We start from the raw sequence: 72,089 nt of genomic DNA on the forward strand, positions 1-72,089 counted from the left end.
ATCTTATTACACTTAGAAAGGCCCTCCATGAAGAAAGCAAAAACATCTGAAAGATAATCCTTGATTTATTTCACACTATTTATCCTGTAGACAACCTACTTATCTTATAGACAATCAGGCCTAGTTTTGCTACAGTAAAATAAAAGTTAAAAAAATAACCAACCCTACACTTGATACATAATGTCCATAGGGAAGTCCTGGTAGAGTGGGAGAAAAAAACCAAAGCTGCCCAATAGTACTGGCTGTTTGCCTGTCACTTAGTAGAAGGTGTCTCGCCACTAAGGTTGGACTCAAAAGTGCAAAAGAAAAAAAAATTAAAAATCAAACCTAGAATTCAACTTTGCATGTTGAGATTCAGTTTTATTTATGCTACTAGCTAAGTAAAAAGCATACATATTGTATCTGTGGTACAGTCAATACATTTGCAACTTTTCTACTTAAATTCTCTATACAAAGTCACTGCCAATTGATATGATCATTGATGGCAAAGGGCTTAGAATAACCAAAAGGTATAAAAAAGTTTGCAGTCTTGCCCCAAGATACAAAAACTGAATTTTAAACAATGTCATAACATACATGACTTAAACAGTATACGAAAAAAAAGTCACACATCAAATCAAGTACAAAAATATCCAAACTACCTATTATGAACGGTAATGTTTCCCTTATTCTGCACTGTATTTAACACAGAATTTAGCAATTCCCAAAATATTCATTATTTAGTTTAAGCACTGCCACCTTTGCAGAACGGTTAAGATATCAGATGGAGTGACACTGCTTTTAGTGTTTTTAAAAATACAAAACCTTTCCCTATGTTAATGAAGGAAAGAAATTCCTCCTCTAGGCTTCTTAGTAACCAACCCTGTGCCTAGAAATATAGAATACATCTACTGTTTAACAGGGCTAAAGTAGATTTCGTGATAAATAGTTATCCAACAAAGATAACAAATGTAATTTTAAATGATATTCCTTTGGTAATTTTAAGGAATTCTCAATATACAGAGATTAGTGTTTTGCCTTGGCAAAAGAAAATTGAAGTCGCAAGACAATCTGAATTGAAATCATCTTCACTAGTTTAACTTGAAAAAAACATTTGCATAAAAGGTTATAATACATTACTATCTTCTTTTTTAAACACAGAGTAAAGTTGCTCTTGGTAAAATTAACTCACCCGCATGGCACAATATTTTGGAGTAAAGTATGTTCAACAATAACAACTCACACACAAGATAATATAGGTGAATTAACTTTGAGAACTTCTCTGCCTTTAAAATCAGCAATATTGAATTTATTCTGTAGAATAACACACATATCAATGTTCTGCATATAAAAGGCTCTAAAACATTTTAAAGGGCTAAATTTTCCAGCATTGGAATGATTCCTTCATACATAACTGGTGAAGATTTAATAAGAATGTGTTTTTCCTGATCTTCAAGCTCTGAGCCATGCCTGAAAAGTTCTAAATAGGAAAAAAAAATTGTTTTAATCCAGTTTCTGTCTGCTAGGAGCAAGGCAGCAAACACATTTTTCAACCCCTTATGAAAAGATAAAGCAGAACAAAAGTGAAATATATCTTCAGATTATAAACAGGATTGCATTTTATAGTCCACCATCCTGATAATGTTAAGGGCCCCAACATTAAGTTAAAAGACCTCAGTCTAAAGGCTGTGGGTCGGCAATAGGCATGGTGTGAAGTACTTCATCTAGGAGCTGGAGGGCCCGGTGTAAGTGAATCTCAATCCAGCAAGGTGTTTCCTTGATGCTCTGTCTTGGGTAATCAGGCCCCCAGCCTTTCACAAAACTCATCCTGAGTATGCATAAACGACGAAGGTCATCAACACCGATTCCAGCAGCAGCTGACAAACCTAACAGAAAAGATTTAGATGACGTCAGAGGGACAGCTGATCTCTTCCCATCCTCCCTAAATCTTACATTAATAAGGTGATTAGCTTTCTTTACTTCATTCTCCCCAGCATATAACTTCTCTGTCAAGGTGCCAAAAAGTAAGTGTAGATCTATACTTTATCAACAGGGACTGAAAACTTTTGGTAAAGACCACCTACATTCCACATGGGTCTTCTAGCTACCATCAATTATGAATTACCACAATCCACCAACACCCCACCTGTTTTTCTCTTTAGAAGTGGAGGTGAAGGAATAAAAAACAACTTGTTTTTAAGAGGTAGTGCATGTCTACAGGTTGGTTCTAAGAACCTTACTGTCTGTCTAAACAGTCTAGTTCAGAGTAAGACATGACTAATAATGAGACAGTTAACAGTCCTGGTTCCACTAAGACTTCTTGGATGACCCAGATGATGTCTGTCTCTCAGTTTCACAATGTAACAGAGATAATATGTAATTACTCAACAGGGGGCAGTAGATGAGAATGAAAAATTTAATAATAGATCTGGATTCTTTAGTAAAAGCATGTTTATAACATCAAAACTAGCAAATTAATGGTTTAGATGCCCAAATCTTTTAAAAAATAAAATTTTCTAAATGAGTATGCCTTATCTACCTCTAAATTGTAAACTCCTGAACATAAGTCACAACGGAGACTCTGCATCTAATTTTCCAGTCAGAACATACAGTCATATAGTCAATCTGCATTCATCAATATTACAATGAAACTAATGGGAGGAATTTGTTATGTACTGTAGAGAAACCTGCAGGGCCACTGCAGTTTTCTTAGCCAGTGTGATTTGCTTACCACACTGAAGAGGTTAAGAACAGGGGTTGAATGAATCACTAGTTATGCCTTCAGACGTGGAAGATGGGTGCCACGTGTTTCCATCATAAAAGTCTATAGTCAGGAGTTTAACTCTGCAGTAAAAAATTCCCCATCAGTGTGAAACCTGGCACACAGTTCAATTTTACCCTAAAATTAAAAAAAAGTCTACAAGTTACCAAAATACCACCCTCACTTAGTTTTCTCTCCATGCTTAGCATATTTAAGAAAAAACTGGAGAGGTGCCTAACTCTGAAACTGAAATATGCTTTCCTTCTAGAATAAAGCAAAGCATGTCGGTGATCTCAACCCACCCTGGCTGGTGAGGCAAGAATTAAAAACATCAGCAAAAAAAAGGTAGACTGATCAATATAATAACCCCCTTTCTCCTTTATCCCATACTCCCTTTTTTGATACAAAAAGAATGAACACAGGGTCCTAGACAAAGGGCAACTATTACAGAAGAACAGTTCTCTTTTTTTTGTTTACAAATTCAAAAATGTTATCCCAGTAAAAAGAACTTTAATTTCTATTATTGCTTAAATTAACTAATCAACTGAGTCAATCAAGATAAAACGCCAACTACTGCACTTTAAAAAAAAAAAAAGTATACTTACTGATAGCTGGGGCTATTCCACCTACTGATCCGGGGCCAGGGATGTTTCCTGCCACGGCTGCTGCCTGGGCAGCTGCTGCAGCTTGTGCAGTAGCTGCCTGTTGTTGCATCTGACGATGACACTGACGCAAATCAAAGACCTTAAAAAAAAGTATAAGTCTCATGCCATGAGTCCAGCAGAAAATATTCCATACATCAAAAACCAATGCACAATTTATTTAAAACTCATAGCTTAATTTAGCTCTCAGAATTAAAGAATTCAAAATTTTAATTTTTTATGTATATGTAGTTCTTAGGAAAGGTGGCTTGAAGCTCACCAAGAGGCACATTTCACTATGAGGACAGCTTTGGCTGCCACAGCTCTCTGTATCCTTTATCTAGAGTTCAGTGTGGGGCAGCCATTATTGTCCTTGTGAAAAACCACACCACTGTGTAAAATGAACAGTTAAGAAATCATCCCTCCCTTTCATAACCAAATTGCTGAGAGTTTTCTTTAGGCTGAATCGATGGCCTAGATCATATGGCCAACTTCTTTTCTTTATCATTCTGTTTGGAGGAGTGAATAAAAGGCACTGTCACTATATGAGAAAACAACTACATTTCTCAGAGATGCACACTTTAATCCATAGGAGCAAAATAACATGATATTTAGGACTTGTTTTAAAATTTAGAAACAGAGGAAAAAGAATAGATCAAGTAAATGTAAAATCTTAACAACTACTGAATCTCAGTGATAGATACATGGGACTTCATTAACTAGTTTCTCATTACTTTCTGTATGCTCATGATAAAAAAAAATGCTTAGCTTTGAATCCTATCACTGATACCTGCTACCTACATGGGTTAAATTTCTTAACCTCTCTGAGGCCTCAATTTTCTTATCTATAAAATGGGAATGCTAAGTGTACATGCTTTTTTATAAGGTTGTTATAAACTTGGCATAGTATACAGTAAGCTGTCAATAAATGTTACTTATATTTTATTTTAGTTTTGGCCTCCCATGTAGCCATTGACCTTTCAGGATAAGTTAAGGAGTTCATAAGTAATTTCAATGTTCTTTATCAGCCATGCCAAGGGCTGGCATTTTTTAAAGCACTGGAAGATTACACAAGCAGAGTGATCATCTTAGAAGTTGCAAGAAAGGAAAACAAGGACAGAGTAGAAGCAAGACTGCTCAATGCACTTTTTTAATATCATTTTAATTTCTGAACCATGTGACTATATTCCTTTGTCAAGAGTAAATTACATTAAAAAAATCCTTCTAGTATGCACAAAACCCAAATATAAGCAAGCATAATTGTCCTTGACAATAAAAGAAATCAAAGAATGCATAACACAGTACTTTATCAGATAAACAACAGGTTTGAAACCCAAACCATTAGTTTTCAGATGCCTGAAAAATTCTGTCTTCAGCCATGGTATTTACATGAAACATAAGAGCATACAACAACAATAAACAAGAGAACCCTCTCCAAACAGCAAACCACATTCCTATTTACTTATTTCTCTACTCAATGCCAATCTTCCAGCATCAATGACGGACAAAACTTAAGACTATCCCATTCTCCGAAGAGTTAGAAATTTGTCACAAATAGATGTCTTTATTACCTGACCAAACTATCAGTCCTAAAAGGCTTCAGAACAGAAAGCATGACAAAGTCAGGTCTGGAAATCAGAAATCCCGCAATGCCCAGAACAAAAACCACTGTTTTTTCAAGATTCCCAAGAGTCCATTAGATTCTGAAATTTTCCACTGGGCTCTCTGACCTCTTAGAAGGCATCACCTAGCACAGTACAAAGTGGGACTCAAATATTTGAAATGCCAAATAGCTCTACAACCACTTTTTTTTAAAGAAGGAAACTAACAAACCTTATTTTTTAGAGCAGTTTTAGGCTCAAGATAAAACTGGGTAAAAAGTAAAGTGAGCTCTGCCTCCCTACTCAATCACAGCCTCCCCCACCGTCAACGCCCCGCACCACAGTGGTGCCCCTGCTACATCGATGAACCTACCCTGACACACCGTTATCACTCCAAATCACAGGCTACATTAGGGTTCACTCTTGGTTTTATAATTCTATGGGTTTAGACAAATGTATAACGACACGTATCCAACGTTGTAGTGCCATACAGAGTACTTTCACTACCCTAAAAATCCTCTGCGCACTGCCTATGAGTTCTTCCCTCCTCTCTATCCCTGGAAACCACTCATCTTCTTACCGTCTCCATAGTTTTACCTTTTCCAGAATGTCACAGAGTTGGAGTCATACAACATGTATGTAGCCTTTTCAGATTGGCTTCTTTCACTTAGTAATATGCATTTTAGGTTCCTCCATGTCTCTTCATGACTTAATAGCTCATTTCTTTTTAGTGCTGAATAACATTCCACTCTGTGGATGTACCACAGTTTATTTACCCATTCACCTACTGAAGGACATGTTGGTTGTTTCTAAGTTTTTGGCAGCTGTGAATAAAGCTGCTGTAAACATCCATGTGTAGGTTTTCGTGTGGACATACATTTTCAAATCATTTGGGTAGATATTAAGGAGTGTGACTGATGGATCATATGGTTAGAATACATTTAGCTATGTAAGAAACTACCAAACTGTCTTCCAAAGTAGCTGTACCATTTTGCATTTCCACCAGTAATGAATGAGAGTTCCTGTTGCTCCACATCCTGGCCAGCATTTGGTTTTGTCAGTGTTTTGGATCTTAGCTATTCTACTAGTATGTAGTGGTATCTCACTGTTGTTTTAATTCACAATTCCCTAATAACATATGAACTTGAACATCTATTCATATGCTTACTTGCTATCAATGTATCCTCTTCACTGAAGCATCTATTCAGGTCTTTTGCCCATTTTTTAATCAGGTTGTTTTCTTACTGTTAAGTGTTTTCTATATTTTCGATAACAGTCCTTTATCAGATGTGTCTTTTGCAAATATATTCTCCCAGTCTGTGGCTGAACATCTCATTCTCTTGACACTGTCCTTCGTAGAGCAGACATTTTTAATTTTAATGAAGTCCAGCCTATCAACTGTTTCTTTCATGGATCCTGCATTTGATGTTGTATCTAAAAAGTCATTGCCATACCCAAGGTCATCTCCTATGTTATCCTCTAAGAGGTTTATGTTTCACATTTAGGTCTTTACAACCACTTAAAAAAAATTTTTTTTAACCATCATTAACCTAGTATGGCCCGGGAGGAGGGAATACAGCTTACTTATAAATTCCCAGGGTTCAATATGTTCTCAACATATCCCCACCTCCACCATGAGTTATTAAAAATAACCAAGAGATATTCACACATAGGTTCTTTACAATATGTTATAAACAATCATAATTAGGACTGTCTTAATCTAAATCTATGCTAACACCAGGAGCACATATTAACCACAGAGATGAAATTTTAAACCTTTTATCTGTAGATGTAGTAAAAATGATTCATTAAGCACCTCAGCAAACCTTCTTTCCACATGGGTTATTTATGTAATTACAGCACCCACACCAAAAGACATATTATTGGCTATACTGCTAACTAAAACTCAGGCTGCCTCCCCACTGTATACTCTGTCTATACCATAATAGGTTTCATCTGTTATACTGGATAATAAAATTAAGGCTTTCATTGAAATGCAACCATCTTCCTTTCAAAATTTGACTGAGTTGTTGATAAAAACAATTCAAAGTAACCAAAGGTTTTAAATATTCTTTTTGGCTCAGATCCAAAACATATTTCATCACCAGCCCTGGGCTAATCAACAATTTACCTCTGATTTCATTTATTTAAACACATTTCCTGTGGTTACTCTCATATAAGTTGATTACAAACTTATTATTTAACAAAGGTGAGTGTCTTCAGGATACTCCCTTTCAACCAGGAGTCAAATTTTGGCATTCTTCTTTATGAGGCTCAATTACAGTACTCTGTCTAAATCAACACCAAGAAATAGTAATCCAGAAAGAGAAACAGATAATTGTGTTGGTGGTATACTGGGCATCTGAATATAAGACTGCTTTAAGGACTTGCTAAGTAATCTGACCTGGAGGTAAGAATCATGATATATAGTAACTGGGAATAAATTTAAGTGGGATCATAATAACCTTCAACCTAGTCCAGCTGTGGTTTAGAAACACAGCCTGCCCCCTGCCCCTAACATATATGTGGTCAAAAACAAACCTGACTCATCATCATAAGAGAAATGCATATCAAAAACCACCACAATGAGATACCACTTCACACCCTCTAGGATGGCTAAAATCAAAAAGACAGGTAACAACAAGTATTCATGAGACTGTAGAGAAATCAGAAACTTCATATACTGCTGCTGTAAATATAAAATGCTACAGCCACTTTGGAAAACAGTTTGGCAGTCCCTTAAAAAGTTACACAGAGTTATTTTATGATCCAGCAATTCCACTCCTTGGTATATGCAAGAGAAATGAAGATGTATGTTCACACAAAAATCTGTACGTGGGGGCTTCCCTGGTGGCGCAGTGGTTGAGAATCTGCCTGCCAATGCAGGGGACACGGGTTCGAGCCCTGGTCCGGGAGGATCCCACATGCCGCGGAGCGGCTGGGCCCGTGCGCCATGACTACTGAGCCTGCGCTCTAGAGCCCACGAGCCACAACTACTGAGCCCACATGCCACAACTACTGAAGCCCACGCGCCTAGAGCCTGTGCTCTGCAATAAGACAAGCCACCAAAATGAGAAGCCCGCGCACCGCAACGAAGAGTAGCCCCTGCTCGCTGCAACTAAAGCCCACGAGCAGCAACGAAGACCCAACACAGCCAAAAATAAATAAATAAATTAAAAAAAAAAAAATCTGTACGTGAATGTTCATAGTGGTATTATTCATAATATAGCCAAAAAGTAGAAACTCGTATGTCCATCAACTGATGAATGGATAAACAAAATGTGGTATATGAAATATTATTCAGCCCTAAAAGGAATGAAGTACAGATATATGCTACATGGATGAAGCTTGAAAACATTATGCTTAGTGAAAGAAGTCACAAAAGACCACATTATATGATTCCATTTATAAAAACTGTTCAGAGTAGGCAAATCTATAGAGAGAAAAAGTAGGTTAGTGGTTGTCTAGAGCTGGCGGAAATGGGTTGTTGGGAGGTAACAGCTAAAGAGTACAAGGTTTCTTTCCGGGGTGAAGAAAATGTTCTAAAATTGATTGTGGTGATGGTTGCACAACTCTGTGAATATACTAAAAATCACTCAATTGTTCTCTTTTAATGGGTGAATTATATGGTATGTGAATTATCTCAGTATCTCAAAAAAACTCTTAAAAAACCTGAGTGTCTACTGCTTAAGCAACACAAACAAAACAGATCTTACTTTTGAAAGCAAAAGAGCAATGCCACTTAAACAGAATTCAAACATTTGCTCCATTTAAAGCTTGTAAAATGCCGTTTTGCTACATCAGATTTTCATAAATATAAGGTGACTGCTATATCATAAGAGAAGCAGGAAAAAAAAATCAACATCTTAGGAGAAAAAAAAATACAATTTAGTCCTAGCTTCTTGGTTTATAAAATGAAAGAATGGTTCTTCAAACCTATGTTTTCCTCATTTTAACTAAAAAGAAAAAAATGTGTTTGTGTGTATGTATGTGTATTGGGGGTAGGGATGGATTCCCCCATGTGGACTCCCCAATGTAAGGGCACTCCTTCCAAGGGTTCATGTATCTGTATGCAATTCACCCCAGTAACACGATCTCTGGTGAAAATCTACCTGACAACCTAAACTTTAGTTACTGCGGCCCAAAAAATTAGTAAATGAAGAAAAGGCCAATGGTTGGATTTAGGATAAACTTGCATCTCTTTCTGGCTAATAAGAAGACTCTTCTGAAGAACAATATACTTAGTAAACAGAAATAAACTATTTTTAAATCTTAGTTAATATAACAAAAATGGGATTTTTTTACTCCACTAAAATGTATCACAAGAGAGTTATTTATTGTTCAAGGCAAAAGTCTGAGATTGCTATAAAAATCTATCCATGACAGTGGTTTATCAAGTGATGACACGTCTCATACCTGGGTGGCTTTTCAAGGACCATTTGTACCAAAATAGAGATCCTACATTATTTGACAATCCTAGAAATTAATTATACAAGATTCCACATTTTTTAAGCTTAAATGTTTTAAATACTACCTCATATCCATTAAGTTCATAACTACTGTCTGGCACAAAGTATATATTCAACACTGTAGTCCTCTGTCCATTCACTTCTAATTGCACAAGTAATCCAGAGACTTGTAGTCAAGATGGATGCATAGTTATGCATAATCACCTTTGCTCTCTGCTCCAAACATATACAAAGGCTAGAAAAACTATTAAAAATAGATATCTTCCAAGCCAATCATAAAATTCATGTGGAAATCCAAGGGGCTGGCAATAGCCAAAATAATCCTGAAAAATTACCAAGTTGGAGAGCTCGCACTCCCCAATTTCAAAACTTCCTACAAAGCTATAGCAATCAAGAAAGGGTAGTACTGTCACAAGGATAGATATATACAGCAACGAAATAGAACTGATGGCCCAGAAAAAAACCCTTTATCACTTAAGGTCAATTGAGTTTTCAACCGGGTGTCAAGATAATTCAATAAGGGAAAGAACAGTCTTTTGAACAAATGGTTGCTGGAACAACTGGTGCTCATACAAAAGAACAAAGTGGGATCCTTTCCCTACACCATACACAAAAATTCACTCAAAATGGATCATAGACCTAAATGTAAGACCTAAAAGTATAAAACACTTAGAAGAAAACATAGGCATAAATCTTCACGACCTTGCCTTAGGCAATGGTTTCTTAGATATGACACCAAAAGCACAAGCAACCAAAGAATAGAGACTATACTAAATTTTAAAACTTTTGTGCTGCAAATCATTATCATGCAAAAAGTGAAAGATGAGCCAAAGAATGGAAGAAGATATTTGCAAATCATGTATTTGATAAAGGACTGATACCCAGAATATATAAAGAACGCTTATAACAATAATAAAAAGACTAAAAAATCCAATTAAAAAATGGGAAAAGATCTGAACAGACATTTCTCCAAAGAAGATACACAAATGGCCAATAAATACACAAAAAGAAGTTCAACATTATTAGCCATGAAGGAAATGCAAATCAAAACCACAATGAGGCAGATACCACTTCATATCCACTAGGATGGCTAAAATAAAAAAGGCAGATAATAACAAGTGTTGGTGAGAATATAGAGAAACAGAAACCCTCCATATATATTGCTGGTGAAAATGTAAAACAGCACTACCATTCTGGAGAACAGTCTGGCAGTCCCTCAAAAAATCAGACATAGAGTTATCTTATGATCCAGCAACTCCACTCCTAGGCATATATCCAAGAAAATGAAAAAATACATCTACCTAAAAACTTATACATGACTATTCATAGCAGCATTATTCATAATAGCCAAAAAGTAGACACAACTCATGTCCATTAACTTATGATGGATAAACAAAATCCACAGTGGAGAGCAAGGACGAAAGACAGAAGGTACTTGGGGTACCAGCACCAAACAGGTGTAGAGGACAGGAATTTGACTTCTCAGAGTGATATGGAATGAGAAAACAGGCTCTCCAAGGGCTACAACTGGGCACCTGCCCATAAATCAAGTGCTGGTAAAACAGTTTGACAGTTAATTCAGAAATGCAATTAGGAATAAAATTCTTGTCCATGGCATAGGTAAGCATCAGAGAAATCTATGCAACAGGAAATTAGGCCCTGAGCATACCTGGGGATTGGAACTCAATTTCCTCAAGGGACAAAAATTCCTCCACCTTCTAAATATAAGAATTGGTCCTGAGATGTGGATCCCAGGATGCCAGACTAAGGCAAAACTGCCCTACAGGGAGAAGCCATGACAGGAAGGAAAAAATAAAATCTCTTGAGAAAAACTTGCCAACAAATATTAAACAGACTACAAAGCATACTAGGAAACACAGCACCACTTGAAAATAATAACAAAGCACAAATAAGCAAAATTCCTTGTGGAAAAATTAGAAAACACAAATAAAGATAATTCTATTTGTGTGCTAAGCAATTTCCTAGGACTAAGTGATGAGGCAGAGTTAATTCCACTAACTTACAATAGCTAATCTTAACATGCTGAGGATGACGGTGAAAAATCTGAAATTAGAAATATATTTAGGGTATCTAATTACCATCTTCCACTTTCAAAAACAGTGTATGTTATAAATTAAAATTAAAATAGGTTGAATATGTAATAATTAATGAAAAATACCTCAGGCTTAATTTGCAAAATAATATAGTAAATAAAACTATTTAATGCACAAAATAACTAACCTTAAAAAAAGTGGTACTGAAGAATTTTTCATTTTTCAGTTCTTAATGTGAAAAGCTATACTTTTAGAATTCCCTTCCATAAAATCCTAAAGGTTGGCTAAGATGCAATTTCAGAGTCTGAGTTTTACATATTTTATATCAAAGGAAATTTGGAGGTTTCACTCAGTATTTTCAAGAGCCTGTGTATTACCCTAACACATTTAACAAATTTGCTAATAAAACAATAGGGCATGAATGCATCCACAAAACTAAATAACCAATCATATCAATAAAAGTGCCCAGGAAATGTGTTTTATATACAAACATAATTTCTGATTATTTAATACATAAAGAGACATTTTTACACTCCTCCCACCTCCATCTCAATTCTTTAAACAACAAACAGAGCTTTCCAAGTCTAAAATATTTGAGTAAAATTGCAACTTACCTTTATATATGCACTTGGGTAGATCTTATGAACAGCGTCTCCAGGTGCACGCCCAGCTTCTCTGTCCAAGTAGTAGCTCTGTACAAAGACTGCGTGGTCACTAAGGCACCTGACCCAAACATCACCTTCACCTTTACATTCCAACTGCACACCTTTGCCTATGTGCAACCTTAGGAAGAAAAAGTGAATCACATTTCATTTTGATAAGTATTTAAAAATAAATTTTAGTTCAGATTATATAGCATACCCAATACTGAAAAATTTTAAAGAATAAAGGACATTATATAACACCATAACCAAAAGATAGCCACTGTTAACATTTCTGTATGTTTCTTTATTTTTTTTAGTATCCTATTCATATGTAATAATGATGAACATTCACATAATGCTTCTTATGTGTCAGGAACATTCAATATAAATTCTCACTTAACCTTCACAATTCAATTTAAATTAATTTAAAAATTCAGTTAATCACATGAGCCAAATTTTAACTGCTCAACAGCTACATGTGGCTAGAAGTTACTATACTGGACAGCACAGATATAAACCATTTCCTTCATCACAGAAAATTCTATTAGACAGCACTGGCTTAGAGTAGATAATTTGCCAAAATCACACAGCTAGGGATAGAGCCAAGATTATGTGCTTATGCACACACATATTTCCTTAAAGAGCTGAGATCACACAGTACCTAAAATTGTGTATGTTTTCCTGTAATATTTCATCTTAAGTATTTACATTTGATTATGTAAACTTTTTATATTTTAATGACTGCATAAAAATGAAAATGTATTAAAATTTACTTAACCATTTACCTTTTATTATCAGTCTTCCATTATAAATAACACCTGTGGAAACATGTCTTCATTTTATGTTATTTCCTCTCAATAAATTTGGAGAAATACCATACAATCAGAGGAAATAAAAACTAGTTTTCAAACCGGGTTCCAAAAGGTCTAGTTACGATTCAAAACACAGAAACCTCACTAACTTTTAAAAAAAGACGGTATTTTATCATCTTTTAAATAACAAACATCTACAATTCAAATGAAATGCTTACAAATTCTGAATTTTCAAGATCATCTTTATTCTTTTATATTCGAAAACATAATTTACATTGAAAGATATCTCTGAATATAAGACAATGTACTATGTTCAATTTTTAAAATTAACTATCTAACTATACAATCAATACCTTGCTCTCTCAATGGCTTCTGTCCTGTGGACATTGGAGAGTTGACCCAAGCAAAAGCGATCTCCTCCAGAAGGGTCTACATAACCATCAACAGTAACAACAGGACAGCTTGAAGGAACCTTAAACGTCTCTCCTACTTGAACATCCATTTCAAAGTAAGCAATGGAACACCAATACTCAGGAGCTATAGGAGATAAATGGGAGAGAACAGCCAATCATGTGAGAAAGATATAAGGCTTTCACTTTCACTCTATATGACAAAGCTTTCCTTAAAGGGTGAAGGAAAGGGAGAGCACCCAAAAGAATTTATAATGCATTATAAAGTACGCACTGCCATGACTTCTACTTTTCAGCTTAGTATCTAACATTCTTGAAACTTAAAAAAAGTCATTTTTAAAATCTGGAATTTGGTTCTTACCTGAAAGTACCCAATCAACAGGGAATTTAAAAACCGGAAATTAGAAACATAAATTTTTTTACCATGATGTTTCATCTAACTGCACATAATATTTTCTATGTAGTCTGAACTTTTATTTTTTTAAAGCACACTGATTCTAATACGTATTTCAGAGAAGTGTTCTTGAATAACATCAATCTATGGTATATATTTATAGATCCCTAAATGAGAGAGAGGGCATAACCAAGCCAGACATCACAGACAAGAGTCAAGGTTAATTACACTCCAACTACACAGTTTCTGTGAGCAGGATTTTTCAGTTGTCTCTTGGATGAAAGGTCATTTGTCCCATCTGTATTTTTAGTGAAGTCCATTCATGTTAACTACTATAATTTTTTTAAATTTTTTTTTACATAGCAGGTTCTTATTAGTCATCCATTTTATATACATCAGTGTCGACATGTCAATTCCAATCTCCCAATTCATCACACTGCTTTCCCCCCCACCGCTTTCCCCCCTTGGTGTCCATACGTCTGTTCTCTACATCTGCGTCTCAATTTCTGCCCTGCTAACTGGTTCATCTGTACCATTTTTCTAGGTTCCACATATATGCGTTAATATACAATATTTTTCTCTTTGACTTACTTCACTCTGTATGAGAGTCTCTAGATCCATCCACGTTTCTACAAATGACCCAATTTGTTCCTTTTTATGGCTGAGCAATATTCCATTGTATATATATACCACATCTTCTTTATCCATTTGTCTGTCGATGGGCATTTAGGTTGCTTCCGTGTCCTGGCTATTGTAGATAGTGCTGCAATGAACATTGGGGTGCATGTGTCTTTTTGAATTATGGTTTTCTCTGGGTATATGCCCAGTACTGGGATTGCTAGGTCATATGGTAGTTCTATTTTTAGTTATTTAAGGAACCTTCATACTGTTCTCTATAGTGGCTGTATCAATTTACATTCCCACCAACAGTGCAAGAGGGTTCCCTTTTCTAGACATCCCCTCCAGCATTTATTGTTTGTAGATTTTCTGATGATGCCCATTCTAACTGGTGTGAGGTGATACTTCATTGTAGTTTTGATTTGCATTTCTCTAATAATTAGTGATTTTGAGCAGCTTTTCATGTGCTTCTTGGCCATCTGTATGTCTTCTTTGGAGAAATGTCTATTTAGTTTTTCTGCCCATTTTTGGATTGGGTTGTTTTTTTTTAATATTGAGCTGCATGAGCTGTTTATATATTTTGGAGATTAATCCTTTGTCCATTGATTCATTTGCAAATATTTTCTCCTATTCTGAGGGTTGTCTTTTGGTCTTCTTTGTAGTTTCCTTTGCTGTGCAAACAGTTTTAAGTTACATTAGGTCCCAATTGTTTATTTTTGTTTTTATTTGCATTACTGTAGGAGGTGGACCAAAAAAGACTTTGCTGTGATTTACATCAAAGAGTGTTCTTCCTATATTTTCCTCTAAGAGATTTATAGTGTCTGGTCTTACATTTAGGTCTCTAATCCATTTTGAGTTTATTTTTGTGTATGGTATCAGGGAGTGTTCTAATTTCATTCTTTTACATGTAGTTGTCCAGTTTTCACAGCACCACTTATTGAAGAGACTGTCTTTTCTCCATTGTATATCCTTGCCTCCTTTGTCATAGATTAGTTGAGCATAGGTGCATGGGTTTATCTCTGGGCTTTCTATCTTGTTCCATTGATCTATGTTTCTGTTTTTGTGCCAGTACCATAATGTCTTGATTACTGTAGCTTTGTAGTATAGCCCAAAGTCAGGGAGTCTGATTCCTCCAGCTCTGTTTTTTTTTTCCCTCAAGAGTCCTTTGGCTATTCGGGGTCTTTTGTGATTCCATACAAATTCTAAGATTTTTTGTTCTAGTTCTGCAAAATATGACATTGGTAATTTGATAGGGATTGCACTGAATCAGTAGATTGCTTTGGGTTGTAGAGTCATTTTCACAATATTGATTCTGCCAATCCAAGAACATGGTGTATCTCTCCATCTGTTGGTATCATCTTTTATTTCTTTCATCAGTGTTTTATAGTTTTCTGTATACAGGTCTTTTGTCTCTCTAGGTAGGTTTATTCTTTTTGTTGCAATGGTAAATGGGAGTGTTTCCTTAATTTCTCTTTCGGATTTGTCATCATCAGTGTATAGGAATGCAAGAGATTTCTGTACATTAATTTTGTATCCTGCAACTTTACCAAATTCATTGATTAGCTCTAGTAGTTTTCTGGTAGCATCTTTAGGATTCTCTATGTATAGTATCATGTCATCTTCAAACAGTGATAGTTTTACTTCTTTTCCAATCTGTATTCCTTTTACTTCTCTTTCTTCTCTGATTGCGGTGGCTAGGACTTCCAAAATTATGTTGAATAACAGTGGTGAGAGTGGACATCCTTGTCTTGTTCCTGATCTTAGAGGAAATGCATTCACTTTTTCACCACTGAGAATGTTTGTTGTGGGTTTGTCGTATATGGCCTTTATTTTGTTGAGGTAGGTTCCCTCTATGCCCACTTTCTGGAGAGTTTTTATCATAAATAGGTGATGAATTTTGTCAAAAGCTTTTTCTGCATCTACTGAGATGATCATATGGTTTTTATTCTTCAATTTGTTAATACAGTGTTATCACATTGATTTGCATATATTGAAGAATCCTTGAATGCCTGGGATAAATCCCACTTGATCATGGTGTATTATCCTTTTAATGTGTTGTTGGATTCTGTTTGCTAGTATTTTCTTGAGGATGTTTGCATCTATATTCATCAGTGATATTGATCTATAATTTTCTTTTTTTTTGTAGTATCTTTGTCTGGTTTTGGTATCAGGGTGATGGTGGCCTCATAGAATGAGTTTGGGAGTGTTCCTTCCTCTGCAATTTTTTGGAAGAGTTTGAGAAGGATGGGTGTTAGCTCTTCTCAAAATGTTTGGTAGAATTCACCTGTGAAGCCATCTGGTCCTGGACTTCTGTTTGTTGGGAGATTTTTAATCACAGTTTCAATTTCATTGCTTGTGATTGGTCTGTTCATATTTTCTATTTCTTCCTGTTTCTATTTCTTCCTGTCTTGGAAGGTTATACCTTTCTAAGAGTTTGTCCATTTCTTCCAGGTTGTCCATTTTATTAGCAGAGTTGCTTGTAGTAGTCTCTTAGGATGCTTTGTATTTCTGCGGTGTCTGTTGTAACTTCTCCTTTTTCATTTCTAATTTTATTGATTTGAGTCCACTCCCTCTTCTTCTTGATGAGCCTGGCTAATGATTTATCTATTTTGTTTATCTTCTCAAAGAACCAGCTTTTTCCTTTATTGATTTTTTTTTTTTTTTTGCGGTATGCGGGCCTCTCACTGTTGTGGCTTCTCCCGTTGTGGAGCACAGGCTCCGGAGGCGCAGGCTCAGCAGCCATGGCTCACAGGCCCAGCTGCTCCACGGCATGTGGGATCTTCCCAGACCGGGGCACGAACCCGTGTCCCCTGCATCGGCAGGCGGACTCTCAACCACTGCGCCACCAGGGAAGCCCTGCTTTATTGATTTTTGCTACTGTTTTGTTTCTATTTCATTTATTTCTGCTCTGATCTTTATGATTTCTTTCCTTCTACTAACTTTGGGTTTTGTTTGTTCTTCTTTCTCTAGTTCCTTTAGGTGTAAGGTTAGATTGTTTATTTGAGACGTTTGTTGTTTCTTGAGGTGGGATTGTATTGCTATAAACTTCCCTCTTAGAACTGCTTTTGCTGCCTCCCGTAGGTTTTGGATCGTCGTGTTTTCATTGTCATTTGTCTCTAGGTATTTTTTGATTTTCTCTTTGGTTTCTCCAGTGATCTCTTGGTTATTTAGTAACGTATTGTTTAGCCTCCATGTGTTTGTGTTTTTTACGTTTTTTTCCCTGTAACTGATTTCTAATCTCATAGCGTTGTGGTCAGAAAAGATGCTTGATATGATTTCAATTTTCTTAAATTTCCTGAGGCTTGATTTGTGACCCAAGATGTGATCTATCCTGGAGAACTTTCTGTGTGCACCTGAGAAGAAACCGTAATCTGCTGTTTTGGGATGGAATGTTCTATAAATATCAATTAAATTTATCTAGTCTATTGTGTCATTTAAGGCTTGTGTTTCCTTATTAATTTTCTGTTTGGATGATCTGTCCATTGGTTTAAGTGAGGTGTTAAAGTCCCCCACTATTATTGTGTTACTGTCGATTTCCTCTTTTAGAGCTGTTAGCAGTTGCCTTATGTATTGAGGTGCTCCTATGTTGGGTGCATATATATTTATAATTGTTATATCTTCTTCTTGGATTGACCCCTTGATCATTCTGCAGTAGCCTTCCTTGTCTCTTGTAACCTTCTGTACTTTAAAGTCCATTTTATCTGATATGAGTATTGCTACTCCAGCTTTCTTTTGATTTCCATTTTCATGGAATATCTTTTTCCATCCCCTCACTTTCAGTCTGTATGTGTCCCTAGGTCTTAAGTGGGTTTTTTGTAGACAGCATATATATGGGTCTTGTTTTTGTATCCATTCAGCGAGCCTGTGTCTTTTGGTTGGAGCATTTAATCCATTCACGTTTAAGGTAATTATAGATATGTATGTTCCTAATACCATTTTCTTAATTGTTTTTGTAGGTTGTTTTCTTCTCTTGTGTTTCCCACTTAGAGAAGTTCCTTTAGCATTTATTGTAGAGCTGGTTTGGTGGTGCTGAATTCTCTTAGCTTCTGCTTGTCTGTAAAGCCTTTGATTTCTCCATCGAATCTGAATGAGATCCTTGCCTTGTAGAGTAATCTTGGTTGTAGGTTCTTCCCTTTCATCACTTTAAGTATATCATGCCACTCCCTTCTGGCTTGTAGAGTTTCTGCTGAGAAATCAGCTGTTAACCTTATGGGAGTTCCCTTGTATGTTATTTGTCGTTTTTCCCTTGCTGCTTTCAATAATTTTTCTTTGTCTTTAAATTTTGCCTATTTGATTACTATGTGTCTTGGTGTGTTTCTCCTTGGGTTTATCCTGTATGGGACTCTCTGCGGTTCCTGGACTTGGGTGGCTATTTCCTTTCCCATGTTAGGGAAGTTTTCGACTACAATCTCTTCAAATATTTTCTCGGGTCCTTTCTTTCTCTCTTCTCCTTCTGGGACCCCTATAATGCGAATGTTGTTGCGTTTAATATTGTCCTAGAGGTCTCTTAGGCTGCCTTCATTTCTTTTCATTTTTTTTTTTTTTTTAATTCTGTTCTGCAGCCATAAATTCCACGATTCTGTCTTCCAGGTCACTTATCCGTTCTTCTGCCTCAGTTACTCTGCTATTGATTCCTTCTAGTGTATTTTTCACTTCAGTTACTGTATTGTTCACCTCTGTTTGTTTGTTCTTTAATTCTTCTAGGTCTTTGTTAAACATTTCTTTCATCTTCTCAATCTTTGCCTCCATTCTTTTTCTGAGGTCCTGGATCATCTTCACTATCATCATTCTGAATTCCTTTTCTGGACGGTTGCCTAACTCAACTTCATTTAGTTGTTTTTCTGGGGTTTTATCTTGTTCCTTCATCTGGTACACAGACGAGATGAAAAGGCAGAGGGCTGTCTTTCTGTGAATGTGGTTTTAATTCCACAGGCTGCAGGATTGTAGTTCTTCTTGCTTCTGCTGTCTGCCCTCTCTAAAACTGGTTTTTAAACCTCTTTATTGGAGTGTAATTGCTTTACAATGGTGTGTTAGTTTCTGCTGTATAGCAAAGTGAATCAGCTATACATATACATACATCCCCATATCTCCTCCCTCTTGTGTCTCCCTCCTACTCTCCCTATCCCACCCCTCTAGGTGGTCACAAAGCACTGAGCTGACCTCCCTGTACTACGCAGCTGCTTCCCACTAGCTATCTATTTTACATTTGGTAGTGTACATATGTCCACGCTACTCTCTCACTTCGTCTCAGCTTACCCTTCCCTCTCCCCATGTCCTCAAGTCCATTCTCTGTGTCTTTATTCCTGTCCTGCCCCTAGGTTCTTGAGAACCATTTTTTTTTCGATTCCATATATATGTGTTAGCATACGGTATTTGTTTTTCTCTTTCTGACTTACTTCACTCTGTATGACAGTCTCTAGGTCCATCCACCTCACTACAAATAACTCAAACTACTACAATTTTAACTGTGAAAATGTGTTGAATGTATTCATTTGAACTTCAATAAATGATTTTAAATAATTGGGCAAAAGAGAGCCACTACTAGGTTTGGTTTGCAAATATCGTTGATCAAGGATTTCTAATTTTTGTTTGAATACAGTTATTACATAGAGCCCACATACATGCAAATTATTTGATTTTCCTTTTTTAAATAACAGGTATTTATGGGGTACATAAGAATCACTGTAGGCACACACAGCAGTAAACAAGGCAGCTATTGTCCTATTTTCATGGAGGTGCAGAGGCAGACAAGTAATCAAATAAATGAACAAGGTAACTCAGGTAATGATAAACACGGTGAAGAAAATAAAACAAGGTATGGGACAGAAGATGAGTGGAAAGGTACTTCAGACTAGACCAGGGGCACATCCTATCCGAAAAAGTCAGACCTGAAAGACCATGTATCTATGTGGAGACTGTGAATGAACAGCTCAAGAGGAAAGCAAATGCAAAAGCCCTAGAGCAGAAAGGGGTCTGACATAAGGGGGGAATAAAGGCCAGTGCCATTTATTAGAGATTGAAAGTTTTCTATGATAAACCAATTATTTATCTGCATCTCACTGTGCCATTTATGAACTCTGGCTGACCTAGAATTTTCAACAATATAAAAAGATACTCAGAATGACAAAAGAAATACATTTCTTCAAACCTCCCAAAAGATGTTAAAATGAAGTATGATTAATGCTTAAAATATATTAAAAACAAAAATCCTGTAAAGTCTATGTATCTAATTGCTTTTCAAAATGTTGTCAAGGAAAAAAGTACTTTCCAATGAAGTATTAATAAAAGAGACCACATGAAAACTGGGTGATTCAAAAACTTAATAATTCAAATGTTTTGCCATACAGAATGACCAACTAATCACAAACATTCCTTTAAATATTTTTATTATCATGAGAACATGAAAACTAGCGATATACTGAAGTGCCTTCTTAAAAAGCTAGTTTTGAAATAGTTATGAAGCTCTTCCTTATAGTAAAATTCTTTATTAAAGGCATCACATTATGCTATGGACAAGAAGCTTCAGTCAACATAACAGGCAGGTATACTGGTTGAAGCTAAAACTAAAGAGGTTGTTTAAGACAAGATAACAATTACCCAATGTTTTGGCAGCAATAAACAGTAACAGCACTTTAATAAGGTCTTTAACAATCAGCCCAAACAGTAAATTCTGTTACAAATAATATCCTGAAGTCACGAATGTTTTCAACGCTGGTTAAAAAAATGAGAGCCAAGTACATGCATTTCCTAGTTCATACTGAAGAATACTATTTACAAGTAAAGTTCCATGGCAAGCAATCTTTTTCCAAGAGAGTCAATTGAGGGGGAAAAGGGGAGCTGTATAATCTCCATGTTTAAATAAGAAAAATAACTTTTATCATCATAAATTGCAACATCTGCAACTACACTTAAACATTATGTTATTATTTCCCAGTCACCAAAGGGGTTTTTGTTTGCCTAATATTTCAGACAGCATACAACAATGGTGGTTACATAAAGCTGCATTTGGCAAGCTCTGAGTATAAAAGGAAAGTGACATCAGAGTTGCACCACGGACCAGGGATGAAAAATGACCGTCTAATTAAAAGGATTATTAAGGCCCAGGAAAGCAGGAGGAAGGGGGTTACTATCTGTGAGGAGAGACAAGGCTAGAGGTAACCTAATAGGTAATCCAGAGAAGTTACTGGTGCTGGGATACAAAATACCATGTGAAAACCTTTTCTAAAGGTTTAGAAATGGTTCTAAAGGTTTAGAGTCCACTCTAAATTTGTTATACAACGAGGAGGGAACATTCTTATTTTTAAAACAGGAGAAGGTAACAGGAAACACTCATTAAGCCTTTCTAGATCTCTCTGTGCTCTTTCGCTCCAAGGACCAAATGCCACATAAGTGACAAGTCTGCAGCCTCTCAAAACTAGTATCAACAGCAAGACAGAATTTACTCATTTCCAACAGAGCTTTCTTAACGTCCCAACTCACTTGAAAGGGAGTGGGATTGTTATGTGCTTGCTGACGTTGCTATTTTTAGTTTCTTGTTCCTTAAGTTAGTGAGGTTGAACTGGTCCCATGAAGTCTATGGGCTGCTTGCTCATCACTGACCAGAGGAAAGGTTTTGAAAGATGAGTTAAGAACATGAATTTTTTTTAATATAAAAACTCAGCTAAATATTTTTTGTAATGAGAAAACGTATTACAAAGCACAGCTTTCCCAAAAAATTGTTATTCAATTATAATAGAAAATGTAAGTCTCCAAGGCATTATCTTTAAGTTCTGAAACAAGAGTCATTCAAGAAAAAGTTAGAAATTTGCTTGAAGCACCTAAATGACTCATTATGAATTATTCCTTTTATTATTTATATCTGAATGAGATGTCCTATGAGAATCTTTCATGAAAATAAAAAGGCACTCTCTTAAATGGTAGTTAGTTCCAAAGTACTAGAACACAACCTGAATTTGAAAATCTGTGAATTCTGTATTCATTTATCAGTGACCAAAACAATCTCAAAGATGCTGAGGAAACTCTTCGCTTTAATTTGCAATCAATATTTAATTTAATGAATATATCTCAGCTTTACAAAAAAGCAAAAGAGTGTTAGTCCATAAAAAGAAATGATTAAAAATGAAATGATTAACTTTTTCCAAAAATATTTTTCAACTTAGTTATCAAAGCCTAGAAATCACCAAGTATATGTCCTGTCTGAAATCTTTTATACCAAGGTAAAGACCAATACTAACTTTTTTTCACTTTCAACAATTTATATTACTTATATTTCCTAAGACATACATGCAATTATATTCAAAAACACTTTATCAAAACAGATATACTATATATTATTGATGATTTTTAATTATTAAAAATATTTTATGTATTCAGATATGCACATTTCCCATCTATACAGTCCTAAGTCAGTGGTAGAATATTTTAGCATTTCTTAATCAAACCTTAAAGGGCTGCATTAACCATACACCTAATACAAAATATTTTTACTTTGGTTTCCTTTTCTATTTGTTCATGAAACAAGGATAGCAGATCTTGTGAACTACTAGCTAGGATTTACAAAGCACTAGATAACAGGGGACACGAGGGATTAGGGAATGCTTCTTCACAACTGTGGTGTGACTTTAAAAAGAGGTCACCACACTTAAGAGGGTAGGGGTGTGAGGTATGGGCATCAAGATGGCACCAATGATTCTCACCTCCTGAAATTCACATTCTTGTATAGTCCCCTCTCTACAAAATAGGATCTTACAAAAATGAAGATGTGATTTATGAGGTTAAGTCTTAAAAGACCCCGAGGTTCTGTCTTGCTTTCTCTTGATCGCTCAACTTTGGAGGAAGCAAGCTGCCATGTGAAGACACTCAAGAAACTCTGCAGAGAAGTCCATGCAGAAAGGAACTGGAGCTTCCTGCCCACAATACCACTAATTTGCCAGATAGGTGGTAAGCCACCCTGAAAGTGAATTCTCCAACCCCAGAAAAGCTTTCAGATGGTGGCAGCCTGAGCCAACAACTTGACTGCAAGCTCAAGAGACTATGAGCCAGAGCAAACAACAGACAACTAATACAGAGGATATAACATATCTGGCAGAGAACACCATGCACAAAAAAAGTACAGAGGGATGATATAGTCAAGCAAGCTTGGGTAAGCAGTTCAGGATGGTTAAAGTATGAAGAGATGAAGCTAGAGAAGTATGCAGGGTCCCGGATCAGAGATTCTTTTCTGCCCAGCTAAGGAATTTGGACTTTATTCTATAAGCTAAGCAATAAGTAGGGAAGTCAGTGCAAGTTCTTCAACAGAGAAATAACATAACTAGATTCAAATTTTAAAAGAAATACTGAGTAGCAGTAGAGATTAAATGGTAGGGAGGAGGGCACTATGACTGGAAGCTGTCCCATTAGGAAGACCAGTCAGCATATTCTCTTACCAGTGCAAGAGGAGAAATGAAGAACAGCTGTGAGGTAGAACTCTTCTGAGGCCCATCCGTATTCACAGTCAGAGAGTTCACAGCCAGCTGGGCTCCAACAAGCTGACTCCATTAATGGTACAGGCGCAGAGCTGACCCCTCCCGCAACCACGTGGACAAAGACCTTTCAGTATCATCCTCGCCATTAAGTCACTTCCCGTTCTACTCAAAAACAGAGGCTTTAATGCCAGTGCAGGGTCCTACAGATGCATATCCTCAAAACTAGTGAATGCTATTCCCTAACCACCAGGAGCTGTTAGGCCTCAACATGAGTTCTACCATGAGAATGAAGTAAATCCATCAAGAGGCCAAAGCAACTGCTGAATCCAAAACGGAGTCCAAATAACTAGCTAAATGCCACCATTCCCAACCCCACTCCACTATTCATCCATGGTAGATCTTTTTTCAGAGCCCTGATTATCCCTACTCCTGTGGACCACCTTCTGCCAAGCCATATGAACACTGAGAACCACACGCCCCAATTTGCCAGGGGTCACTACTGATTGTCAATGATGCTGCCTTGAAGCCAGCAAAATTCTCATTCTTAAGACTCCAGATTTCCCCCTTTTATCACAATATGCTTATTAACATGAATTAAGATTCTGATACAATGATTTCATTTATATAATTTCAAAAAGCAGTAAAACCAAACTACTGGATTGTTTAGGGATGCATTCATCATTTTCAAAGAGCAAAAAAATTAAATCCATAAAAAGCAGGGTAGTGGTTATCTCTGCAGGAGGAGATGAAAAGTTTTTGACTGAGACAAAATGCATGGGGAGGGAAAATTTCTGAGGGTGCTGCAATGTTTTAATTTTCAGTCTGGGTGTTGGTTACACACGTGTTGGCTTTAATGTTATTCATCAGACTGTATGTATACTGGTTTTATGTACGTTCTGTTTATTACATTTCTTAATAAAAATGTTTATAGAAAGGCAAGACCCCTTGACCCACAAAAAATGTTTAAAACCACAAAAATATGCAAATAACATACAGAAAATCCACTTAAGAGGATAATTTAACTAGTAATATGTATGATTAAAAAATATGTTTAAAAATGTAAACATGTAACTAGTAAATATGTATCATTAAAAAATATTTCTGTCCCACCAGCAGCATTTTTCTCCTTATCAAAACAAATATTTGCCTCCTAAATCAGTAAAAGTTAATTGAAGTATCACATCTACTGCTGGTGAGCATGATAAAACTGGTTCTCATACTCTGATGTGATCACTAAAGCAATGTGGCCTTTTGATCCAGAAATTCTTCAAATTCCCGAAACTGAAATATGAGAAGAATTATAAGCATAAAGGTCTTACCCTCAATGTTATTTTTCTTTAACAGCTAGAAGAAAAGTTAGAACCAACATAAATAATAAATAGCAGAACACTGTTTAAGAAAATTATTTATTTATTTGAGGAACTATATGTTACTCTTTAAATTGACCATTATGGTTACTGTAGTTATATTTTTAAAAAATCTTCAATGGAAATATATACTGAAATATTTATGTATCAAATGATTATATAGTATTTCCATCAAAATAATAGGTAAGGATATGAAAAGTAGGTGAGGGTATAAATGAAACAAGATTGGCCATTAGTTGATAATAGCTGAAACTGAGGAATGAGCACAATTTTCTATACTTGTATTTGGTACACGTTGAAATTCTCCATAATAAAATTTTTGTAAAACTAGGGGGAAAATTAAGGTGATGAACTGAAATTATATAGCTGCATCTTTCTAAGCTAAGAAAAACAGATAGGATAGGACGGAGGGAAGAAAAGCAAATCAAAATCCACTGTTTATGTTAAGAAGCCTTCAATATTTTCTTTTATTTCCAAACTTTCTGTTTTATTACTTCTATAGTTTACTTAGCTATTTCATCTAATCTTTTGAACATAATTTAGTGCAAATAGTTTCTAAATTGCAGTTAACCAGAGATTCCTGAATCTACCTTCTAAGACAGATACGGTGAATTATTTTTCTGTTCAGCATCTACTTCAGATTCTTCCTGGCTTTTTAAGCTACAGTTTTACAGCTGTTCTATTTTGAAACCTAGTTTCTTCTACTGCATATTTATGTATTACATGCATCTTAAAACCGGTATTTTGGTACTTTATATTTTAGCCGAAAATGCAGTTCTTGTCTTTTCTTTCAGAGACAGTTAAAAAAAATCAAATATGGACAGTTTATGTGTGCTTATATTGGTTACTCATAAACTGTTGATTAACTAATGCCATAATGAGTATTGTACTTATCTGAAAAGTTAAGTTACTCTGCAGTTATATTAAAATCTCTCTGTGTGTATGTGTTTCAATTGCCATAAAGAAAAGCTAAATATAGGGAATTAATTTTGAAATACACTTACCAGGATGGTTAGAAATGGGAGGCTGGAATGCAAGCTCATTGTGAACTGGCGGCCCTAAAGAAAAGACAATAAAAATCCCATTTTCATTTATTAAAAGTTTTCCAATGCTGAAACTTTTAATAAACCTTAAATATAACTATCATACCTTAGGAATTGTTTAGATCAAGCTTATGCAATGTCTAAGAATGTAAAAGCTTAGTTTACTTTATAATTATAATAAGCAAGTACTCTTGAATTACTTTTGTAGCTATTTAATAGCCAACATTTTAGAGCTGTATACCAACTGTTAAACAATTTACGATAGTTGTACATGCAAAATTTAATGTAATTATAAATTATCCATGTAATACAGTACAATTCATAATGTAATATATAATAATAATTCAAATTGTGAGGTCCATTTTAAAACAAGTGTTTATCGTTTATTAAATTAAGAATATTTACAAAATGGCACAGTAGCTAACATAACTGAGAGATTATTATGTGTTAAGACATTGTGCTAAACACCTCACATGAATTATTACATTTACTTCTTACAACATCCCTGAGACAGATACTACTATTACTACCCTTAAGTCTTAGGGAGGTTAAATAATTTGCCAGTGGTCACACAGCCAGTTAAGGGTCCAAACTCAGCACCCGTAACAACTATGCTGGCCCAGGCAGCCATCAAAAACTACATTCTCTTAAGACATGGAAAAATAGTAACATAACTGTAAAAAAGCAGGGTACAACAACATAGTCACAGTCTGATTTCCTCCTCCCCCCAAATTTATATATATACCCGACTATATGACTGGAAGGAAAAATGTGACAAAATATTAGAAGTAGGTATCTCTGGGTAGTAGAATTCTGGATAATTTTTATTTTCTTATTTACTCCTCTGTGTATTCTCCAAGTTTTCTTTGGTATTATTAATCTTATAATGGAAGAAAAGGGATTTAATATATATGAAAGATTTATACTCTTGATTTTACTAGGCCAAATGAACAATGTTCCTGTTCTGCCTGAAACTACAAGCTATGGTTATCAGTAGGGTATCCCTCCCAATCAAGCCTGCACAGAGTAGAGGAATGACAGGTTCAACATCTGAGTGTCTATGGTATGCTGAACTCTGTGGTGAGAGAAACCTTGAGATCTTGACACTCAAGGAGTTTCAATACACTTAGGGTGGATATACAGATACACATGAGATCTAACAACATACACAAAACAAACAAATGAATGGCAATCAATGTGGTGTTAATGAAATATCAGCAACAAAGAAATAAAAGTATTCTGTAAATATCAATCCTCTAAAACAAAGGTATGATAACATAACTATGAAAAATAAAACTGTTTACCAAAAATACTGAAAAGCACTAATCATTTAATGAAACCAAATTTTAAGATGACTAAAAGATGTAAAAACATTTTTAAAAAAATAGAAAGAAAACAAAGTTCTCAAAAAGAAAAGGCCCTTACAACAAAAACAAGAGCTTACAGTAATGTCCGGGATGGGGCGGCATAGGCGGGTGGTGCTGAAGATGGCCGTTTTGATGGTGAGGCAAATTAGGTGTGTATGGTGCAGTTCTACTTCCAGTCCAGGTGGTAGTGCTGTCTAAAAATTAAGGCCCACATGGATTAATTTGCTTTTATAAACTCTGCCTATTTTTTCTCAACTACTTAGAAGATTTTAAAAAGCATATACATACTATGATGGTAAGTAGCTGGCTGACCAGTAAATCCATTCTGCTGCTGTCCTGGCTGAGGCCCTGAAGCTATCTGCAACAATCCTTCACTATGGCTGCCTGCCAGTATACTGGCAGGCTGACCTAGAGGAACAAGAAGACATTAATATGGTACATTTATAGAGGTAATCCTATGGTTTTATACAGTAAATGAAGGATCAATTATATCCGATGGTCACAATTACAAAGATGAGCAAAAAGCAGAATTCACCCATGGCCTATATAATAGAAAAACCCTAGAGTCATCTATAAAGGCAAACCTTAACTTGAAGAAGTTCAAAATTATTCTATCTTTAAGTAATATCTAGCTAATTTTATTGGCCCATTTCTTCACAAATATTCTTCAAATGCCAGCAAAACCCCACTATAGGTCTAGCCTATCATAATAACTTCTTCAGAAGCACACTAGTTCACTCCCAGCCACTCCATCTAGCTCTGGACCTTTCTGACTAGGACTCCAAAAGTCCAGGCTCAAGAAAATGTTGGAAAGTTCATTATTATCAGCACTGGTACTGGTAATGGCAGAATGCTAGAGGGTGATCGAAGAAAAGGAGAGCAGGCAAATATTTTAAATGGAATGTGATGGGTAAGGTGAGAAGGTTAAAAAAAAAAAAAAGGTAAGCTCCACTGTCCAATCAACACAGCATCTGCTAGTTAAAACAAAACAAAAAATCAGTCTATTTTGAAATTTTTTCATGTGCTTTTAAAAATCAAGAATTGCCTCTAAGAACACTACCATACTCCTGGATTCACAAGAAATTAGTTGCTCTCTCTGTATGTAATATACCAGGAGAACTATTCTATTCAAAACCATTCTAAGAAATTGCTTACATTTTTAAGGCTTTATTTTTTGTACAGAAAAAGCTTAATTTCTTCAAGCAAGAATTAATTAAGTCAACTGTGCATCTCACTTGGAAAGCAATGAAATTCCATAATTGTTATTTGTTACTGTCATTACCTCAATCTTTTCTCATCTATGTGGGAGTATAATCAGATAGAAGAGAGTAAATGACACATTGCTCGAATATGCAATGAACAGCTCAAAGTATGAAGAAAAAGGAACATCTTTCTCCTCTCTACAACTCACATTTCGTTAAGGCTAAGATTATAAAATTGAAAGCTAAAGAGACTACTTCAATACTCTCTATTTTTTTAAAGAGGATGTTTTCAGCTACCTCCCATCCTATTCATCCCCCTCAAATTTTTCCATCTTTAAAGTTAATTAAATTTTTACTCTTGCTTTTTAACGACTGTACGTGGTGCATACTCTTAGCTATCTTACAAAAACTGTCACTTGCAGAAGAAATTAAATTATTTTAATTTACTACAGATATTTAGAAAGAAACCCTGAAGATATTCAGGTACCAAATGAACATAAAGCCCACTGCAGTTATCTGTACTGAGTATTTCCATTACACAATTCCAAGTACATAAAATGAAATTAAACAACTAAATCAGCTCACATAGTCTTCCAATTCCCCTATTTTAGTCCGATTTCTTTCTTCTAATTTTATCAATACACTTTTTGAGATCTAAGGAACCATTCTGCAACAAATTCTAAAACTTATGGTAATCATTACTCATTGCGAAAATATATCCAAAAAACACCAAGACAAAATTATCCACATTTCATTCATATCACTTTATTTGAATAGGACTCAGCCCCAGGGAACGTAACAGTTAAAATGAAGTCACTTTAGCAAGCATCAACAAAGGCATGCAAATTCAACCTCTAGGTAGTATCAACAGAGGTTAAGTGGCACTAATCTATGCTCAAGTGGCTGTAACGTACCTTCTTTTATTCTCCTTCCCTACCCACTCTGTTTGTCAACTATATTCCCAAATTAGTGAATAAAGAGTAGACAGATAACAGAAGCACCAAGTGGTTAAAGATTCAGGTTCTCAAGTTTGTGTTTAACCTATATGGCCCACTTGGAATATGCTGTCTATAGTGAGACTGTCATCTCATGTAGCAAATCCAAAAGATATTGTGTGAAGAGGTAAAATGAATTAAAGAGGGGGAAATTTGGTATACTTTATTTGAAACTCAATTGTAGAAATCAGTCCTACAGAAATCAGTCCTTTGATCTTATTCCAAAGATCAACTTTCTATGTTGAATCTGATCTGATATTAAACAGAATAATGCTTCCTTTGATATCAACTAACAAGTATCAGTCCAGATCTATCAACAATTCACTGCTGATGTGGGCTTAGATACAATCTCCTTAGCAAGCAGGTACAAATAATACAGTACAAATGCGAAGACCCTGTTCTGTGATTAATTTAAAAACAAAAAAAAGGCCACTCAACTTGCCAAGTTGAAAACTGTCCAACCTTTGGTGGCTATGAAAATAAGGTCATTATTTCCTTGACCAGGCCCCAAGAAAATCTGAACCTAATAGCACTCTGCCTCCATGACATGGCAGAGAAGGTGAGTACCTCTTTAATGGGAAGAATCTTTTGAAAATAGACTTGTTAGAAAAAAAATAAAATAAAGTTAGATACACAGAATTTAGCTTTATTTCAAAGTTGACTAAAATACTTAACATCTTGAGGGTTATATGTTTGTTACTAACAAATTTGTCAAGATTCCTTTTTCTAAGTTTGCACAACTGGAGACTGAGATGACTATTATAAAGTAATATTCTGTCAGATACAGCAAAATAAAAATACTGATTAGAGGAAAGCTTGCAATTCCATTAACAAAGATTTTTATAAACCTCTTGGTTCAAAACTACTTGTTGGTAACTTCAATATTTCCCTAAAATAGATCTGAAAGCTTAAGAGACTTCTTACTTCTGCGTGTAATAAAGTACAAATTACACCATTAATTTAAATCATTACTTAAATTCCAAGTGACTATACATCAACATAAGAACATTTAAATAAATTACAAACATCATTTTTTTCCAGGACAACTCAAAAACCTATTTAATGCTTGTTTACCTGTGAAAGATACTCTGTTGGAGGTTTCCTCCAAGTGGTTACCTATAAATATTTAATGGTTAGGAAAATTCATCTTGCTGACTACATCTGACTCTACAACTCACTTGTGGAAGCCACAGGAATGTTGGGAAAGTTGGTGGTGCTGGTAGCGTTAGACTCAGATGGGGCTAAGAGAGCTGGGGTGCTGTAGGTCTCCGTCGATGCACGATTACTTGGTGGATGCTGGATGGTTTGAATTGAATGCCCTTCAGTGGATAATGATGGCTGTCCCTCAAAGTCATGAACATATTCATCCTTCACCAACATACTAGGTGGAGCTATACAGAAAAGCAAACATATTTTAAAATCGTATAAGCTTCTATTCCCAGAAAAAAAAATCTTATAACTAATATAACAACACCTTAAATCAACTATAGTGTATATCAGTCTAACTCAGAATTTTCTAGTACTATTTTTAAAGCATACTATTCTATCAGCAAAAGCTATTTATTTAGAGGTAGTGGCATCAGATCAATCTGACTGACTCCTTGAAATCTGAAGGTAGACCATATTCCAACAACCTCCAGCAATGGTCCTAAAGAGGTATTTTTAGTTTCTTGATTAATAATCTAAAAGTAATCATCACCTTAAATACACAGAATAGACAAAAAATCAAGTGGCTGGGGAAAATATTTACCTAGTTAAGACGACCAAATTGAGATCAAGTAATTAATTACTTTTTTTAATCTTTTTGCTAATTTCACGGTGTAAAAATATGAGTGGGATCTGACAGCTATCCAATTCCAGATCTAGAATTACTGTTTAGTAACATATCCTTTGAAAGTGAAGTATACTGAATGTCCCCTAAAAGATCAGAATGAGCAGAAAAATCCCAAATGGTAAGTCAAACTGAAATTTTCTTCTAGAAACCCAATCCAAATAATGATGTTTGATAAATATGTAGTGTGAAAAAACTCGATAAACAACATCTTTCGCCTACGTGGTTACATCTTAATAGCAAAGCTAGGCTCTAGCTGATATAACACCTTTTCTTGAACAAACCAGGGAATAATTAGTTGGCTTTGAGGAAAAAAAGGAAAATTGAAGCTGCATTTACAATAATCAATGGTTCTCTTGCCCAGAACCTCCCCATTTCTTTTTAGGCTATAGTTTTGGGGTTTGCTTTTTATCTTTAGCAAACAACGCTTTACTGCATCTGAACTAACACTACCCTAGAATTTTATAATCCATTGAACTCTAACACTAGGTTCTTTTCTTAGAGCAGTTAACAGTCCACAAAAAGACATTCTCTTTTCCATTGAGAATCAGCATATAATGCTCCTTATCTTTCTCTATGTTAATCTTTGAAAAAAATCCATTACACATAAACTAGTTACACAGCTACTTTTTTATTAAACTGAGAATATTTCAAAGAGGTAATAATAATCCATTGTTCAGACTTCCACATACAATCTCTTAAAGGGCTTTCTCATGCATCAAAAGTAATGAAGACGCTGATATTTTTAAGACCCATAAATTCCACTACAAAGAGTTTCTCTTTAGAAAATTCTATGGAAACAAAGAGATAACCAAAAGGAGCTTAACATATCATTATATGTCAGTAAAAAAAGTGGATCTAACCACTCACCACTAATGTTGGCCAAATTATAAAAATGCAAAGAAAAAATCATTTGAGACATAAAGCGGGTATGACTGTATTTATTCAATTTCTTAAAAATAATACTCTTCAACAAAGTCCTATGATTTTCTGCACATAGATCCTGACATCTCTATTAAATTCTTGGAAATTTTAGGGTTCTTTGCTGTTTATAGCGACTGGGATCTTTTGACCAAGATATCGGTATTGCTAGTACATAAGGAGAAAGTTACTCATTTGAGGATATAGCTGGTCAACTTGATACTCATTATTTCTGCTTTTCAGTTGACACTTTGGCTTAATGGGCAATCATAACAACTGAATTCTGGGCATTCCCTGGTGGTCCAGTGGTTAGGACTCGGTGCTTTCACTGCTGTGGCCCGGGTTCAATCAATCCCTGGTCGGGAACTAAGATCCCACAAGCCACATGACGCAGCACACCCCTCAAAAAAAAAAAAAAAAGAAAGATTTGAAAATAACAACTGAATTCTGCTTTTAAACAGTTATGCCTCATAACTTTTTCTTGCCTAATATGTTGGTTAAACCTTCCCAAGTGTAAGTTTGGGACTTCTACCAGTCTACAGGTCTCTTTAATCAAATAACTTAAAACATAAGTTTCTTAGGTAAAACTGGGTATCAACAAGGATAGATGTCTGCAATATACTTTTGCCAAGAGAAAAAAGGTAGGTTATAAAACACTACTGTACACTATGATCATACTCATGTTTAAAAAATCCTATAAGTGAAAAAGCAAGGTCCAGTACAGTGCACAATACGCTTTTTGTGTAAGAAAGACGGGAAATAATACATGTATTTTTGCACAAAGAAACCCTGGAAGGAAACACCAGAAACTAAAAAAAGTGATTACCTGAGGTAGGGGGGAATGGGGACAGGGGTGGGAGCACTTCTTTTCACTGTATACCTTTTTATAGTATTTTGATTTATGGACCATGTATTGCCTATTCAAAAAAATAAGATTGAAAAAAACATATAGTATATATTTTTAAAGTCCAGGAAACAGACACCAAACTGTTAAGTATTTCTCTTTATGGACTAGCATTCAACAAATTAATTCACTGAAAAAATATTTATTGAGCACCTATGTTCCAGGTACTGTTCTAGCACTTGGGATACAACAGTAAACAAAAGAAAGATCACTGCCCTCACAGAGCTTACAGTCTTTTATGATATTTTTCTATTGTTTAAATATCTAATAGTGAGCACACATTACTCCAGCCCCTCCTAGCTGTCTAATCTTGGGCAAGTTCCTTGACCTCTCCAGGCACCAGTCTCTACATCTGATAAAATGTAAATAATGCCATCTACCAAGTAGGAGTATTATGAGAATGATGAGACAATATTTGTAAATTATTTTGACACAAAATAAATACTTAGAAAGTGTTAGCTATTATGATTTAACCATACCCTTAGAGCGGACATACCTGTATATAGAGATTGTAAAATGTTCTGTGAGGAGTAAAGAACACATAGCAGACAGAAAAGCTGAAGACACTGAGCTCATCCTAGGTCTCTGTTCTTTATTACCACCAGCAAGCAGGTCACAGCTTGTCTGATGGTACTGTCACTGTCTTATTTACCTTTTCTTTCCTCCACTAGACTATGAGCTCCCTCAAGGGGAAAAAACATACCTTATTTATCTTATCGTCCCTGGAACCTAACACAGTACCAGGCAATACATGCTCATTAAATATTTGTTAAAATCAACACACAAGTCAATGTGCTTATGGAAAGTTTCACGAGAGAGATGAGACAGGCTGGAAATGATTACCACCAAGATCCCAACTCAAAAGTGAAGGAATTTGCTTAACTTTTAACTACCTGGCCTTATATTATTTCTTTGTCCAAATCTAAAAGGCCCTGTGAGAAACACCTGTTGTCTTCTGAGGAAAGAAGTCACTGAAGCCAGCCTTTACATAGCCACCACTAGGGGGATCCATAAGGCTGAATATAGGGCTAGAACAACTAAAAGGGGCTATCAACCCACACAAGCCCATCAATAACAGGTACTCCTAACAGCAGTATTTTAGGACAGGAAGCAGTGTAATGAGTCTTCAGAATCAGATCTCCTCACAACCACGCCCCTAGGAAGATTCTGATATAGTTATCACTACAGCTGCCCAACCCCTAACACCCACTGAGCTAAAAGCTTTCATTCTCCAAAAACACAGATGAAGAATGGTGAAAATCTGAAGGGTGTTTACTTTCAAAAAGAGGTGATATGATATCAACGTCTGTGTGGTGAAGAGACGGGGTTTTACCCAATCAATCTTAAAGCTACCCTTCTCAGACCACCACAACAGCTTCCCTTATCAGCCCACTGTTCTCAGAAACCAACTAACCCTTAACAAGTATGAAAAGGCACTAGAGTCTTCCTTTATTATTACTGACATGGAAGAGAAGTGGAGAATAAAAACAAGTAGACTTCCATGTTCTTCCTAAATTTTAATGTCAGATATTTCTGGCCCATCTCTTAAGATTCTGCAACAAAAGAGGTGCTGAGCCACTAATTTGCCTTCAAAACAATGGCACACCTTACTAAGATGACAGTGGCTCTTTTATCAGAATTTCTCTGCAAATTAATTAGTTCTTACAGAAATTTCAGTTCATTAACATGTTCCAAGAAACAGAGCTAAAGTTTTAAGAGACCTCTGTTCTCAAATATTACACACAAAAAACACCTCCCATATGTTACATTTCCCCACCTCAAAACACTCTTTCCTTTTAAAAATAGGATTAGAATATCTGTGATTGGCAGATACTTTAAAGTAGCCTTGTTTTATTTACTCAAAATGTAACAAGACAAAAAAATTAATATAGTACACAGTTTTAACCTTCATAAAATTACCATTCATAAAAATAAGTTAGGCTGAAATGAAGAAAAATGACAATTTTGGTGTTTTTAAACTATATTACACATGATTCTAAATTATCAGAGGTTATTTATACCCATTTAAATTAAAATAAATACTTCGAGGATTTTCAAAACAATAAAAAAATAAACTGGCTCTGTGAGATTTTCTTCCAAAATAGCCAGTTTTTACCAATTCAAAAACTATTCTTCTTTTGTATGTTTTATGTTCCCCTATCATATTTTTTAGACTACTTTCGGTCATAAACAGCAGTTCAAAGCCAAAGAGCCAACAGCCTATTTAAATCCAGTTTTAAATGCTGATGAATTCCCCCCCCAAATCTACATTTCCAAAGCAGTAAGTTTTTTTCTTGTCAATGTTACCAGCGCCCACACAAACTAGTTCTGGGTCAATAAAGAATAAAGAGGATGGGGTAAAAGAAAAGAGAAAGTTACAAGAAACGAATTACCTACCATTACTCTGCAGTGTTAATCCTGAGAGATCTTAAATTTTTAAAGGGGAAAAGAAAATAAAACAATCATTAGCATGAAAATAATTTCCATTATATTTAAAATAACATAACGTAAATTTAAGCCAGGGATTCAAAAACTCCATGAACAATTTCAATTCAAGAATAGTAGTATAAATGCTATCTAACAATGCATAAATGCTTTCCATCTTATTTTTCAAAAACAATGTTCTAAGTGGGCAAAATATCAACTATGCATACTTAGTTTTAGCAGTCAAAATACAAGTTTGTTCTGAATTCAAATTTAAATATTTGTATTTCATTAAAAATGTCTGATTCTTTAACCTTAGTTGAAGTCCTGGGCTATCTCCAAATCTGTAATTTAACTCAGAAAAATTAAAACACTATTGAGATCCTTTCCCTTTGTGCTTCTAAGCATAAAAGCAAAGTCTACTTACCAATTCCAGGTGATACAACTCGTTCATAGTGATATGGATTCACACAGACACTATCACATTTTAAGTCAAATGCATACTGACAATATTTAACATGTTTTAATTCGTTTTTGTGAAGATCAGGCCACCTCCAGAGACGGGCATAGATCACATGAGGAAATCCTTTCCGACCAGCCACCTAAGAAAAATAAATGAACATTTATTGAGCATCAGTTATACAGCACACGTTATACAAGGCACTTTATATGTTCTCATTTAATCCTTACAGTCCTACAGAGTCAGTATTATAATCCCCATTTCTTAAATGAGAAAAACTAAAGCTCAAAATAACTTACTTGGCCGTGGTCACAAAGCAATAAACTTAGGTATGATTTCAAGGCTTATGCTCAGGTTTTAAAAATGCAAAAAAAAGTACGAGTTTGAAGAAGAAACCGTGCCTAAAATCTAGAAATAAAAATTTTAAATCTAACAATATAAGCTTTCTATATGTTTCTTTAAAACTATTAAATACAGGAGATGTATTATGTAGTTCTATATGAAAAATCTGATCAGTGAAAATAAAAGGTAAAGAAAATTTGTAAATGTAAGTTTTTAACCCCGCAAGTGTTAAAAGTATGCTTGAATTTTTCTGGATTGTTTTTCATATGAAAAGTACCAAACATACAATATCAGATTTCTAAATTATAAAAGAACTGAGTATAACTCAGTTTTTTAAATGTGCATATAATACCAAAAAAAAAAAAAAAAAGATACAAGGATGAATACCAAGTTACTAAAGATGTGGCTTTTCTTCTGATTTTTATTTTTATTTTCCAAATTTTCTACACAACATTTTTTTTTAGTCAAAACATTTAAAAACTTTTAAGCTATATCTCTGTTGTATGAAAGATACATTCTTCCATATATTCCCATAATATGTACTGGTACAGGATGTACTATGATATCTAAAGAGACAGAGCAAGCATTAGATTTCCCATAGTAACTTAAGAGGAAAAAAGAATTTGTAAAAATCTGCCACTACCGAAGATACAGAAAAGCCTCTAGAAAAAGACTAACCTGAAGCCTTCCATCCAATGTTCTCTGTATGGTAACACATTTGCTAGGGTGAGCTCCATTTGTAGTTATAGCTGTTATTAAAGAATCCAATTCATCTTTTTTCTCCTTCAGTTTCTTTACCAAACTTTCAATTGCTCTTTTTGCAAATGTTTCACTCTCTCCACCTTGTCTATGGCACATCAAACTATGTACAATGCTCAGACAGGCATCATTACTTGTTGGTGTATTCGTAATAGACATATTGTCCATTTGTTAGTTATTTCTTTTAAATCAAATATGTTTCCAATTTCCGGAGCAATTTTGATCTTTTGGAGGCAGTGAAAAACAACGGCTGACGTTGCAATGAAAATTATTAGACATGTGGTATTCAGGATAACCTAAAAAAAAAAAAAAAAAAGAGAGAGACAGATATTAGAACACATTTCACAAACTAGATTCAATTTCTTGGGAAAAGATGGAATTGCTCCAGTTAAGTCAAAGACTGAATGGACGTAATTAAAATGTGGTGCTTAGCATTTTAAATGACTTAATTAAAATGTTGCTGTTTTTGACATTCCCAAAATGTTAAAGTTAGGCCTTCTCATTATTATAGAAGTATGTTCAATCAAGTCTTGTCGACTGTACTACACCCTAAAGTAAAATCTTAACACAACTTCTTAAAAAGATTACTTATGAAGACCAGCACTTTAAAATATTCTTGATCAACAACTAGCTAAACCTAAAAGTCTATCACTACACATGAAAAATTCACCATCACCTGGTACCAAATACTGTTTATCAGTTAACAACACACAACTTTGTTATATGAGACCACTGACAACAAAAGAAAGATGAATAATTTTTAAATGGGCAAAGGATTCTAATACTCATTTCTCCAAAGAAGAATGGCCAATAAGCACATGAAAGGTACTCAGTATCATTAGTCATTACTGAATTGCAAATCGAAACTACAAAGAGATACCACTTCACATCCACTAGGTTGGATAAATCAAAAGAATAGACAAAAAAAGTACTGGCGAGGGACTTCCCTAGTGGTCCAGTGGTTAAGAATCCGTCTTGCAATGCAGGGGACACCGGTTCAATCCCTGGTCGGGGAACTAAGATCCCACATGCTGCAGGGCAACTAAGCGTGCACGCCACAACTAGAGAGCTCAAGTGCCACAACTACAGAGACCACACGCTCTGGAGCCCGCTTCACAGCTAGAGAGAAGCCTGCATGCCACAACGAAAAGCCCACTCACTGCAACGAAAGATCCCGCGTGCCGCAACTAAGGTCCAACACAGCCAATAAATAAATATTTTTTTTAAAAAAAGTATTGGCCAGAAAGCGGAGAAAATGGAACCCTCATATGTTGCTGGTGGGACTGCAAAATGGTACAGCCACCTTGGAAAGTAGTCTGACAATTCCTCGAAATGTTAAACACGGAGTTACCATATAACCCAGCAATCCCACCCTTAGTAATTCCACCCAAAATTACCAGAAACCTATGTTCACAGCAGTATCTTATAATAGCCATAAAGTAAATATAATCCAAATGCCCCTCAACTGACGGATGTATAAATGAGTATGTCTATACAATGCAATATTATCCAGTCATAAAAATGAATGAAGTACTGATATTTGCTTCAACATGGATGAACCTGGAAAACATGTTAGGTGAAAGAAGCCAGTCACAAAAGGCCACGTGTTGTATAATCCCATTTATATAAAATATTCAGAACAGGCAAATGACCAAAACAAAAAGTAGATTAGTGGTTGCCGAAGGCTGGTGGGGGGGAGGAGGAGTGACTGCTAATGGGTATGGAGTTTCTTTTGGGAGTGATGAAAATGTTCTAAAATGGATGGTTGTACAACTCTGTCACTATAGTGAAAACCATCAAATCATACACTCTAAAAGAGTGAATTTTATAGTATGTGAATTATATATCAATAAAGTTATTTTTAAAAAAGAGAGACCACTAAATTCCTCAAAAGATTTTACCCATAAAAGCAACAGGGTAAATTATTTTCAAAAAAATTAAAATATAGAAAATGAATATTAATTAAAAATCCATTCAACATTCATAACACAAACTAACTTATCTAACCTCAAAATCTCACATGGAATAAGAAAAGGCCATCAGCCTAAGAATAAATGAGATAAAGCAGGAGTGGAGGCTGTACTTATGCCAGGTTGTTTTTCATTTGTTTGTTGATGGTGTTGCATTCCATGCTTATTTTGCTTTTATTTTCTTTGGTTATTTACTTGAATTTTAAAAGCCTACCCTCCACGACCAAATTAATAAAACTAACTCATCAGTCCCTACCAAAACCTGTTCCTCTTCTGACGACCTTTACTTGTACAGCTTAAACTCCACTCAATTACCCAGCGTTGGAAAGCTTGGTAAATCATCTTTGACCTACCTCTTTCTTTGACTACCCCCTACATTCTCTCACAAAGTTACATGATTCTTTATCTTAGTCATTTCTATCAATTTCTATTCTACCAGACACTGCTGTAGTTTTGGGCTTCCTTTAAATTTATATCACTTGCTATTTAACACGTGTTCCCCTCTATTGTTATCTGTTTTACATAAACGCCTGCCCTAGGCAGAGAAAAAGCAGTTTTTCTTATACCTTTGAATACTTAACCACTTGCCCACATGCTGAGGGTACACTTTCCAGATAACCAAAGATTACCTGCCTGGTAGGTTTTGGAGTTAGAGATCTGGATTAGAATCCCAGCTCTCACACTAAGTAGTGGGACAAATTAAGTTACTTAAATTCTCTCTGAACATGGATTAAAAGGAGAGCATACAAAGTGAAAAATCTACATTAATGTTTAGTAAAAAGCAGCTACTCTCTGAATACTAAAATGTTTAATTGTTTTAAAAAGAGATTTTCCTAAAACACATTATGTATTTTTCTGCATTTTCTCCTATTAGAATTTGTCAAAGAAAATTTGACAAAAAAATCAATGCAGGGGGCCCAGGTTCGATCCCTGGTCAGGGGAACTAGATCCCACATGCCACAACTAAAAAAGATCCCGAATGCCACAACTAAGACCCGGCACAGCCAAATAAATAAATAAAGTGAATAGCTGCTACTCACTTCCGGCAGAAGTGGCATTTGAGCTGCCACATCTTCAATGCCTATTTATATGTCAAAAATAAGTATTGGCAACACACCTGTAGGGAAAGGGAAGGAAGGAAGGAGAAAGAGCAACCACTGTGTATGCCAAACCAAACACACCTTCAACTCACATCTGGCCCAAGAGAATCACCAGTTTGAAATCTCAGAATGCCAACCTCAAAATTATAATTTCTAGACTTCAAAAGCTTTCAGGGACAGGGACTGTACTCGTCTTAGTCATCATTATATGCCCAATTCCTAGGACATATAACCGTTTCTTATTGTTAAATGAATGCATTTCTGCATGTGCTTTCAGATTCATGCTCAGGCTATTTCTTTTGCCTAAAATATCCAGTCCTATTTTATCTACTTGGTGAAGTCCTAGCCATCCTTCAAAGTGCAGCTTAAATGTCTCAATTTCTCCAAGAGTTTCCCCTAACACAGTCTCCTCTCCCCACAATCCTGAAGGAGAATTACTTCCCTGGTGTGTTTACTATGTACCCTAGTATATTACCTGATGCCTCCATCAAATTAAAAACACACCCCAATTACAACACATTATATTATAGTTGTTTGATTATGTATTTGTTTCACACCCTGTTGCCGGAAGTTTAGAAAAAAACAGCAACACCTTCCCATCTTAAAAATTCCTAGTACAGTGCACAGTTCCTTTCATATACCAGGCAAATGCTTGCAAGTTGACTACAGCTTTTTTATTTGGTGTCATTTCCTTGCAACAAATTTTGAAGAATGCAAATGCTTATGTCGTTGAAATCGTTTTCTGATATTATATTCCAAAAGATTTGTTCCAATTTATAATGTAATTAAAGTGTTTGTAACTATTTCATCACAATCTCCCTGTTGGATGTTATCATCTCTAAAATGTAAGCTATTTTTGGCCCTAACAGTTTCTCAGAAACTGTTTTAATTGCACATTTCTTTGAACACTAGTGGAAATATTCCTATGACCACAAGTGCCTGAAACATAATTTAAAAGTTCCTTGTAATAAAAAAAAAAAAAGTTCCTTGTATAAAAAATAATACCCGCAGGGGTATATAGGTGTTGTTCTACATTAAACAGCTCTAGATTATAATTTTGTAAAGAGTGGTATGGAATGATAGTAGACAAGGGCACTGGACTGGTATAAACAAAATTATATATTCTAATCAAAGCTCTAGCAGCATGATTAGGCAAGTTAACATCTCTTTCAATTCTCTTATCTATAAAATGGAAACAATATCTGCCTTGCCAAGTTTATAGACTGGCTATGGTGATCAAATGCAACAGGATATAAAAGCAATCTGGGGACCATAAATTGGCCAATTCAGCAAACACTGTATCCGCTAGGAGCAAAGCACTACAGATAAAAAAAACAAGTAGCACATAATCAGAAAGTGGTTCTCAACTCTACCCAGCAGCCCTCCCCAACCTTTTTGGCACCAGGGACCGGTTTCGTGGAAAACAATTTTTCCATGCACGGGGGAGGGGAGGGAATGGTTCAGGCTGTAATGCGAGCGATGGAGAGGCGATGGAGAGCGGCAGATGAAGCTACCCACCCTCACCTGCCACTTACCTCCTGCTGTGCGGCCCAGGGGGTTGGGGACCCCTGCTTTTGAGAATACCCCCTTTTTTTTTTTTTTGCGGTACGCGGGCCTCTCACTGTTGTGGCCCCTCCCGTTGCAGAGCACAGGCTCCGGACGCGCAGGCTCAGCGGCCATGGCTCACGGGCCCAGCCGCTCCGTGGCACGCGGGATCTTCCCGGACCGGGGCACGAACCCGCGTCCCCTGAATCGGCAGGTGGACTCTCAACCACTGCGCCACCAGGGAAGCCCCACCCCATTTTTATAACAAATAATTTATATCACCCCATTAGCTCTCCATAAACAAAGTTCTAACCTATTTACGCTTTTTAAAAATTTTTAACAATGCCCTAATTATAATATAAAGGGGGAAAAGATTAATATATAATGAAGTGTGTAGCTCAATAAAAATGCTCAGGCATATCAACAAAATCAGAAAGTATAATAAAGAGGTTGGATGCCTGAACTGATACAGTAAATCACCATAAACATGACAACTACAAATTCAGACCTTCCAAGACAGGTGTGTTGTTTTGGCACAATGGCATTGCAGTTGGTGAGGTGGATTTTCCAAAATAGTTAACTGTCAATAAAGTTCCAAACAAAAAAACTTCAATTAAACTGAATTAATGGGATTGACATGTACACACTACTATACATATATAAAATAGATAACTAATAAGAACCTACTGTATAGCACAGGAAACTCTATTCAGTACTCTGTAATGACCTATATGGGAAAAGAATCTAAAAGAGTGGATATATGTATATGTATAACTGATTCACTTTGCTGTACAGGAGAAACTAATACAGCATTGTAAATCACCTATACTCCAATAAAAATTAATTTAAAAAACAAACAGGGCTTCCCTGGTGGTGCAGTGGTTGAGAGTCTGCCTGCCGATGCAGGGGACACGGGTTCGTGCCCCGGTCCGGGAAGACCCCACATGCCGCGGAGCGGCTGGGCCCGTGAGCCATGGCCGCTGGGCCTGCGCGTCCGCGTCCGGAGCCTGTGCTCTGCAACGGGAGGGGCCACAACAGTGAGGCCCGCGTACCGCAAAAAAAAAAATAAAATAAAAAAATAATAATAATTAAAAAAAAATAAAAAACAAAAAAAGAGATGAATTAAGAGAAACTTAATTTCCAAAAACTGAATATATATTAACATGGAGTTAGGTTCTAGGCTAATTATACGTTTTCCTCCTACATGAATATTCTGGGCACTTAAAAGTGTTGTGGTATGCAAAAAATTCTTCACAGTCTCTCACGTGCAGGATGGCATCCCTAGCCGCCCCCCACCCCCACCCCGCACCAAAGCCCCGCCCAGTAACTTCCACAACATCTCTTAAAGAGGCAGTACTTACTCCACTGAGAACCACTGATCCAGACGATCCAACATATCATTACACTAAGTAACAGATGCCTAAAAGAGGTAGGAATTAAAGTGATCTGGAAATAGGAATGCATGGAAAATCCACAGGTAAGCTAAGTCTTAGCATGATGTAACAGTCAGGCTAAGCTAGTCTATGTCACAGTGACAACCAACTCCCAAATATCAGTAGCCTAAAACAAAGGTTTGTTTTCTGCATAAACTATATGTCAATCACAGATACATGCCCATAACAGCACTATCCATCACTGCTCATTGTCATCTCTCATGGATTAGGCTAACAAAGTCTCCATTTCTACATATGTCCTTAAATGGCAGGGGAAAAGATAGGTAACTCATGCACTGGCTTTTAAACGTTGACTATCACTTCTGTTCACAATGGATGGACCAAGTCACACGGCCATGCCAGTGGTTCTCAACCAGGGCAACTCTGTCCCTCCAGGGACATTTGGCAATGTCTAGAAACAATGCTGACTGCCACAACTGGAAGGGGGAGGTGGAAGGCAGAGCAGTACGCTGGTATCTAGTGGGTGGAGGCCAGGGCCGCTGCTAAACATCCTACAACATACAGGACAGCCCCTCCAACAAAGGATGATCAGGCCCCAAATGTCACTGGTGCCCAAGCTGAGAACCCAGGGCCATGCCTAATTTCAAGGTGGGGGAGGGACACAGAGAAGTAAATATTAACCATATGCCAGAAAAGAGCCATCAGAATATGGACGGGAGAGTACTTACAACTACCACATGTGAATAAGAATTTGCCAGGCTGAAGGAAAATCATAGGAAAAAGCAGAGGGACAAGAGTGCAGATGTTTTGTCTAGAGCAGGTTTCTGGTAGAGGGAGAGGAATAACAGAATTAGATCTGTATTAGAAAGAAAACTATAGTGAGAGCATGGAGAAGAGCTTTGCAAAGAGGAACAGAAGACCAGTCAAGAAACAGTGATCAGAAGAGTGACAGGGCCTAGATTAGGGGCATGGGCAATGGAAACAAAAGGGGAACCAGTAAGACGTTTCTAGGTAGAACAGACTAGATTTTTTAGTCAACTAAGTATAAGGAGTAAAAAGAAGAGAGTCAAAAGATGGCCTATTTCCTAGATAGGTTAACAGAATGATAAAGAAAGAAGAAAAGATTTAAAAGAGATTAAGTAACAAATTCAGCTTTAAATATGCTGAGTTTGAAGGGCTCATTAGAGAAGTTAAGGTTACTTGAAAGTCTCCAACACAGAGGTATTAGATAAAATCGCTGTAATAGAACAAGCCATCCCACGGCGATGGGGTAACTGGAGGCAGGAAGTCAGCAAAAGGAAAAGAGGTTTGTTCTTATATCTACCTATTTTGTGTTTTGTCTCTAGCCTTGCTGTTAAACATAAGCTGTCACCTGAAGTTGACCATAGGTCTAAAAGCAACTCATGGACTACAAAGCCAAAATAATTAAAATACTCTCTAAAATTAAAAAGGCTGAGTACTGACCTGAGAGGCTCTCACGGAAATTCATAAACTTTAATGAATGTTGACATTTTTTTATTTCTTGGATGTATGTTTACTTTTGGATTACTGACTACACTATGTGAAACAAACAGGTATATTTTCTAGAAGTTATAGATACTTTGGTCAAGGATCAAATATGGGAATATGTGGGCCTCCCTGGTGGCGCAGTGGTTGAGAGTCTGCCTGCCAATGCAGGGGCCACGGGTTCGTGCCCCGGTCAGGGAAGATCCCACATGCCGCGGAGCAGCTAGGCCCGTGAGCCATGGCCGCTGAGCCTGCGTGTCTGGAGCCTGTGCTCCGCAACCGGAGAGGCCACAGCAGTGAGAGGCCTGTGTACCGCAAAAATAAAAAAAAAGAAAAGGGGAATATTTGAGAGTGCTTAACAAGGAAGAAAAAAAAAAAAGCCTGGCCTGGTGAAGAGTATCACTAGAAAGAAATTCTAAGCATAGGCTTACAAACTGGGGCAGGGGGCAGGGGTCGGTGCACAGGATTAGTTCAACTGCGTGCAGTACAAGTTACAGCCTAGATTGAGATTGTCAAAATAAGTGCAATTGGAGGAGAACTTCCAAGAGCATAAAGAATTACATGTGCAGGTATTAATGATTATAAAGATCTGAGATGGGAATAACACAATCAAAAAAACAAAAAGAACTTTTTCTGTGTGGTAACTTTTAAGATGAACTACAGGGACAAATTTAGAGATGTGCTTCTTGTTTACCCATTGGGATTAGATTTAAATGTCATACTGGTACAGCAATTTCACCTTAAATAATCTTATTTAAAGATTAACATTTTTTCTGAATGAATAAATTAAAGGTTGTTAAAAGAAGAATCAACAAAGTCCTCTAGTTGACATCTGTGTTTTGTCTGCCAGCATATAATTCCCCTTCTATAACAGTACTCTGATTTCCCAATCTGGACAGGTGGGACAATCCCAATCCTGACTAACCAGAGCTACCTCTTAGGTACATTAGCTGTTTCAAAGATGGGAGAGGACCCAAGTCAGGCTAATAACACAGCTCCAGGACTTTTCTTGGAACTACAGAGGTGGGGGGGGAGCTCTTTGCTGGGCTTGAACTTGAAGCTGAGAGTAGTTAGTCTGGCACCTATCTGAGACGTAAACTAACAGAAAGCAAAGCAAAGCCAAGAGATAGAATCCTGATGATACTGGCTTCTTGTGACCCTGGATCCAGCACTCTGAGGCCAGCTCTGATTCCAGACGAAGCCAATGAATTCCCTTTTTACTTAACTTGATAGAATCCTGATGATACTGGCTTCTTGTGACGCTGGATCCAGCACTCTGAGGCCAGCTCTGATTCCAGACGAAGCCAATGAATTCCCTTTTTACTTAACTTGACTGCTACGTATTTCCCAGTACATAACTGAACAAAAATTGAGCTAATCAAGGGCCTACGGTATAGCACAAGGAACTACACTCAACATTATGTAATAACCTATAAGGGGAAAATAATCTGAAAAGGAATATATATATTATCTATATATCTCATCCATATATACATATCTGAATCACTGTGCTGCACACCTAAAACTAACACGACATTGTAAATCAACCATATACTTCAATTTTTAAAAAACTGAGTTAATATTCTCAGAAACAGCAGCAATATAATACAAACCACATATATAAACAATGGAACCAACCTGTAATCTTCTCAATAACAGATAATGAGTTACTTTAAAATAGCAGTTGCTGGAGGGGTGGGATAGCGAGGGTGGGAGGGAGGGAGGGAGACACAAGAGGGAAAAGATATGGGAACATATGTATAACTTATTCACTTTGTTATAAAGCAGAAAGTAACACCATTGTAAAGCAATTATACTCCAATAAAGATGCAAAAAAATAAATAAAAAATAAAGATGATACAAACAGATGGAGAGATATACCATATTCTTGGAATGGAAGAATCAACATTGTGAAAATGACTGTACTACTCAAAGCAATCTATAGATTCAATGCAATCCCTATCAAACTACCACTGGCATTTTTCACAGAACTAGAAGAAACAAATTCACAATTTGTATGGGAACACAAGAGACCCCAAATAGCCAAAGCAATGTTGAAAATGAAAAACAGAGCTGGAGGAGTCAGGCTCCCTGACTTCAGACTATACTACAAAGCTACAGTAATCAAGACAGTATGGTACTGGCACAAAAAACAGAAATATAGATCAACGGAACAGGATAGAAAGCCCCAAGATAAACCCACACACATATGGTCACCTTGTCTTTGATAAAGGAGGAAAGAACATACAGTGGAGAAAAGACAGCCTCTTCAATAAGTGGTGCTGGAAAAACTGGACAGCTACATGTAAAAGAATGAAATTAGAACACTCCCTAACACCATACACAAAAATAAACTCAAAATGGATTAAAGACCTAATTGTAAGGCCAGACACTATAAAACTCTTAGAGGAAAACACAGGCAGAACACTCTATGACATAAATCACAGCAAGATCCTTTTTGACCTACCTCCTAGAGAAATGGAAATAAAAACAAAAATAAACAAATGGGAACTGATGAAACCTAAAAGGTTTTTCACAACAAAGGAAACCATAAACAAGAGGAAAAGACAACCCTCAGAATGGGAGAAAATATTTGCAAATGAAGCAACTGACAAAGGATTAATCTGCAAAATTTACATGCAGCTCATGTAGCTCAATATCAAAGAAACAAACAACCCAATCCAAAAATGGGCAGAAGACCTAAATAGACATTTCTCCAAAGAAGATATACAGATTGCCAACGAACACATGAAAGGATGCTCAACATCACTAATCATTAGAGAAATGCAAATCAAAACTACAACGTGCTATCACTTCACATCAGTCAGAATGGCCATCATCAAAAAACCTACAAACAATAAATGCTGGAGAGGGTGTGGAGAAATGGGAACCCTCTTGCACTGTTGCTGGGAATGTAAACTGATACAGCCACTATGGAAAACAGTATGGAGGTTCCTTAAAAACTAACAATAGAACTACCATATGACCCAGCAATCTCACTACTGGGTATATACCCTGAGAAAATCATAATTCAAAAAGTGTCATGTACCACAGTGTTCACTGCAGCTCTATTTACAATAGCCAGGACATGGAAGCAACCTAAGGGTCCATCAACAGATGAATGGATAAAGAAGATGTGGCACATATATACAATGGAATATTACTCTGCCATAAAAAGAAACGAAATTGAGTTATTTGTAGTGAGGTGGAGGGACCTAGAGTCTGTTATACAGAGTGAAATAAGTCAGAAAGAGAAAAACCAATACCATATGCTAACACATATATATGGAATCTAAAAAACCAAAAAAAATAGTCATGAAGAATCTAAGGGCAGGATGGGAATAAAGATGCAGACCTACTAGAGAATGGACTTGAGGACATGGGGAGGGGGAAGGGTAAGCTGGGACGAAGTGAGAGAGTGGCATGGACATAAATACACTACCGAATGTAAAATAGATAGCTAGTGGGAAGCAGCCGCATAGCACAGGGAGATCAGCTCGGTGGTTTGTGACCCCCTAGACGGGTTGGATAGGGAGGGTGGGTGGGAGAGACGCAAGAGGGAAGAGATATGGGGATATATGTATATGTATAACTGATTCGCTTTGTTATAAAGCAGAAACTAACACACCATTGTAAAGCAATTATACTCCAATAAAGATATTAAAAAGAACAATAATAAATAATAAATAAAATAAAATAGCAGTTGCCAAACTCTCTGGTCTCCAGTCCACTTACCTACATTCTTAATTATTGAGAATTCCAAATAGCCTTTGTTTATATGAGTTACATCTATTAATATTTATCATATCACAAATTAAAACAAATGTTTATTTACTCTATTAAGTTAATTTTAAATAATAAACCCATTACATATTAATAAATTTTATGAAAAATAACTATTTTCTAAAACAAATTAAAAAGTCAGTATTCAGGGGCTTCCCTGGTGGCACAGTGGTTAAGAATCCACCTGCCAATGCGGGGGACAGGGTTCGAGCCCTGGTCCGGGAAGATCCCACATGCCATGGAGCAACTAAGCCTGTGCGCCACAACTACTGAGCCTGCACTCTAGAGCCCGTGAGTCACAACTACTGAGCCCACGTGAGCCACAACTACTGAGCTCACGTGCCACAACTACTGAAGCCCGCGCACCTAGAGCCCGTGCTCTGCAACAGGAGAGGCCACCGAAGTGAGAAGCCCGCGCACCACTACGAAGAGTAGCTCCCGCTCACCGCAACTAGAGAAAGCCCGCGTACAGCAGTAAAGACCCAACGCAGCCAAAAATAAAATAAATAAAAATTTTTAAAAAGTCAGTATTCAGAGTGACACTGTTTTCCATTTTTGCAAATTTCTTTAACGTCCAGCTTAAGAGAAGCCAGCTGAATTCTCATATCTGCTTCTGCATCCAATCATTGTGATATGTTGTTTTGGTTAACGCTTATGAAGAAAATATGCCTCACACAGATAATTGGAAAAGAAAAGACTATTTTAATGGCCCTTTTAGATAATGATGGATATTCTTCTTTCATTCCAACACCAAAATGCAACAAATGGCAATTCCTAAAGGTTAGCTGCAATGTGGAATCTGAAACTGTATCAGTGAACTTCTTGGCTCTGCTATATAAAAATCCATTGGTCCATATTGTGCTTTGAATGGATCTCCTACCCATGCATGATTTGTAACATCATGCATTGGTCATCTGGAAAAACACTGGTTCAATGATTTATACGGACCTTCCCAATGTTGATACATTTCCTTACACAATGTATTTTTAAAAATCACATTGCTAAATCTCATCACCAATCTCATCAGAAAAATCTTTAAGTACTGGGAAGCTGGCAAGCCCATGGTGGCAGATACTAGTTTTCCAAAAATCTAATTTTCACTTGAAAGATCATATTTTTATCATTGGCAACAAATAGTTATTTTCCTTGAGTGGCAGGCTCACTTCACTTATTTTCAAGGAAATGTCTGCCAAACATCCAAGTCTAAGTAACTACAGTTTACCTATCAGTCATTCTTTTAAGTAAAAATAAAAAAGCAGATAGTTTAGGGCTTCCCTGGTGGCGCAGTGGTTGAGAGTCCGCCTGTCGATGCAGGGGACACGGGTTCGTACCCCGGCCCGGGAAGATCCCACATGCCGCGGAGCGGCTGGGCCCGTAAACCATGGCCGGAGCCTGTGCTCCACAACGGAAGAGGCCACAACAGTGAGAGGCCCGCGTACCGCAAAAAAAAAAAAAAAAAAAAAGCAGATAGTTTAGCGTGCAGCTCAATCACACAAGTGCTTTTCCTAGAGATGAACCTTGTACGCTGATTGCAGAAGAACTTTATGCACACTTCCATTTAATCACACCGAATACTGAAAAGACATGCACACCAGGGTAGATATTTTAAAAATTAAAACTTTTTACTGCTTCACCAAGGATATTCTTAAGTGAAACTGGCATTTTTTCTTTTTTTTCTTTTTTTTTTTTTTTTTTTTGCGGTACGCGGGCCTCTCACTGTCGCGGCCTCTCCCGCCGCAGAGCACAGGCTCCGGACACGCAGGCTCAGCGGCCATGGCTCACAGGCCTAGCTGCTCCACGGCATGTGGGATCTCCCCGGACTGGGGCACGAACCCGCGTGCCCCGCATCGGCAGGCGGACCCTCAACCACTGCGCCACCAGGGAAGCCCCTGAAACTGGCATTTTTTCAAATGCTTAACGTGTGTTTGGTGCCACTGCCTTGACTCAAGATAAAGTGCCAGCAGTTTACCCACCACTGCTTCCCTACCATCAGTGCAAATGTCAACACAGTACAAGGGCACATAATGTCTCAGTTTTATTATGTGAATAATTTTGATTTCATGAACCCCTAGAAGATAAGGGTCATGGGGACCCCCAAGAGTCCGTGGACCACACTTTGGAAAATACCGTTTTAAAAGATTGTGAAGTAGGATGAATTTTAATAACTGAAAAATACATTTCATAAAACCTTCTGAATGAAGGAGACTATCAAGTCATCTAGCTTATTCTTTCAAAACGGGCTGTATCAGACTTCCCCCTGCAGTAGGCTCAGGCCTACTAAATATATATTGAGTGGGACCCTACCTTTAAAAAGCACCCTGGGAGTCTGAGTTGTTGTCAGTTTTACAAAGCACTGACGTAGTCTATGCTACTCCACATGCTTCACTTTACAAATTACCAAAAAGATAGTGAAACAAATTGCAATGTCAAGAATATATGAAACTAATTTAAAAGATTAATTACATAGAAGTTATGCCATTTTTCTTACTATTAGCCAGCTGCTAATTTCAACATCTACACACATAAAATTCTTCCTTCAACTAGTTTTGGTAGGAGACCTCTATGACACAGATGCACCTAGTGTGCTTACGTACAGTAATCCTTTCACCAGATGATTCAATGACTGGCCACATACTGATATCAAATGCTCCAGAATTCACTAGTGAATACCGCTGATAAATAACCTTTATCCAGTCTTAACGTTTAGAAATACATTTTGACTTGAAGAAGACCTGAATTACATACATTAAGATACAAAAATCATACCTTACTACATACCAAAGACAAAATATTCAGTAGAAGTCTCTTTTTTGACATCATAAATAAGATTTGCATTCTAAACATGCAGATTGGGGTTTGATGAACCCCAATGAATTTTAAGTAAATTACTCCAGCGCACCAATGATTGCAAAGTAAAGCTTGTACTGTATCAAAACAAATGAAGCAATAAAGATAAGCACACTAAAATATCCAAAGGCTTTAAAATCAAGAGGTCTTTTTTTTTTTTTAACAATACAGATTCCCATGCCTCCTTGCACTCCATTCTCATCCTGAATCTGTGTGTTTTGGAATGGGACAAAGAATATTTTGTTCTATTTTTTTTAAATAGCTCTTCCAGAGACGCAGATGCAACTACTTGTAGACCAGCACTTATGAACTACTTCAAGTAATACATTGATAAATGGAGAACTGAACATGCCCCTCTAGATGATCTCTAAAGAACTGCTAACTAGTTGGGCTTGTTGAGCAACTGTCTCACAGTGTGTAAGTTAATCTCTGATAGTAAAACCTAAATCAATGCAACTTGCTTCTCAGGAACCAGCAAAGTGACCAGTTAATTGATGCCTAGAAAATGTGATGGTTTCCAAGCAGATTAACCTCTAGGAAGATCAAATTCCCACTGGGAGTTTAGATGCAAAGTTTGGCACCTAAATAAAGTCTTTAGTCTTTAAAAGGAACCCAAATAAGCATTTTAGAATATGTCAAAATATCAACTTCCTATTTGGGATAGCAATGATAAACCAACTTCTCATCAGGAGAGAGATAGCTTCCTATAACTTGCCACCAGACAATTCAAATTAATTGAAAAATGAAGAAAGAGATTCAAAGAGGAGAGAGACAGAGGGACAGATTTGGAAACAAAACAAATGTGGCAATACCTTCAAGGAACCCATGAAGTCGGAAGTGAGATAATTATATCACCCATGTGTATATCACTGTATTAAAGAATGTAAAGCTGACACAAATGAAACAGTTAAAAAAAAAAAAAAGAAGTTACAGGACCCTAATAGCTCAACAATTTCGGAACTCTGATCTGGCTGCACCCCAAGCCATCTGAGTCACAATTTCTGGAGGTGGGTTCCAGCCATCGGTATTTTGTAAAGCTCCCCAAGAGATTTCAAAATGTAGCCGAGGTTGAGAACCACTGCCCTAAACCTTGGGAGTGAAAAAGCAATAAAAAGACGAACCCCACACAGTTACAAGTTTTCCAAACCGCAAACAATTCTCATTTAAAATGTAAATAATGAAGTACAGTCTTTAAGCTTAAAGGTATTTACAATTATCACCAACTTTAAATTAAGATGTAAAAACAGGCACTCTTTACAATCTCTAGTAGCTGTCTGACCTATAATCTGCAGTAGTAAACAATCAAGACTTAAATTATAAGATTCTGATGACCTATCATCTTAGTTTTACATAAGTAAGTACTACCCTAGTTTTTATCCACTGTCATGGTTAAAACAAATTTTCCTGGATGCCAAGTACACCACGTAATAGTGTCAAGGTGACACAACCTAAAATATCTTGTTCCTGAGAAACTGGAATTTAGCCACATTTCCTATCACCAAAATTACACATATTAGGATGAGAAAAAAAATCCAAAAATTCTAAATCTGACTCATTATTAAGCATATGTTTTGGCATATTATGATGCTAATAGTACCATACTAAAAGTTGCTAAAATGAATAATATCTAGACATATTTGTCAATTGTTTGAATTTCTCTTTTTAAAACAATTGAATCTTCATCAACTGTGGAACAAAAAACCCAAAATTTGATAATTTAACAAAGTGGTATTAAATTCTGTTATGCTGATCTAACTCCTTTAACTTTAGTGTAGAAAATAATGAAATCAATCAAACTCATTTCAGTTAATTAGTTTTATACACGATTGTCACCTCACCTTTAATCATTACTGAAACAAAACAAAAATTTCTGCCTAACTACACTATCTTCTAGGGGAAAAAAAGGAAATCCAAACATATACAATGAGCAGGGAAACGGCTAACATGTTTAAAGAACGATTCACTCTAAAATCACTGAATAAAAAAATGAAAAAAAGTTAGGTATAAGCTAGAAGGCAACACAACAGAACTGAAATAAGTAAAGCTTAAACATAAGAAAAATAATGTATGTTCTCACCAAAAGAGACAAAATTTTAGATGAGACTAAATATGCATTTTAATTGTAATGAGTGAGGCAGATCCTGTAGGGTTAACTGCCCTAGTAGAGGCCTCAGCACTTCACAGCTCAATTAGAATAGTGTCTAATGATGTTACTATAACACCGGCTCAATCAGAAAAAACAGCTTCAAAGCCAGAGAGCTGGAGTGTGACTGGACAGCATAAATTAGTTTAATACTTGCTCTTTAATTTGGGGGGAAAAATCTGAAGGGGAATGCAGAAAAATTAATTCACACACAAATGGTGAAACAGCTCAACTAAAATGTAGCTTAAGAAAGTGAAGTATAGGTTTTTAGAAATAAGATTTGCTGCTTCCTAGCATAAGTAGAATTGCTTTGAGCAGCAGACTTCGGAAAAGGTCAATGATGCATACAAAACTTACTCCGAAAAATTTCAAAGTGACTTTCTCAGCACAAGTTTTCATTAAATCTGAAACGGGTTTGCAGTTTTTTCTATACTCGCTCATATCGAAGAAACTCAGCTAAACATAGAAGTTTCTACTTAGGCACTCCCACTTCAAAAATAAAAAAATTAAGATGCAATATCTCCTTAAAGCAACCTCACCCAAAAACCTGGAAAGCAAAGAAAAAGTCACTTCTATTAATAGACTCACAAAATGTTATATAAATTTTCATTAGAACAACTCTTAGTTTTAATTCCAACAACTTATACCTACATAATTCATCACCACCCTTAGACCTAAAGATACTCCAAATTTTAAACGCTTGGCCTACCTGTATTACACTTGTACTGTAACAAACTCAAAATCATAACATTATGGGAGAAACATTGTAACTAAAAATTCATATTTTAAGATGTTAATTATATCAATCATTTACAACTTGAAATGTCACGTACTAACCATATCAGAACTTTGCAAAAGAGAAAATAAATCTTTAGCAGAAAAAGAAAAATTGCACATTAGAACTCCCCAGGCTATTTCAGCTGAAATATAGTCTAAGAACAACTTAGCAAAGACAACTTATGAAAACTACAATAAAAACTATTCAAGTGCAACGTTCTAAATCTAATTAACACCCGAATAGTCAAACTGCTACTGGGACTAAAAGGATGCTAATTCTTGCAAAACTCAAATGTTGTTAAAAATCAGCCAAGACAACATGCTTTCACAAAGTCAACTAAGGCTAATTAAAATGATTCCCCATTATCTTATACTTATTATTCCTAAATAACTGGCAGTTTCACCTTAAACTACAGTCCAAAAACTAAAGACGCTAAGAAACTAAATTCAAAATAAACTACTTGAAAATAGGCAAATATATTTTTTAATTTTACTAGGGTTTTCGCGGGGGGGGGGGGAATAACTATCAATTTTCAATAGGGTTTTTTTTAAACCTCTCTATCCCCACCCAAAAAAAAAACCGTTCAAGTTAACAAAACACACCAATTTCTTTGAAAATCTTTTAAAATCTAGCTTAAGAAATCGTAACAGCAGTTTGGGGCATGTGATGGAGCCACCGCCCTACACACCCCACACAAATTTCACGCTCAGTACTTGTAGTCCTAGCAATGAGATAAACTATGTCTTTTATTTTTCATTAGGAGTGCGGCGGGCGGGTGTCAGCTGCTAAGAATGTTTCCTGCATACCGCCATCACCCACAATACTCAAAAAATAAGTAAACAAACCAAAGCCAGAAACATAACTGGAATGACTCAACCAGGAAGAGAAAATAAGGGACAAAGAGAAAACAAAAATTTGCTTGAGAAAAGAAATTAAGACAAACCATTTACAACTTTCATTTAGACCTAAGGCAGTACACTCCGACCCGACTCGCTCGGCCAGGAGGGACACTGAAACTACTCAGAACAACAAAGAGCAGCGGCGGCCGCTGCAGGAGTCCCAGTCCGAGTTCAACTTGATTCCGCGACAAACTGCGAAGGGAGTTCGGGGCCGGAGGACCGACCCCGGAGACCGACGGACACGAGGCACCACGGCTCGGTCCGACCCGCGCCGGGGCCGTCGGCCCGTCAGGCGGCCGCGCTGGTTCTCCGGGCCGGCCCGCCGGCCTCCCGCGCGCTACACGCCGCCGCCACCGCCGGGAGCCCGCCCCGGGGCGGGGAAGCCGCGGGCGGGGTGCGCGGGCCCGGTCGGGAGAAGGGGAGGGGACATGGCGCGTTACCTGGGCTCGGGCGACGGCGAGGGGCGTCCGCTCTCCCGCGGCGGTTCGTCCGCGGGGGCGCCGGGCCCGTCCCTCCCCCGGCGGCCCGGAGCGCTCCTCGGCCCCCGCGCTGAGGTGTCCGGGCCAGGCCGCCCCTCCTCGGGCCGCCTCGAGCTCCCGGGCCGCCCCGCGGCAGGGGGCCCCTCTCGCGGGGCGCCCGGCTCCCCGCACCCGCTCCCGCCCCCTGGGCGGCCGTGCAGCCGAGGGGAGGGCGGGAAGGGCCTCCGGAGGAGAGCGGGCGGCCGCGAACGCGGGCTCCGCCACCCGAGCCACTCCGTTACCGCAGCGGCGACGACGACCAGGGCCGTGTTGTTGCTGCCAACTTGTCGAGAGGACACTGAGCATGCGCGCGCAGAGACCACATCCGGGTAATTTCAGGGTTTGGCCCTTTTCCCCCGCAGCTTTCCTTTCTCTCGGCTGCCCCCGCCTCCAGCCGGAGTGACGAGGGTCGTTCTGCGCAGGCGCCCGCGGGGCAGCACAGTCGGCGGGGAGCCCCGAGTCCCAACCTGGGATCGCCCTGGCCGAGGGCGCTTCCCGCAAAGGTCGGGGGAAAGGCTGCTTGGAGGGAGTGGTCATCAGACAAATGGGCGTCCCTTTGCCAAAAAGTACCCAAGCAGCGCGGGAGAACTCGGCGTGTAGTGGGTGTCCAGTAAGTTTATAAATAGCGATCAAAAGGGCCTCGTTTATGAGGACCAGCGTGGGCACAAAAATTAGACTTTAATAGCTTGCTCTGGGGAGAAGGTGGTTGTAGCGGTTTAGTACTTTGGAAAGAGACTAAGATGACTGCAGCCCTGGGTCACTAGATCCAAATGTGTTTAAACTCTTGAGATGCCTTCTTAGGTTGAAAAGGTGCGCAGGCCAATAATGGAACTATAGATTTGAGAGCCTGGACAGGTGTTACGAAAAGTCAGTGGTTCCTGTTGGAAGAGATTTAGTCAGACCTCGGAGTTGGAAGGGACTTTCAAGGTCCTACAAGACACCTGTTAACTAGGTTACCAGCTGGGTGGGGAAAGGTGTAAACTCTGCTCTTGACTTTATACTTCTTTTATTTGAAAATTTTACAGGATGAATGCATTTATTTGATATTTTTAAAATTTCAGAAAACACATACTAATTACATATATATTTTTTCACCAACCAGGAAATATTTCTGTTGGGGTCCCACCAAGACTAATTACTGTCGGAAGGCTCTAAAGTCATGTCTTAAGTCTTGTCGCCCAGAAACTGTCTATTCCCCCACCTATGTTTTACACCCAGTTCCCTAATCCCATGCTGTCCTCTCTTTCACAGCTTGGGCTCTTTCTTCTTCTGCACGACAGCCTCTAAAACTGTGTCTTCAAACTGGTGTTCCCTGGGGTTTATGAAGACTTTCCAAGACTAGTTTTAAGGGAATTCATTTCCATATGCCTCACTGCAATGTGTACTATAGTCTAAAATTGCTCAGCTTGGGACTTCCCTGGCGGTCCAGTGGTTAACACTCCATGCTCCCAATGCAGGGGGCACGGGTTCAATCCCTGGTGGGGGAACTGAGATCCCGCATGCCGCATGTGGGCAAAGATTTAGGAAAAAAAAAAAAATTGCTCAGCTTGAGAAAGCACCTGAAGACACAGCATCCCCCTTTCAAAACTGTTCTACTCCCGCCGTCCAACCAAAGTAAAAACTCTCACCCATTACTAAGGTGCATCGATCCAAGATGTAAAAAACCTCCAGGACAATTCAGAGGAACAAGTCAGAAATTGGTGACTGTGCTGAGAAAGTGAATGACTCAAAGCGAATGGTTATAAGTTATCTTGCAAGTCAGGTGGTTTTCAGTTATTTGCTATCAACAAAATTGAAGGAAAACCTAACTATGTGATTTGATAATAGATCAACATGTGATTTTTCACAGTATACCTCAGAAGGAGTTAAAAGAATTGATAACATTGCTATATCTGAACTTCCATTCCTATCTCTCGCAATTATCTATACACATGCATCTTGTCACCTTTGCCGTACTCTGTTGGCCAGAAGCAAATCACAAGTCCCACCCCCACTCAGGGGAAGGAGACCACACAGGACATGAACACCTGGAGGCAGGATCGTATGGGGCCACATTAGAGTCTCTATTTATTTATTCAAAGGACAATTCCTATAAGCTCAACCTCCTCAGAATGTCTTCAGGTTCTGTTGCTTCCTTGTTTAAGGGAAACCTGACTTTCCCCTGGGGCACTGCTTCCCCTCCCCCCTCAAGTCGTAGGTCCTGTATTTTCAACCATGAGCCTCATAGACTGGGCCTGGAGGTGAGGTAGGCCTCCTGCTTGCTCCTCCACAATACTTCCAGACCATCCCTCTCTCTCCTCCCCATTAACCTGCAGCTTTAAGTCTTGTCATTCAGTATCCCTCATCATTGCTCTCATTTCTCTTCATTTTTTCATCATTTGCTCTTGTCAGTCACTCCAGTACCATTTCAGTCTTAATCCTAAGCATTTGTAATATATACCCGATAATCATCCCCATTCCCTGCCCTCTCAGTTCCATGACGTCTCCTCCAAGGATCTACCCTAACTCAGCCACTTATTCACTTGGCATAATCACGAGAGCCTCATCAAACTCAATAACTTCTTCACAGTTTCAAACCCCTCACACTCTGAACAGCCCCTCCTATTTCCATATTTCCCTGTAGTACTCAAACTCCAACAACTCTGCAATCCACTTATCCTCTCTCCCATCCTTACCCAGCTTACACTCCTGGTCAGTCATTACAATCACTCCCTGGCACACCACACCTTTAACCCCCTTTCCTCTTCCCCCTTTGCCGTGCTTACTGGGCAAAACCACAATCCTGATTCAAGCCAGCTCTCCATCTACTTCACATCAGCCCCCGTACATCTGAATGTGGCTAAAGAAAAACACAATCACGCTGGCTAGTTTCACTTTAATTTCATCACCTGGAACTTCAAGTGGGTCCTTAGTGCTGCCCAGGAATTCTACTTCCCTCCTCCATTCTTCTGGATGTCGTACCTTTCTGTCCTCCAACCTGTACCTCCTTCCCTCTCATCCTTGTTTTTGATTCATAACCTTGTTTCCTATTCCAGTGAGAAAGTTGAAGCAACGACACGAAAACTTACACAGAATCTCGCCATCTCATCTACCCATACCCACATACCAGCATCTGTAACCTCTTCTCCACCTTCCCTTCCATTACGTAGGTGAATTTTCCATGCTGCCAGCTAAAGCCAGTCCCTCTGCTAAGGCAATAGACCCCAATATCATCTTGCTTAATCAAGGGTGTCACCATCACTCCACCAATTATCCTCCCTCCTCTATCTTATCAATGTTTCCCTCTCTACTGGGTGATTCCCATAAACTTTTATAAGCAGCTGTTATTTCTCCAGTCCTACGAAATCTTCTCTTTGACCCACTTCCACTGGCAGTAACTGCCCCATTTCTCTGCTTCCTTTGCAACGAAACTCCTAAAAGAGTTTTCTGTGCTGTCTCTAGTTCTTCTCCCATTCTAGAGCAACAAAATACATAACATATGATACATTTAATATAAAGTTGAAAAACATGCCAAATATGATGTATATGTTAAGACTACATACATAGGTAATAGAATCATAACAACACACATGAGATTACATATGTGGCATATTTTAGGTCTTCAGCTGAGAGGGTCTCCCACCCTCTCTTAAACCCACTCCATTCATGCTTTCATCCTTATCACTTTGTCAAAACTGTTCTTGTCAAGGTCAACAATGAACTTCACATTGCCTAAGTCCAATGACCTATTCTCAATTATCATCTTAAATTGACCTCTTTGTAACAACTGATACAGCTAACCACTTGATTCGCCTTTTTTTTTAACTACACCCTCTTGGTTTTCTTCCTCATCACTTCATCAGATCCCTCATTCCCTTACTTCTTTCTTCTTTGTTGATTGCATCTCTTCTCCCAGACCTTGTAATGACTCAGGGCTCATTCCTTGGATTTCTTCTCTTTTCTATCTCTACTCACCTTTCATTGGTGATCTAATCAGGCCTCCTGACTTTCAGTACCATCTAAGATACATGAGATCATCATATATGATGACAACTCCCAAATTTATATCTTCAGCTCAGACCTCTCATTTAAATTCCAGATTATGATACCCAGCAGCCTACTGCACATCTCCTCCCTCAAATCTGTTCAGCCCAACAACCTCCCTGTCTCAGTTGATGAGAAGTCCACCCTTCAAGTTGCTCAGATCAAAAGCCCTGGAGTCATGCTGGACTTCCCTCTTTCTTATACATCCCATGTCTAGTCCAGAGTCAGAATATTCCTCACCACCTCCACTGCTTCCCCTGGTCTGTTCCACCATCATCTCATGCTTGGGTTAGTCTTCTAAAAGCTCTCCCTGCTTTCATGCTTGCCCCTTAGAGTCTATTCTCAACATAACGGCCAGAGTGATCCTCCTAAAATACAAGTCAGATCATATCATTCCTCTGCTTAAATCCCTGCAATGGCTCCTCATTTCACTCAGAGTAAAAGTATGTATCCTTAAAATAGTCTCCAGGGTTCTATGAGATCTACACCGTCACCACACTTCTGATCATTACCTCTCTAATTGCATCTCCTGTTACTCTTCTCTTGGACGACTCTGCTGTAGACTTACTGACCTCCTAGCTGACCCTAGAAGACACCAGCCAGGTTTCCAAGGTAGGACCTTTGCATTAGCTGTTTCCTCTGCCTGGAACACACGTTTCCCCAGATATCTGCATTGCTAATTCCCTCACTTACTTTAGTCAAATGTCATCTTCTCAGTGAGGCCCACCCTGACCTTTTTGAAATCACAACCTATTCTGAACCCTCATTCTACACCCCAGATCACCCTTACCCTGCTCTATCTTTTCCCATAGCTCTTATCTTCTAACATACTGTCTTATTTACTTATGTGTTATGCTTAGTGCCTATTGTCTGTCATCTCCCCCTAGAATGAAAGCTCCACAAGAGCAGGGATTTATCTGTAGTGTTTACTAAGTTATCCCAAGTGCCTAGAGTTCCTATTGACATATAGGAGGTGCTCAATAAATATTTGTTGAATGAATGAACAAGGTGTTTCGTGCTTCTATCCATACAAGTGGAAATGAGAAATAGAGTTGACTCTGAACCCTATTTTATTCTGGCAAAAATATACTACACTTTAATGGTTGATCAAAATTCATAGCATGTAATTTAGATAAATTAGATATTCAAAACTGAACCAAAAGAATAACAAAATTATATTGGTAATACAATTGAGATAAATGTTTTAAACTTAGAGACTCAAAGTTTTTTTTATTTTTATTTTTATAGGGACATAAAATAGGCTGATCAATAAAAGACTTTCCAGCCTAAAATATTACATTAAAATGTTCCGGGGCGAGTGGAATGGAAATATAAGATAAAGAGATAAAGAATGATGTTAAACGTCTTTTAAAGAAATGCTTTTTATGTATTTTTTTAAATGGATGATAGATGCATCGTGATATTTAGATTCCCTTGGATACACTTAAAGAATGATGTAACAATCTTATTTTTAAATGCCAGTACCTATAATATGCCAAAAATAACAAACTTTGCCATTATTTAAACTTAAGATGAAACATTTTACATATGACCTTTAAAAATACAAGAAGAAACATAGTTTGTCAAATTTCTTTTAGGAGGTAAGCAAGAAATTTTGAAGACCACAGCCCCCAAAGGATCTAAGCTACCACCTTTCCTGAGACCTCCCTGGGTGAAACGTCTCAATTCCCAGATCCATCTCTGTCCTGGGCAGGCAAAGGCTTGAAAGCTTTCTTTCCCTTTTGTTTTCTTTGATGGCTCCACCTCCTGTGAACTGGAGCTTCCCCAGGGTGAGGAGAATACAGAGTTTTAACCTTTTCATCCCAGAGATGGAGACAGAGAGCTCTCACCTCCTGTACTGCCCACCTAGGAAGGAATAGAATAATATACAGTATTCTTGTGGAAATGACATAGCAATTAACAGCTCCAGGCAAGAGGTAGTACATGATCATTTTGGGGTTAACCCAGTGTTTTGGTTTTTTTTTACAATTATCCAAGTTGCCTTTGAAGATCACTTAACATTGATTAACCTGAACACTGTTTCCCACATTGTTTTAGCTTTAGAGGTGGCCAAAGCCAGGCTTGATGAGGAAGGGAGAAGATGGGTGGAGCCAAGTCTCCAGTTCCTTGCTTGCTTTTGCTCTTTCTTTCTTTTCCTTTCTTTTCTTTTCTTTTCTCTCTCTCTTTTCTTTTCTTTCGCTTTCTTTTCTTTCTCCCCTTCCTTCCTTCCTTCCTTCTTTCCTTCCTTCCTTCCTTCCTTCCCTCCCTCCCTCCCCCCTCCCTCCCTCCCTCCCTCCCTCCTCCCACCCTCCCTCCCTCCTTCCTCCCCACCTTCCCTCCCTCCCTCCCTTCCTTCCTTCCTTCCTTCCTTCCTTCCTTCCTTCCTTCCCCACCGTAATAGCTAGATCCAGCAAGGGCCACAAGGGCAGCTGTGGACAGATTCCCGAGGGGGGAAAGGGGTGAAGGCAGGAAGGAAGGAATCAGGTGGGAGGGGAAGGGAAATCCTGGCCCACCTTTGTCTGGTGGCAGTCCTCTAAGTATTAACAGAGGCTGGGAGGCAGCTGAAAGTGAGGGACAAGAGCAATGCTAGCCATCTTTGTCAGTCCTAACCGTTCATGCGATGAACGTTTTATTCAATATCTACCAGGTACCGAGTTCTAAGGGCTTCTGAGATAAATCCACTATAGCACATGCCCTTGAGTACCTCCCAGTCAAGTGGGGGAAGAGTGAAGTGTTAGTAGACAATTCTGGTGATGTGGGGATGGAATATGTGAGAGAAAAGAGAAAGAGCAACCCCATCTTGCCTGCGGGAGTTCAGAAATCTTCACAAGACAGTGACATTTGAGCTAGATCTTGAGATAAAGCAGGAGTTTGCCAGTAGAAAGGGATTGAGCGGGGAATTTCAAGGCAGAGAAAACAGCCTAGAGATGTGGAAGTGGTTGGTGTGTTTGTAAATGATTTAAAGAAATTTCAATATGTAGCCACAGATATATTTGGCCATATACAAAACAAAACATAATATACTACTTATAAGAGGTTACTTACTGTGGCATTGTTTGCCGTAACAGGCTGTTGGGAATAACTCAAATGCTTAGCAAAAGGAGGCTGGATAAATAAATTATGGCGCATCCATACAAAGGAACACTATATAACTGTCAGAGTAAAGTTTTCTGCTGTACCTGTATGGAAAGATCTCCAAGGTTTACTGCCAAATGACAAAGCAAGACCCAGGACAATGTGTATATTATGCTATCTTTTCTGTTAAAAAGGAGAAAAAGTAATGTGTATTTATGACAGCTGTGGTTGTGTGGAATGGAGTGGGAAGTGGGCAGATGGGGGATGGGTGGGAGGAAAGTTTTCACTGTACACTTTCTTTTGTTTTTGAACCATGTGAATGTATTCCCTATTCAAAAAATTAAATTGAAACTTGTTTGCAACTTGAAATTGAAAGCGACTGGAACTTATCTTCTTCTTCCTCTCCTATAAGACTCAGTGATCCTCTAGGACCCCTGATGTTTTTCAAGGTTGAGCACGCTTTCTTTCTGCTCCCAGACTAGGCTGTGAGTTCCCTGAGGACAGAGGTTCTCTTCTCTCACTCCCTCCAGAGTGCCTAACACTGGGCCTTGCATGGAATGTTAGAATATTTGTTGAGTGAATGCACGGAGGGGAGAGGTGGGAGATGAGGCTGGGAAGATAGATTCGGGGCCAGCCTATGAAGGAAGACATGTTGATGAGTTGAACAATGGAAGACAGGTATGTTTCGGTTTTTTTTTTTTTACAGTTTTATTGAGGTATAATTTTACATTTACAAACTTTTTTAGGTAGAGAGATGAATTTGGGTAAATGCATACATCGTATAACCTCCACCACAATCCAGTTTTAGAACACTTTCATCACTCCAAAATGTTCCCTTCTGTCCCTCTGCAGTCAATCTTCACCTCCGTACTCCAGACCCCAGGTAACCACTGACATGCCTCCTGTTGCTAAGGTTTTGGTTTTTCTAGAATCTCATATAAATGAAATCTTACAGTATGCAGATTTTTGTATCTGGATTCTTTCACTCAGTTGTTTAGGAGATCCAAAATGTTATTGTGTGTATCAGTAGTTAGTTCCTTTTTACTGTTCAGTAGTAGTATGTTGTATGTATATGCAAATCCATAGAAACAGAAAGTAGATTAGTGGTTGTCTGGGGATAGGAGAGAGGGGAATTGGGAAATATATGGTTTCTTTTTGGGGTGATGGAAATGTTCTGGCATTAGATGATGCTGATGGTTGTACAAAATTGTGACTGTACTAAAAGACACAGAATTGTACACTTTAAAATATTAAAACTCATAGAAACAGAGAGTAAAGTGGTGTTTGACAGGGGCTGGGGGGCAGGGGAAGTAGGGAGATGTTGGCCAAAAGTACCAGTTTCTAATTATAAGATGAATAAGTTCTGGGGACCTAATAGTATATGCCGACTATTGTTAACAATACTGTATTGTATACTTAAAAGTTGCTAAGAGAGTAGATCTTACATGTTCTCACCACAGAAGAAAAAACAATGTAATTATGTGAGGTGATAGATTTATTAACCTTATAATGGTAATCATTTTGTGATATATACATGTATCAAATCATCACTTCGTACACTTGAAACTTAAATGATGTTATATATCAATTATATCTCAATAAATGGGGGGGAAAATAAAATGGTGAATTTTCTTTTTTTTTTGGCTTGTGGGATCTTAGTTCCCCCACCAGGGATTGAACCCGGGGTCCCAGCAGTGGAAGCACTGAATCCTAACCACTGGACAGCCAGGGAATTTCCAAAATGGTGAATTTTATGTTACATAAATTTAGGTAAGCATCACTATCATGTTTACTAAGCAAATAGTCCTTGGAGGCAGACTGACTTGGTTCAGGTCCCCATTTCACTCCTTACATTGGACAAATTATTCCAAGCCTCAGTTTCTTCATCTGTGAAACGGGGGTAAAAAGACAGCCTTTGTCACAGAGCTGTAGGGAGGACTTAATGAGATAATGCATGTAAAGCACTTAGCATGGTACCAGCAAGCTCCTAATCAGTAATAGCTACTTTTTAATCCACCCACACCTGTCCTGTCTCAAGTCTCAATCTACAGGTGGTTAAACTGAACCATCAGGAGATTTAAAAAACTTGTCCCCATGTTGAGGGACATTCTATAAGAGTGGGCCTCTCACTGTTGTGGCCTCTCCCATTGCGGAGCACAGGCTCTGTACACGCAGGCTCAGCGGCCATGGCTCACGGGTCCAGCCGCTCCGCGGCATGTGGGATCTTCCGGGACCGGGGCACGAACCCGCGTCCCCTGCATCGGCAGGCGGGCTCTCAACCACTGCGCCACCAGGGAAGCCCGAGAACTGATCTTTATTTTTTCAAAAATGTCAATATCATGACAGACTAAAGAATGGTTCTAGATTGAAGGAGACTCAATAGACATGACAACTAAACTCTACGCGTGATTCTGAATTGGGTGTGGGGAAAAAATTGCTATCGAGGACATTAGCGGGACAATTGACAAAATTGTAATATGGGCAACAGAATCAATGTTAGATTTCCTGATTTTGATGACTGTAGTGTGTAGGGCCAGGACTAGGTGTGGCAAGCAAGGCTCCTAGTGTGCAGAATTTAAGGAAGCCCCCTTGGGATCACTCACTCCCAGGCCTTGCTTGCCTCCCCCTGGATCTGGCCCTGGTGTTGTGATGATGTAAGAGAATGTCCTTGTTCTTAGGAAGTACACACTGAAGTATTAAGGGGGAAGGCATACCAGTGTATGCAACTAACCCTCCAAGAGTTCAGAAACATTAATAATATTTATATAGGTAGAGAGAGAAAATATTAAAGCATATGTGGCAAAATGTTAACATTATAATTGGTGAATAGGGATAAAGGTATACAGAAGTTCTTTGTACTATTCTTGCAAGGTTTCTGTAAGTTGAATTTTTTAAGTCACTTGCCCATGTGATAAAGTTCCTTTAGCAGCAGAGCTGGAATTTGAACTCTGTAGGCCCCAGCCCACCACACACTGTACTGTATGGAGCTGCCCGGTGACCCTTATAGTTATAAGCTGAAGCCAGGGCCTTGGAGGGCCTTCTGACCAGGTGCCTTAGGAAGGAGGTGGACCAGGTGCTTTAGAGCAGTGTTTCTCCAACTTTTAACATGCACACAAATCACTTGGGGATCTTGTTAAAGTGCAGATTCTGATTCAGTGGATCCCAGGTGGGGCTGGAGTGTCTACATTTCTAACAAGTTCACAAATGAGGCTGATACTGCTGCTCCCTGGATCAGAGTTCCAGAGGCAAGGTAGACTCTAGGGCCCAGAACTATAGGGGCTAAAATGCAAATTTTAGGGCTTCCCTGATGGCGCAGTGGTTGAGAGTCCGCCTGCCGATGCAGGGGACACGGGTTCGTGCCCCGGTCCGGGAAGATCCCACATGCCGCGGAGCGGCTGGGCCCGTGAGCCATGGCCGCTGAGCCGGCACGTCCAGAGCCTGTGCTCCGCAATGGGAGAGGCCACAGCAGTGAGAGGCCTGCGTACCACAAAATAAATAAATAAATAAAATAATAATAAAATAAAATGCAAATTTTATTGGGGAGGGGAATAATGGTAAGGAACATTTAGTAGACAGTCCACAGTTATGATTCTATGCACTTCAAATGGTTTTCAGTCATAAGGTCAGCTTTCTTTTTTCAAACATCCTTTCATTCAATGTACATGCAGAGTGAGCCTACTGGATGCCATACTTTAGAGTAAGGAATTGAATGGTGATGAACATTAACTGAAAGGGTTATAATTTATCCAGTCTTTCCCCTTCCCTAGGAGACTCCAAATCAGCCTTAAATCTAGACAGTTTTTAGCCCAACAAGTGAACTTGGCATCTAACAGTCTCACAAAGCATCGAGCTGATCTCCCTGTGCTATGCAGCTGCTTCCCACTAGCTATCTGTTTTACATTCGGTAGTGTATATATGTCCATGCCACTCTCTCACTTCGTCCCAGCTTACCCTTCCCCCTCCCCATGTCCTCAAGTCACAGGCACAAGAGGGAACATTGCAGGCAGGGAGTGCTATAAATGATGATATCATCAAAAGCAAAAACAAACAAACAAAAAAGAGTTGGCATTTGTGCTATGGTATCATTTTAGGGATGTAAGAATTTTATAATGAATATTTGTACAAAGGGATTGTAGCTTTCAGCTCTAAGGGGGAAACTATTATACCTTAACATCACCAACATCTTTTATTTTTGAAGCATTTTTCCTGGGAGACAACCTTGAGGAAAATCATTAGCTTTACCTTGAACCAAAACTACAGTTACTATTTTCTTAGAGATTTGAGGATAATCAAGTGGCACCTTTTAGAGGGGAGGTACTTGAAGGAGAAGAAGGATGCTGTGAGCATCTCAGCAGCACACACCCCACATCTAACCCTCAGGAAGGAGCCATGTGAAGGGTAAGGACACCTGGTTCCAAGACTCAGCCCTTCAGTCCCCCTCTTCCAAGAAAAGGAGGCCGGCAGAGCCCTCACCTCTCTGAGGCTCCCAGAACACTTGCCACCGCTCTGAGCGTTTTCTTTCCCTTTTTCCCAGTGGCAGCTGCTGCCTCTCTGCTTTTGCTTCTTCCCCTTTCCTTTGCCTGGCTGACTTTCACTTCCCTGGCACTTCTGCTAAGCTGCACCCAGCTGCTGCCTTTTTTTTTTAACATCTTTATTGGAGTATAATTGCTTTACAACGGTGTGTTAGTTTCTGCTGTATCACAAAGTGAATCAGCTATACATATACATATATCCCCGTTTCCCCGTGCTCTTGTGTCTTCCTCCCACCCTCCCTATCCCGCCCCTCTAGGGGGTCACAAAGCACCGAGCTGATCTCCCTGTGCTATGCGGCTGCTTCCCACTAGCTATCTATTTTACATTTGGTAGTGTATATATGTCCATGCCACTCTCTCACTTCATCCCAGCTTCCCCTTCCCCCTCCCATGTCCTCACGTCCATTCTCTACGTCTGCATCTTTATTCCTGTCCTGCCCCTAGATTCTTCAGAACCTTTTTTTTTTTTTAGATTCCATATATATGTGTTAGCATATGGTATTGGTTTTTCACTTTCTGACTTACTTCACTCTGTATGACAGTCTCTAGGCCCATCTACCTCATTACAAATAACTCAATTTTGTTTCCCTTTATGGCTGAGTAATATTGCATTGTATATATGTGCCACATCTTCTTTATCCATTCACCTGTCGATGGACACTTAGGTTGCTTCCATGTCCTGGCTATTGTAAGTAGAGCTACAATGAACATTGTGGTACGTGACTCTTTTTGAATTATGGTTTTCTCCAAAATATACAAGCAGCTCATGCAGCTCAGCTGCTACCTTTTAACTGTCCCCACACTTCCTGCCCTCCGCTCCCTCCCTGCCTATGGCTACCCAGAGCTTGCCAGAGCCTGGCCTGCAAGGTGAACCTGGTGGAGAAGCACTGCAGGATCCGGGGTCTGCTCCTAAGTTGCGAGGGGGCCACAGCCCTTTCTGAGGCCGCGCAAGACTCCTCCATTGCTGGGTACCTGCATATCCACGTACGTATCTTTAATCGCCAAGGAAATGAGAAGGCCCTGGAGGCCACTGGTGGTCAGAGCTGTTTCCTCTCGCTCCTCTTCAGGGATGCTGGTTATCAGGTCAGCTCCTACCTGGTTCAACAATAACACCTATCCTCTCTAAAAAAGATGCCCTGGCTCAGAAGCCCCCTCCAGCCTGGACGCCCATCTGCCCTCCCCAGCACATAGATAAATGGCTTTGCAGGGGACCTTTCTGGTCTGAACTTGCCTGAGGCTATGCTGGTTAGTTAGAATGCAGGTCCTAAATCCTATCCTAACCACAGTCCACAAAGTCCCCTGGGATAGGGTTCTTTGTTGGAGGGTTTGACCCAAAGGCCCTGGAAGGCAGGCTCATGCCCTCCTCCCCTACAGCCTGCCCTAACTGCTCCCCCAGGGGGCAAATCAGAACTGATTCTTCAGCAAAGGAAAAAGCCACAGTGGGCAATCACAGGCCAGGCCTAGGGTTTGCCTACCTCCCTTCCCCACTTTTCCAACTCTCAGTCATCCGTAGGGCCCAACCCTCTGTCTACCAGTGACTCCGTCTCAGCTGATCTCATCCAAAAAACCACAAGCCCCCAACTGGCACCTAACTTCCTACCATCTTGTGTGTTTGCATTCTCCTTCATTAGGAGACAATAAAATAGCGGTGGGCGTTATGGATGAGCTTTGGAGTCAAGGGACCTATGTTCAAATCCTTCTCCATCACTGTGTTCCTAGGCAAGTTACTGAATCTTCTCAGCTTTAGTTACTTCATCTGTAAAAATAGGTATCATCATACTTCTTTAACGTTTTTTCCCGAGAATTAACTGAAAATTCTCTCCAACAAAAATTTATTGTGTCTACTGTTTGCCAGGCACTGCTCTAGATGGGGATGTAGTGGTGTATGAGACAAATTCTTTGTCTGTAAAGCACTTACATTCTACAGACAAACGTAGCCAAACAAATAATATAATATTAAATAGTGCTTTTTTCTTTCAAAAAGATCATAGAGAATGACTAGATTTGGAAACAGGGTGGAGTAGTATTTTAAATAGGGTGATTAGGGAAGGTTGTCTGAAGAGGTGACATCTGAGCAGACCTGAGGTGTAAAGGAGTGAGCTATGCAAAAATCTGGGGAGAGCAGGTATAAAGATCCTGAAGTAGAAATGAGCCTAGTGTGTTAATGTAACAACAGTAGGATCAGTGCAGATAGGACAGGGTAAGAGAGAGGAGCAAGGATGGAGATAAGATCAAAGAGGTAATACATGTGGGAAAGAGTTAGCATGTAGTAAGTGCTCCATAATTATTCTTGAAGGGAGCTCATTTTCCTAATAAGGCTGTATGCTCTTGAGGGCATTCATACTGAACAAATATTTACTGAGTGCCTACTAGGTGTCAGCTACAGTGCTCCCAGATAGGGATATAATAATGAACAAGACAGTCGGGGTAGAGAAAAATAATAAGAAAATGAGCAGGGTGCAGTGCAGGATTGCAACCTTAGGAGCTGAACTTGGACTCAAGGGCATCCTGATGCTTGCCATGCTCTTATACAGCACTGCTTAGGGAAGTGCCCAGTGAATCATTATTTGAATATTAAGAGATGGAAAAAGAGATACAGGGTAAATATGAACCAAAAGAACTCCATTTAATATGACTCAATATAGACCTTAAAGTAGAAAACATCCTAAGGGACAAAGAGGACTTCATATGCAGTATAGACTGAGAAGCTATAAAGATGATAAAATATATGCACCTAACAATATCACTTCAAAAAAATATAAAGCAACAATTGATAGAAGAATCAACAACCGTAATTGGACATTTAATATAGAGATCTTCCTTTACTTACTGTGGGGTTATATCCTGATAAAAAGTTGAAAACACGTTTAATACACCTAAACTATTGATCATAGCTTAGCCTAGCCTACCTTAAGCAAGCTCAGAACACTTAACATTAGCCAACAGTTGGGTAAAATTATCTAACACAAAGCCTATTTTATATAATAAAGTGTTGAATATTTCATGTAATTTACTGAATACCATACTGAAAGTGAAAAACAAAGTGGTTGTATGGGTACAGAATGGTTGTAAATGTATCAGTTGTTCACCCTGGTGATCTTGTGGCTGACTGGGAACTATGATTCACTACCACTGCCCAGCATCAGGAGAGAGTATTGTACTGCATGTTGATAGCCCAGGAAAAGATCAAAGTTCAAGATTCAAAGTACAGTTTCTACTGAAATTATATAGCTTTCCCATCATCGTATATTTGAAAAATCTTAAGCTGAACCATCATAGGTCAGGGACTGTGTGTATTACCTTAGAAACTGATAGATCAAATAGTTTTTTTTTTTTAAAGTGAAATATATATATATATTTTTTAAATAAATTTTATTTATTTATTTATTTTTGGCTGCGTTGGGTCTTCGTTGTGGTGCATTGGCTTCTCATTACGGTGGCTTCTCTTGTTGCGGAGCACTGGCTCTAGGCGCACGGGCTCAGTAGTTGTGGCTTGCGGGTTTTAGAGAGCAGGCTCAGTAGTTGTGGCGCACAGGCTTAGTTGCTCCACAGCGTGGACCAACTTCCCGGACCAGGGCTCGAAACTGTGTCCCCTGCATTGGCAGGTGGATTTTTAACTACTGCACCACCAGGGAAGCCCCTATAAAACATATTTTAATGACTCAATTAGTAAGCTCAGTCTAATAGAGAGCTTTATACTCAACAAATAAAGGATATATATTCTTTCCAAGAATATATGGAATAGTCTCAAAGATCAGTCATGTACTAGTCGTGCACCTCAATAAATTCCAAAGAGTTAACATCATACAGCCCATGTTCTCTAATGAAAAATGCAATATATTTAGAAATCAATAACAAAAGGATAGCTTAAAATTCCTAAAAATCTGAAAATGCAAAAAATACTATTAAATACCAGAATAAAGATATTAAAATAAGGAAAATTACAAAAAAATGAAACACCACGTGTCAAAGTATATGTAAGGTAGTCCTTAAAAGGGATTTATAGTGCCGCATGCACTTATTTAACAAACAAGAAATATTGAAACCAAATGAGCTAAGCGTTCAGTGCAAAAGCCCATAAAGATAAGGGCAAAAATCAATGATATTTGATAATGGTGGGGGAGAGGAAAGAAAAGCATAAATATGAATAGCAAAATCAAAAAATTATTTGTTGAAAAGAAGGATAAAGGAAATGAGTATATTAGTGTCATTGAGAACTGAGATTTTGACATGGCAGAAAGGAGATATACAAGATATACAAGATATAAGATGGATGTATATACAAGATATACAAGATATAAGATGGATGAGGTTACATACTTCTGAACTTGAATTGAAAGTATGTGGGGCTTCCCTGGTGGCACAGTGGTTAAGAATCCACCTGCCATTGCAGGGGACACGGGTTCGAGCCCTAGTCCAGGAAGATCCCACATGCTGCAGAGCAACTAAGCCTGTGCACCACAACTACTGAGCCTGCGCTCTAGAGCCTGTGAGCCACAACTACTGAGCCCCTG

At 38.1% G+C, this 72,089-nt stretch overlaps 1 protein-coding gene across 1 annotated transcript; it reads right to left on the minus strand.

The window, feature by feature from the left end:
• Nucleotides 1–333: 333 nt before the first annotated feature.
• SMAD4 (SMAD family member 4) lies at nt 334–56,015 on the minus strand. The gene is made up of 12 exons (XM_082853272.1): nt 55,868–56,015; nt 37,382–37,758; nt 36,329–36,503; nt 35,875–35,904; nt 31,000–31,212; nt 27,913–28,032; nt 27,702–27,818; nt 26,219–26,272; nt 13,315–13,498; nt 12,120–12,288; nt 3,346–3,484; nt 334–1,865 (listed from the first exon to the last, which is right to left on the minus strand). The coding sequence occupies exons 2-12, from the start codon at nt 37,628–37,630 to the stop codon at nt 1,654–1,656; spliced, it is 1,662 nt and encodes a 553-aa protein (XP_082709398.1). The 5' UTR covers nt 37,631–37,758; nt 55,868–56,015; the 3' UTR covers nt 334–1,653.
• Nucleotides 56,016–72,089: the final 16,074 nt, after the last annotated feature.

This window comes from Leucopleurus acutus (assembly GCF_964270905.1).
Source record: "Leucopleurus acutus genome assembly, chromosome: 13".
In the NCBI taxonomy this organism is placed as follows: Eukaryota; Metazoa; Chordata; class Mammalia; order Artiodactyla; family Delphinidae; genus Leucopleurus; species Leucopleurus acutus.

Bases quoted from the DNA above. Each gene is read 5' to 3' on its own strand.
- SMAD4 (XM_082853272.1), bottom strand. From the start codon at position 37,630: ATGGACAATATGTCTATTACGAATACACCAACAAGTAATGATGCCTGT. The intron at 31,213-35,874 runs GTAGGTAATTCG...TTTTCTGTATAG, and splicing joins ATTAACACTGCAGAGTAATG to CTCCACCTAGTATGTTGGTG. The intron at 26,273-27,701 runs GTAAGCTCTTGT...TCTTTTCTTTAG, and splicing joins GCCCCATCCCGGACATTACT to GGCCGCCAGTTCACAATGAG.